Consider the following 72,089-nt stretch of genomic DNA (forward strand, 5'->3'; position numbering starts at 1 on the left):
AATATGTGTGACAGAGTGATCACTTACTTCGTTTTCGACAGGGATAACAGAGGCTTCTAAAATATTAACGGTATCACTTACAAGTATAGGGTCAATAAGTGTACTAGAACGAGCGGTGACACGAGTAGGTTCTTGTATTACGTTTGTTAGATTAAAATGAAGTATTAGTTCATTGAGTCTATGATTTCGAATTCTAATCAAATCAATATTAATGTCACCAAGTATAATAATGTTAGAACTAATACCGAGCGCAGTCTCAATACATGATTGGAAATTATCCCAAAATGGTATATTTGATCCTTCAGGACGATAAACCGCACAAATAAGATATGAACAGTTAGTAAACTTAAATTCTACCCATATGATTTCGCCACCATCAAATTCTAAATCCATCCTGCGTTTGTAATGAACATCGTTTGATATATACACCATGACACCACCCCCAAAACAGTTCCTATCAAGTCTGAGTGGTTCAGAATATCCATATCGATCATAAGTTCAGAGTTTAAAATATTTTCATATAAATGTGTTTTTAAGTTAATAATATAATTGAATATTCGTGGACCAATAATTCAATATAAGATATTTTGTTGCGTACACTCATTTGCATTAAGGTGGAAAAACGACAGTTCATTGTGTTCATGTTCAGGTCCGGGATTGGTTTCTATGTCATTACACAGGAGTAAGATAAAAACAATAATGAAACTAGGATTGTTTAAAATACATTCTGAGCACAGAAGATAATCAACATCGTTTTCTTCACTTCAGGTGTCTACGTGTGCTTAAATAAACAGAGTTCAACCCAGGTTCCAATTCATTTGTTTATTATACCAGGATATGAGACATTCCGCCACCAAATTGTTAATACAGGTACAGCTTCAGCATTACACAATGCTAAATATAATAGTACGAAAAATGTTCAAACGGAGACATCAGTAGAGACGTCCGTTCATGAAGTTATTGGAGCACTCTCTCCGCAAGTCCAATGGCGCTCTCTAGCATATCTAATCGTGCTCTCTCCGAGCTCTCTCCGGGCTCTTCCCGGGCTCTCTTCCCAAGTCGAGATGGGCGCTGTTTATATAGGAATCGTGACGTAGATGCCACGACAGCGCCACGTCTCCCCATTACCTGACCAAAAGTTGACCACGTAGCTGGTCGTCTGACCCGCGGTCGAGCTTCGGTCGCCTCAACATGATCATTACTTAAAAGGGGATATACGATCAACTGTCCCCGGTGCTGGACCTCCTGGTACGCCTATTTACTATACTCCTCCGGGACAACAGATGCCGCACTATCTTGTAAACAGCTACTCAACTATGGCCGGACAGATACGTCAGCCATCTCCGCCCACTCCTACATCAAACCCCTCCAAAATGGAATCAATTATTACGGATATCTATAATAAACTTTCCAAACTAGATACCCTGGACAACATCATGAGTAGGCTATCGGCAATAGAGACTAGATTTGGAAAACTTGAAAACGCTATTACGGCAATAAAACAAGAAATGACTACTCAAGGTGAGAGATTAGAAGGTGTTGAAATGAACAATTCATTATTAGAGGAGAGACTTAATCAAGTTGAACAAGAGAGAGATATCGCTAGAGAATGCTGCAATGATTTACATGAGAGCATGCTTGAAATGCAGACCAGGTCGATGAAAGACAATCTAATATTCGGAGGGATAGAGGAAACTGGAACTGGTGAAGATTCTGAACAAGTTGTCAAAGACTTCATCAAGACAGAACTTGGTATTAGTGATGAAGTGGAATTTCATGTTGTCCATCGACTACGTCAGCGCGACGACGGTAAACCCAGATCAATCGTTGCCAAATTCGTAAACCGGAAAGATCGGGAGCGTGTCCTTCGTGCTGCCCCTGCCAAACTTTCCACCAAACGTCAATTTAGCATAAATGAACAGTTTCCCCCAGAAATTAATGAGCGACGACGGGCACTCTACCCCGTATTTAAGGAGGCTAAACGCAACAACCGGCAAGCGCGTCTAAAGGCGGACAAACTGTTCATCGACGGACGTCCATACCAACCACCGCCCCAGCAGCAGTACCACGGTCCCACGGATGCACCACCGCGCCGCGCACCTATGAGAGGACACCACGGTCCTCCTCCGCGAGGTCATCAGTCACCACAAAGCCACCCTCAGCTCCATCAACAGGGCAACTTCGACCTGTCGGGACCACGTGACCACCGTCGCTAGGGACGCGCTACAAGAGGTCCTTCCTCGAGGCACCATGGTGAACATGGTGCTATTTGTTCTGAACTGAAAGTAACTTTTTTGAAAGTATGTGGTATTAAATACAAAATACTCTTGCCAGAATTTGAAGAATTAATTTTAACCCATGATATTATTATTCTAGCAGAAACTAAGTTAGATAAATTCGACCATATAGTATTACCAGCTGACTATGATTACTATGTTAAATGTAGGGAAAATGTAGATAAAAAGTCTGGAGGTATTGCTGTTATTTTCAGGAAAAAACTTAAATCAAACTTGACAGTTGTTACTACTAAATCGGATTATGTGTTGTAGTTAAAATTTTCAAGACATATTATGAAAACTGAAGAAGATTTTTTCTTAGGTTGTGTTTCTATACCTCCCGAAAACACTAGGTATACGTCACCTGAGGCATTTAGTGAAATCGAAAGTGAAATGATATCTTTGTCTAGAAAGAGCAACAAAATCGCATTAGTGGGTGATTTCAACTCCAAAACCAAAACTAAAAACGATTATATAGAGCCAGATGATAATTTTATTCACTCATTGAACTTAGACGAGAGTGAAGAATTATATTCATATTTGTATGATTTTGAGAAACTGAAATTATTTATTGTTAATTTACAAAGAACTAGTCAATGTAAAGCTAAAGTGAATAATTATGGTAATAATCTGATTGAATTTTGTAAGCAAAATAATATGTATATTGCCAATGGTAGAATATTGGTAGAGATGCAAATATTGGTAAAACTACTTGTAGTGATGTCAGTGTCATAGATTATTTGCTGTTATCATCGATTATGTTTCAATACACAACTGACTTGGAAATAATGGACTTTGATCCGTTATTATCTGATGTTCATTGCAGATTAGCTTTTATTTTTACTTTGTTTGATATAGAAAACAAAAATAGTACAAACGGTAATACAGATGAAAATGTATATATGAGGTGGAAATCAACAAAACAACAGCAATTCGTAGATAATATTGTAAATGATGAATCGGGAGATCTAATTAAAATTAATCATAAATTAGACGAACTATCAAGTTCGCAAGACAATGTAACACATGTTGAAATTAATGATTGTGTACACACAATCGGTGAATTATTTAAAGGCTCTGCAGAGCGGGTGTTTGGAAAAAAAACCTTTACATTTCAAAACAAATATGAATTGTATTAACAAGCCTTGGTTCAATAGAGAATGTCAAATAAATAGAGCTGAATTGAATAAAGCCAAAGCCAGGTATCATAAAGTCAAGAGTGCTGTAAATAAAAATAATCTCAACAGAGCTAGTAAATTATACCGGAAAACTCTGAACAGGAATTACCGTAAATACCAAGAAAACATGTCAAATGAGTTGAGAAATACAGCCGAGAATGATTCCAAAAAGTTTTGGAATATTCTGAATAAATGTGATGGGTCAGTTAAAAAAGGAAAAGCTGATATATGTATTAAAGAATTATATGAATATTTTAAAAGTATTAATCAGTCAGATCATAGTGATGACTTTGAATTTACTACTTCCGATGATTGTATTTTTGATGAGTATCTTAATGGAGAAATAACAGCTGATGAAATTAAATCGGCTTTGACTAATTTGAAAAATAATAAAGCTTCTGGTGTTGACCAAATTTTGAATGAATATCTTAAAAGTACTATGGATGTTTTTATACCAATTTATCAAAAAATTGTTTAATTTGATCCTGAATACCGCATTTATACCAAATTCTTGGAAAACTGGTATTATAAAACCAGTGTATAGAAATAAAGGTGACCCCAAAGATTTGGATAATTATAGAGCAATCACCTTAGTATCATGTCTTGGGAAGGTCTTTACTACAATTATAAATAGTCGACTCAATAAAATATTTGAAGAATTTAATCTTATGAGCTATGCTCAAGCAGGATTCCGTAAAGGTCATTCTACAACAGACAATATATTTGTATTGTATTCATTAATTTCATTGTATTTTTCATTAGGTAAAACATTCTATTGTACTTTCATTGATTTTAGAAAGGCATTTGACAGAGTATGGAGAGTTGGACTATGGAAGAAGTTGCTACAAAACAATGTCAGTGGACAAATTTTCAATGTTATTTTTAAATTATATGAAGATACCAAATCATGTGTTAAAAATGGTTGCGAACAATCAGATTTTTTCAACTGTCAGATCGTTTTAAAACAAGGGGAAAATTTGTCACCATTTTTATTTTCAATTTATCTTAATGATCTCGAATCTTATCTTATTGAAAAAAAAAGTTGATTGTCTCCAAACTTTAGACAGACTATATGCAGACAATATTGGAATGTATTTAAAACTTTTTATTATTTTATATGCGGATGATACAGTAATTTTATCAGAAACAATAGACGGTTTACAACAATCATTAAATGCATTTGAACAATATTGTGCAATATGGAAATTAGAACTTAATATAAGAAAAAACAAAAGTTGTCATCTTTTCAAAACGGAAATGTGTACAAAATCACCATTTTAAATTGTGCAACTCTGAATTAGAAATACTTGAAGGGTACACCTATCTAGGGATATTTTTTAACTTTAATGGAAGTTTTTTTCAAGCTAGGAAAAAAGTTGCAGAGCAAGCCCACAAGTCAGTTTTCGCCATTTACAAGAAACTTAGAAACATTACGCTTCCAGTTGATCTCCAATTGAAAATTTTTGATTCACTTGTTATGCCAGTTTTATTGTATTCATCTGAAATATGGGGATTTGAAAATACCAAAATTATAGAAAGAATTCATTTACAATTTTGCAAAAATATACTTAAATTAAGAAAAAGTACAAATAATTTTATGGTTTATGGAGAGTTAGGTAGATACCCTCTCGATATTGAGATCAAATGTAGAATTATAACGTTTTGGCATAACCTGATAACCTCAAATAAACTTTCTAGCAATATTTATAGAATATTATACACTTTACATGAAACTGGGTTAATGTCATTTAGATGGATATCATATGTTAAAGATATTTTTTCCCAAACAGGGTTAAATTTTGTGTGGATGTACCAAACGACATGTTCGTTTTCAAAAGTTGAATTGAAGAGATTAGTTAAAGATAGATTAAAGGATCAATTTATACAGAAATGGTTTGATGATATTACTAATTCATCAAAAGGACAAACATATTCTATATTTAAAACTCAATTTGGACAAGAAAAGTATTTATTAAATTTTAATGAAAAAGATAGAATAATTATGTGCAAATTTAGAACTTCAAATATTAATTTACCTATAGAATCAGGAAGATGGCTTGGTATACCCCGTAATGAAAGAATCTGTAATTTGTGTCAATCTGATATTGGAAATGAATTTCATTATTTATTTAAATGTGAATATGAATATGTGAAATTGTTGAGAGAAAAATATATACCAAAATACTACTACACCTATCCGAATTATGACAAAATGAAAGGAATGTTTCAAATATTTAATGTTAAAACTTATTTGAAAATTTGTAGATTTGTTGAGAAGTTAAGTAAATTAATTGCAAAGTAATATTTACTCCTTTACCAAACCATGCTCCTCAATTGTACTTGTACCATTACTTATATTGTTATGTACTTATATTATACATGTATACATTTTCATGAATCTCATATATGTAAATCTCAGTACGCCATGTTGTAATATTATATAACATGTATGACCACTTGTTACATAGTATGCCTAACATTTATATGTCGTGATCTTTCCCAATGCAGTCATTTAACTTTAAATGTACCTATCTCCTCCTCCTTCCTGCTCTCTCTCTCTCTCTCTCTCTCTCTCTCTCTCTCTCTCTCTCTCTCTCTCTCTCTCTCTCTCTCTCTCTCTCTCTCATTATATTTTCGTTTCTTTATTGAATTTCTGAATATTTGTATATGCCATCATGTGACTATGTTATTGTTAATTATTTTGTTATTATTATGGGCGAAGTCGTCTATAAGTTGGAAAAACTTGCTGACTAATCCCTTTGTCATTATTATATGTCAATAAAATATGTTTAAACTAAAAACTAAACTTGTTACACACGTCAGTGTGTCAGAGTGAACCAATAAAACCTTGAAACTAATGACATTCTTCAATAGTTAAAAAAGGTCGTGCCATCCCCGGGACATTGTCCACTTAGAACACAATACTAGCACTTGGAGTTAGATTGCTAATTGACATGCAATGCAACGTTAACTATCAGTACTCAATTAGTACCAATTATAAACCCCCATCATTTCTGCCCCAACTATAATGATCATGACTATGACCAGCAATATTTAACAAAATAATACTTTACAATTAAAGATAAATAATTACACAACATAAAACTCAATATAAATAAATACAATTACGCAATAATTACGTAATCAAGCCTATTGTGTTGCATTACATCACATATACAACATTATATAGGACAGAGATGGGTTCAATTCAATTGAAGATATGTACAATTCTATTAAAGATAGGTTTAAATAAGACTAATTGAACCTATCTTCAATTGATTTGAAACTATCTTTAATTAAATTGTACCTATCTCTAATTAAATTTTACCTATCTCTAATTAAATTGTACCTATCTCTAATTGAATTTAACCTGTCTTCAATTACGAACAAATAGGGAAAAGGACGAATTAAAGATAGGTCCAATTGAATTGAAGATAAGTTTAATTTGATTAAGAATATGTTGTATTTGAAGATAGACTTAATTCAATTAGAGATAGGTTCAATTAAATTAGAGATAGGCTCAATTCAATTAGAGATAGGTTCAATATTCAATTAGAGATAGGTTCAATTCAATTAGAGATAGGTTCAATATTCAATTAGAGATAGGTTCAATTTAATTAATTAAATGCCGCTTCTCTATGTGGTTTTAAGCTGAGCTCATTAACGATCCACGTTAAATTCATTGTTAAGTGTACGGGACCAATGCCTGACTTTATGGCGCGGGAAGGATGTCATACATAAATCGAATATTGCTTAGGCAAAAATATTTCTGCCAAGGCAATATTCGATTTTTGCCTAGGCAAAAATAATTTTGTTTCGAGTTATTGCCTAGGCAGAAATCGAATATTGCCCTGGCATAAATATTTTTGCCTAAGCAATATTCGATTTTTGCCTAGGCAGACATAATTTTGCCTAGGCAATATTTTATTTTTGCCTAGGCAAAATTCGATTTCTGCCTACGGCAAAAATAATTTTGCTTAAGCAAAAATATTTGATTATGACATCCTTCCTGCGCCATATGACTCAACTTGGTTTTATTCAAACATTATATGCGGAATAATGAAAAAAGTGTTAAACCAGTCGTTTGTTGTACTAAGTATATCAAGCCATAAAAAATACACAAATGTACAGATTATTGTTTAATGAGTGTAGGATAAATAGCGTACCATATCTTGAGAATATCAATATAGTTAGCAGAAGACGCTTACTCTTCTGGGCATCATTGTCAAAGGCCTATTACATCAATCTTGTGTATTTTCAATTATTTCCGGGTAAGCATATGGTTTATTTAAAACATTTGCCCTCACGATTCTGAGGTAAGCATAGATCATGTTCTGTTTGCTTTTGTTTTTATTTATTTTTTTTTTTTGGGGGGGGGGGGGGGGGGGGGGTTACTGCATGCAGGGTTCTATGCATCGATATCTATGTGTATGTATATCTAAGCCCTGTTACATGTTAATAAGCGCATTGTTTTACTCTCTGAGAAAAACAGAAATTAAAGGTCCTATAGTTGTTTATGGGAATAATAGTCATTAGGTTTGTCTAGAACTCAATCAGCCCACCAGAACTTGAAATAGTACCGATTCACTATGCTGGACGTCGACCCTAAAGATGTTTGCTTACAATTGAAAAACTTCATAACAAAAGCTTTAGGGTCATTATTGTCTGGTTTACAACCTTCTTTCAGCAGAGACCTGTGTTGAAAGTAATTGTATGTATACAGTATTAGCAGACGAGTGCAACGACCTCCCAACATATAAGAGTTGTTTCCCTTCGTTTTTAATTAGGGGGCGTTTGCGGTCTCACTTCCTCCATGACATCATCATGGCGTCCGGACTTAACGAGATGAGAGGAGTTCGATGTGTTTGAGTCATGTTATTAATGGTTGCCAAGATATCAGTCAACCAAATGTGGAATATCTGAATCAAACCCATTAGTTGAGATGACTGAAGAGAAAACAGACGCTTTGAGTCTGACGGATGATGAAGACAATGAAGATTCCGATTATGAACCGGCACTGCCCGAAATTCAGGGTATACTTAGTAAATGGACAAATTATTTACACGGGTGGCAGGACAGATATATTGTATTAAAAGAAGGAACCCTGAGTTATTACAAATCAGCAAATGATACAGCGTTTGGATGCCGTGGGGCAGTTAGTCTTGCCAAAGCAAGCGTGTCAGTAAGTAGTCAACACTGTCAATATTTCGGGTGTGTAATTTTCACGGGTCACTGGGTTTTCGTTTCATTTCGTGCAGACACGTCCAGAACGGAACAATTTTTTCTTCACATTACATTAAGCGAAAGGGTTTTTTGAGGAACATGGACATGTCCATGTAAATTTCAGTTAAAAAACGATCTCGCGCCAGACTCGAGGTATTTTTGAACCACCCCTCCGGCTCCACCCGATCAAATCTCATGGATCATTATTTTTTTTAATTAACTATTTGGTAAAATATGATTGTTTTACTTGTCTACTATTTCTTTATAAACATGAACAATAGATTAATAGTACTACAACACATATCCAAGTGAGTAACTGCACTCATGATGGTGAATGTAAAGAGGAAGTGTATACTTTTTTTGTAAGTTGAATTTTGTTAGCAAAAAATGATTTATTATGAACATTAATTCAATAAGTATACGGTCATAATAGGATTATTATGAAGCAATGATGATTTATATTTAGCTTAATTTTTTTTATTGATTCGTGATATGAAAGGAAAATGTTTCCAATGATACTGCTTGGTTGCCAAATTATTAGTTTAACTAATAACAATCCTGTAACTGTTAACATACAACATGTGATTATATTAGTAGATGCTGGTTACATACAAAAGTATAAGAATTACCAGTGTTTCTGCAAAACCTACCATCCATTTATATGTGTATGTGCTTCATTCCCTGAAGTTTGTTTGGTTATTTACAAAGGACTTAAAGTCGAGATGTAGTAGCTTGCTATCAAGCAAATACTTGATAAAGGGAGGTAATCAATTTGTGAATATACATGTATATATATCCATCCAACCGTCTGTCAACATTTGGTTAAAGTTTTGGAACAAGTTTCTTAGTGGACTACAGTTAAGTCAGATAATGTCTTAATTAGTTGGCATTATATTACATATTATATATGTTCTTGTGGGGTCGACATCTCAATTAACAATGATAGTATGAATTCATTTTGTAAAAATGATTTCTGTTTGAATGGTTTTACAGTGATGGTATATTTGAATTCATTTTGTGAGAATGGTTTTTGTTTGGGCAATTTTTTTGGCTTGAAATTATTATAGGGTTAGATAGGCATATTATGCATGTTTGCAATGCTCTTGTTATATATATAAGGATAAAATATATCAATGTTATCAATGTTTGTGAACTCTCAATAATGTATGTTTGACATGAATTGAAGATTTGATTTCATCATAGTATTATTTTAATTAAAAGTAAAATTCTGAAGGAAAAGTAATATCTTCATTTCACCATTGTCAAATAATCTGTAGTTAAGTTGCTTACATGTACATGATGTATATACATGAATGGTGGTTTTTCTACAAACATTTCATTCATTATGGCTAGCTGCCAATGCAGACTGCAAGTAACGATATGTGATTAGAATTTATTTGAAGTACAGTACAAGTGAAAAAAATGTAAGGAATTTTTGCCAATGGTCTGAAGTCTGGATATCACTGTTAGATACAGTATTTAGTGGGTTATAAACAAACTCTTTAGTAATCTTTGCTGTACCAAGTAAGTTATCAGCTGCTACGTACTGACCTAGGGCTGGACTGTATCATGTGAAGGCCATAGTATAGCCATATGGGAAAATGATACAGCCAGATGCTGTTGACCCTCGACACTAAACTTTGTACAGCATATGATAAATAGCCATGTGCAAAATTTAATGGTGAAATTTTATAATTAACAATAAGGATTTATCTAGGGTCCTAGTTTATAAACAATTTAACTATTATCTGTTCATTTTACAATCTTCAATTGCCGAAGCTACTGCACACATGCCCCTAACATCAGAATAAAACTGATATTTTTTTCATAATTTTTTTCTATATAGCAACTCTCTGTTAATACCACACCCTGACTGAATATATGAAAAATGTTAAAGACTTTAAATAATAAAAAAAAATTAATTCTATTTTCCAACGTGGAGATGAATTTGGCTAGTATACATATTGATTATCAATGAGATGCCTGCACAGAGATATGTATTCAAGGTGTACATGTAGACGTTCTACCTACCAATTCAACGTGTAGACGTTCTGAAGCAAAACAAGGCAGACAAAATTAGCAAGAAAAAGGGACATTTTGGAATTTGAAGTAATAATTAAAAGCGAATGACACTATCATTATCTTCAAGATACATTTGATTGAAAAGATCCAGCAAAAGATTGGCATAAAGGCATGTAAAGGGGATATATATCTACCATAGTAAAACATGTGCAAGCTGACAGAGCTTTGCATGTGTTATATCTGTACGAGATCCATCACCTGTTTATATGTCTATACAGGTTTTCATGTTCTACTTTCTATATTGTCCAACCAGAATGATGCTTGTATATATATATAAGCATCTGATTGCAGTTGCCAATATTGAATACAGGTCAATGTACAAAATATAGAGAGGATTAACATTGAAGATGTTTGCAATATAATTTACATACTATATATATAGTGCATGTATTTGATTTCAGATGTGATTACTATATGGTTGTTAGAATGAATTGGATGAAATATTACATCATTCACAGCAAAGTTCATTAATACACAATCATTATTACTTTATCATAATTACATAGATTATTTTATGTACACCTTACTCTGTATATTAAATCTATATGTATATGTATATATGTCACCATGAAATTATATGATATATATAATGTGTCTGTATATAACTAGATATATGACTAAATCATTAAATATTTGTTATAGCCGCACCAGTTTGATGAGTGCCGGTTTGACGTGACGGTCAATGACTGTGTTTGGTACCTACGAAGCGGGTCGGAAGAGGAGAGACTTCAGTGGATTAATGCCATCGATTTACACAGGGTATTTCATAACATAGAGGTTGAGGTACTTGTATTGAAGGAGTCACAACTACCCAATAATTCACATCTTTATTCCAAGGAAATTAATCCTTTTTCTTGATGTGATTCTCTTTAGAAAAAAAGTATTCTCCTTTGAACCTATGTAATATTGTGAAAATTTGATATCGTGTTGATATTGTTTTCATTGATTAACGTTCACTGTTTATTTCCCGTTTTGTCTGTTCATAGTCTATAACCTCTGAAAACAGGAAACTTAAGACAGTGATGCGTGTAAAAATGATTGAAAGTTCCATTTACAGTATACCTCTATGCCAGACAGAGTGAAATTATAGCCCTGTTTTCAAAAATATTTCACAAGCTGGCTAAATGCATAATTACATCTTAATCAAAACATAATTATTTTTACCAAATTTAATTAGATTTACTGCCTAATGCGTGTAAGATATATTCAATGTTCCATATCTGAATTTATAAAACTATATGCTGATACATGTATTTCTAAATTTATTTAACTCTTTTGAGGAATTTTGAAATAGGATTTAGAAGCAACATTGTCTTTACAGTTTGAATAAATAAGCACTAACATCAGTGTTTGGATTTGATTGGCTAATTAACAATGACTAATTAATAAAAAAAACATAGGTTTTAATCAACCCCATATCGCTAAGTACATTTCTGTAATATTAAATCTGGTGTATAATTAAAGTCATTATGAGTTCAAGTGATGTTTCAACTTCAATTAAACTTAATTTAATAAATAATGTCTGTTCCCTTTATATAAGCCTACTGGTATTTAATTTTAGACTGATTGATGAAAAAACACTAAAAGGATGACTGGTGTTGTGGCCATCTTGGATTTTGTCTGTTGAATTTTGTTAATTGCTACTTCTCATTGACTTGGTACATAATAAATGGGTCACTTGTTGAGTATGATGATTCAGTTAATCTTACGCTTTAACAATTGCCTAAAAGTCCCTTTAATTTGGTGATGAAGCCCGTTATTTGCTGATCTGTTTTGTTACTTAATCTTTCCAGTATTTATTATACCTGTTCATTGTTCTATGATGTAGAACTCAATACTGACAGATTCTACCAAGCATTTCCCACAGGACCTTTTTTTTCCTTTCCTTGTTATCAATACTCAGGATATTTAATCTTTCTACACCTGGCATGAACACTGCACTTCATATCTAATTCAAAGTTCAAAAAATATCTACATGCATATGTAATTCAAAGTTTTAAAAAAAACTTGTTTACAATTATCTGTATTATAGGTATATCTAACTTAGATACATGTACAGCTGTATAGCTTGAAATTTTTGTTGTGTATAAACTCCATTGTTTTTGTGGTTGCTATGGAATCATGAATATAAATACAACATATATCTTAGTGTGTATTATTGTTATATTATTGCAATTGGTACATGGCCATGGGCTAACCATGAAGTTTGTAAAATATAATGTACCCATGAAACAATTCAAAAGCTCCATACTTCACACTATCATTTCAAGTTATACAGTAATTTCATGCTTGTTTCCTGTCTTGGACCCACATGCACTAGACCTACCCCCTAAGGATTTTGATTTATAATTAATAAGTTTTACATTGTTTGATTGTTTTCAATTTTTAGTTTCATGTTTTAATACATATGAGGAACTTACATGAGTGGCTATGTCATATGGAATTTATTAAACAAATTCAATAATTTCAAATGTCCTGAGCTTTTATGCAAGTGGCATGTGTATCAAATCATTGAACAGTTATTATTAAATTCCATATGAAGTATAGCCACAAGTGCAAGATTCTGTTTATCACATATAGCTCATACTCTCAAATTATTTTTTATACGATAAGACAATCTCAGTTTCAACTAAGAGTATACAGTATGTTTTTCTCTACAGAGACAATCATACAACATCATATAGTTAATAATTGTGATAAAAAAAATTGAAATCAGTTATGATGTCACAAAAAATTGCCTTATTGCATGTATGTGTCATAATTAAAAGATATTGATGATATATAGCCATATGATATGGCAGAACAAGCCAGTTATGTGATAATGTATACAAGCTTAAGCATGTACATATTCTGGGTCATTTTGATTTTATATAATTATATTGATATCCATATTAAGTAGAAATAGTATTGATTGTGGTGTTATATTGTGTTGTTCTCAGACAGTCCTTATTATCATACTCTACATCATTACATAATATTTCAAATGCCGTCAAATAGAAACCATATATGGTTGTGACTTCTTCATGCTACCTGATAAAGGCCAATGAAATGTATGTTTTGTATCCTGTCTGTCCCGTTAACCTACTTACCAGTACCTGAATGGTTTGTGGCCTTGTGCCTACATATTAAACTTAATTTTAATGACAATTTTCTTGGAATCTCAAAATCATGACCAAATATCCTATGATTTATAACCCTGATATAGAAATATTTCAAAACCGTGACAGAAGAGACATTAACTGTTTTTTTACTAAAAGGGTTCCTTAATATGACAACTAACATGCATGATAAGGTATTGGAGGATCACTCCCTCTCATATAGGACTAGCTATAGGGCTCTATGGTTATCTTGTTAACAAAACTATGAGTTCTGTATTTTGTTGTGTGGCCTTTTTCAATTAACATTTTGTTTTAACAAAGTCTTATATAATTGAGTTCATTTTGTTGTTATGCATGTCATTAAATTTACATGATCAAGAATTTAAGCACATTTAATTTTCAGTAAATCATTAATTGAAAGTAGAACTAAATATTCTGTGTTCTGAGCAGAACAAAATTTCTTAATTGTAAATGCATTGTGGTGCATCTAGCTCTGTGCCTTGTTTGACACTGATACAAATCAGTTTGGGAATTAACATTTAGTACATGGGATATGCTGGAGTAAGGCAACTCAGTCAGAAACTGTAATGATTTTACCTTACCAGTTAATATAAACATGTTCTTCCGGTCAATTAGCTGGTTATAGAGGAGGAGTTTATAATGTTGTATTCAAAGTTTGATATACTATTTAGAGAAATCAAACAGTTCAATATCATCTCCTTTGCAGCAGGCCGAATCTGGATATGGAAGTGAGAATAACCTCCGTCGTCATGGATCTATGATATCCCTCACCTCGGCAGCCAGTCTCTCCACTGCCTCTACTTCCTCATTCAAGGTGAGTTGATCAAGGTGGTTAATAACTTCAAGAGAGATGATGAAATTAAAAGCTCCACTTTAATAATGAAAACTTCAGAACTGGATGGTAAACATCAATTTTTAGCCAACAGCTGCTTTCAAATCGTCCTTGGTTTAAACAGTATTTTGTAGCCAAAAATATTTACAATATATTGGTCAATATATATACAACAACTGAATAGAGAGATTTGGCAACAAGAGTGCTCTCTTACTTTAAGCCATCTCCCTACAGTAAATGACTTGCAAATGTGTCGTACTAATTAGTCTAATACATAACGAAATACAATAAACATTAAGATCATATAACAGGACCAACTAGCATTAGTGTCTTCCTTATCTTCCTTATAAGCTATAATACTAGTAAGGTAAAACTTGTTAGAAGTGAGACTGGCAGTGAGAACTTACGCTTCATCCTTTATTGTTAGAAGTTGATGAGTCTGCAGGCTTTAATTCAAAGTGAGTCAAAAAAAAAGTTAGTAGGCGCACATCAGGCTATATCTTTGTAAGTTTTATTGAATGATTTTAAAATGATCAGTTGGCCCACCTTGTTTTCAAATCTGTCAGTAGATTCCACACTCTTTTCAGGAGGAATTTAAGATCGTGCTGTTGTCAACACTAAGAATAGAGTTGAAAAATTAGAAAGGAAAAATGTACTCGACAAATATCACTGTTATTATCCATAATTGATGAATTGCTATATAACTATTGTAGCGTGGTCGTGGTCTCAAAGAAAAGCTTGCGGAGATGGAGACGTTCCGTGATATCCTGTGTCGACAAATTGATACACTCCAAAGCTACTTCGACAGCTGTGCCTCGGCTGTCTCCCAAGGAGCCATACAGGAGTGTAAGTTGTTTATATACCATAGTACTGTACAAATGTGACACACGTACCGTGGTACTGTACAAATGTGACACACGTACCGTGGTACTGTACAAATGTGACACACATACCGTGGTACTGTACAAATGTCACACACATACCGTGGTACTGTACAAATGTGACACACGTACCGTGGTACTGTACAAATGTGACACACGTACCATGGTATTGTACAAATGTGACACACATACCATGGTACTGTACAAATGTGACACACATACCGTGGTACTGTACAAATGTGACACATACCATGGTACTGTACAAATGTGACACATACCATGGTACTGTACAAATGTGACACATACCATGGTACTGTACAAATGTCACACACATACCGTGGTACTGTACAAATGTCACACACATACCGTGGTACTGTACAAATGTCACACACACCATGGTACTGTACAAATGTCACACATACCATGGTACTGTACAAATGTGACACATACCATGGTACTGTACAAATGTCACTCACACCATGGTACTGTACAAATGTCACACATACCGTGGTACTGTACAAATGTCACACACACCATGGTACTGTACAAATGTCACACATACCGTGGTACTGTACAAATGTGACACATACCATGGTACTGTACAAATGTGACACACATACCGTGGTACTGTACAAATGTCACACACATACCATGGTACTGTACAAATGTGACACACATACCGTGGTACTGTACAAATGTCACACACATACCGTGGTACTGTACAAATGTCACACACATACCGTGGTACTGTACAAATGTGACACATACCATGGTACTGTACAAATGTGACACACATACCATGGTACTGTACAAATGTGACACATACCATGGTATTGTACAAATGTGACACACATACCATGGTACTGTACAAATGTCACACACATACCGTGGTACTGTACAAATGTGACACATGTACCATGGTACTATACAAATGTGACACACGTACCATGGTACTATACATATGTCACACACGTACCATGGTACTGTACAAATGTGACACACATACCGTGGTACTGTACAAATGTGTCACACATACCGTGGTACTGTACAAATGTCACGCACATACCGTGGTACTGTACAAATGTGACACACATACCATGGTACTGTACAAATGTGACACACATACCGTGGTACTGTACAAATGTCACGCACATACCGTGGTACTGTACAAATGTCACACACATACCATGGTACTGTACAAATGTCACACACATACCATGGTACTGTACAAATGTGACACATACCATGGTACTGTACAAATGTCACACACATACCATGGTACTGTACAAATGTGACACATACCATGGTACTGTACAAACGTCACACACATACCATGGTACTGTACAAATGTGACACACGTACCATGGTACTGTACAAATGTCACACACATACCATGGTACTGTACAAATGTCACACACATACCATGGTACTGTACAAATGTGACACATACCATGGTACTGTACAAATGTCACACACATACCATGGTACTGTACAAATGTGACACATACCATGGTACTGTACAAACGTCACACACATACCATGGTACTGTACAAATGTGACACACGTACCATGGTACTGTACAAATGTCACACACATACCATGGTACTATACAAATGTGACACATGTACCATGGTACTGTACAAATGTCACACACATACCATGGTACTATACAAATGTGACACATACCGTGGTACTGTACAAATGTCACACACATACCATGGTACTGTACAAATGTCACTCACACCATAATGTCCATAATGTGTCTTACAATGTGGCTAGAAACATAGGTGTTTATCATGCATGAATAAAAGAACATTTGTCTTTCTCTATATTCACATATTTTGGTTTAGAATTTAAAATCAAATGCAAACCAGGCAGTTGTGTAGTCTTCAGGAAAATACTGTCCAGTGATGAGTTGATTACTATTGTTGGCTGCATATAAAGTCTTGAAAATTCCTGGAATTTTGCTTAGGACTAGATTTCTTATAAACTGGTGGTTTTATGATTGAATATGACTCCTTGAGTATAATTTGAATGGACCCATTCATGATCAGTGTTCGATATATGTGATCAGCGATCTAGGATAAGTCTTATATAGTAGAGTACCTCATTAAGTATGTAGTACATCATTAAGTATGTATGAATAAAGAAAGATAGCACAGAACATAAACTGATACACTTTAAAACTAAAATCACACACAGGGCTTTTCTCAATGGTTTGGTATGGGGCCCTCTGTCTCATTTTGGGAAGAAAATTGGTGAATTGGGAAAGATTTTTTCAGGTCGAATAAACTGTAAATTATGGGAATTTGTCTTAAATATGAAATACTTTCAATTGGGAATGGAGCCCGTTACCAGCCCCGAAAAGCCCTCAGAAAAAGCCAAGACACATGAAGTGTTTAGGTTAGAAATAGGACTACACATATTCATAACCATGATGTTTTGTTGCAAAAAGAAAAATGAAAAGGTTGTTGCAAAAATTAATGAATGGATTCAATTAGGTTTGACCAGATTACATGCACCCTGTATTGTTTTACTAAGACTGCTTTGAAAGGATATTAATTTTATTACTTTTTATCTGCTCCATATCTATACCAGAAAGACAAAGAGAGGATGATGGAAATTACCACAATTTCATTAAGTAACATGATGACTGATCATGAATATGAATTAAAGTATAGCAGTATACATCTGGGTATTTTCACAGGTAAGGGGAAGTAAATCTATTTTGGTTACAATTGATCATGAAGAAAGAAGTTTTCTTGGTACTTCATCATGTATAATTGTATATTATGTCGATTTTGTAGTGACCGATCCTGATGATATTGGTGACCCAGATGACCTTCATGAAAATGATGCAGACCACTCAAATGTCCACTTCCAAGGTCCAAGTGGAAAAGATTTAGGTACGTAATTTGACAGAATATCTTGAATTTATTAACTGAAAGAAATAGGATTTGCACTCGAGTCTTGTTCTACATGCTAAATTTTAATTACACTTACAAATTGTTAAGCAATAGAAAATTACTGTATAGCGGTTATATTTTGCTATATTCACTTTTTCCAATAAATCCGCAAATTCTGAACGCCAGCGAAAATAATCAACATACCAATGACGTCATTGAGATGTGTCATATCTTTATTTCGTGAATATATAACTCAATAATCTTACATAATTTTAAAACTCAATTTAATCAAATGAGAAATAAAAGTTGGGATGTGAAATATACTTTGATAATGGATAAATGATATCACTGGCCTGCTCAGAGATGCCCTTTCACAACCATCACTGTTTTTGTCATGCGTCAGGAGACATGTCGTAAATACAGTGTTGGTTACTGTCTAGTAAAAAGAAAAGAAAACTGACTAAATCATACATGTTCTAATAATAAGCTAGACAAAATGCAAATTCGACCAATTAATTGATTAATTGAAAGTTTAGATATGAGTTGATGATCTGGTTTAGGATCAGTGATAGCTGTACCAGTCAAATGCATGTTTATTGTTAATGATTTTTTCAATTTCTTTTTTTATATAATAACCTTAAAAGACACTTAATGAGTATATTTTCAAATTTAATATTCTATGACCACAGTCAATGATTTCATCAGGAATAAACTTTTTAACATTACAGGTGGTCCATCTGGTAGGTACTTGTGCCACTAACAAGCACACTAGTACGCTAGTCAGCATTTGACTTTGAACGAACTCTGTCATTAACATTCTACACTTTGACTCGAAAACATTTCCAATAAATTGACATTGCTGTTTAACGAAAAACTTCACCTGTCACAAAATGTCTTTTATATTTAATAGATGTGACTGGCGTTCTCTATACTTATTTAATGTGTCTGGCGTTCTCTATACTTATTTAATGTGACTGGCGTTCTCTATACTTATTTCATGTGTCTGGCGTTCTCTATACTTATTTCATGTGTCTGGCGTTCTCTATACTTATTTCATAATTGGCGTGCAGAGTGTGTGTGTTTTTTGACATAATTTTGTTTTTACGTGACAATAGATCCTCTTTGAAGTCACAGAGGTCTATTGGGTTAATGTTTGAGGTATTAATGTTATCTCTTTGTTTTAATAGGATGTCATCTTAGCTATGTTTGGTAGGATGTAACTATTTTGTGTTGACTTTCATGTTTTGTTTCGTAGAATTTTAAAATTATGCTTCTGGTAGGACATAATTATTCCGAAGAAACATTGATTAATTCAGAAAACATGTTTACAATGTCCTGTCTTATAGAATATACTTTGAAACACTATATATGTAGTTGTTTGTTTTCTCAACAGCGTCCATACTGCAGCAACATGGAGGACATGCTGTGGACTTCAAAGGGGAGTCCTTTACCTTCAAAGCCACCACAGCTGGTATCATAGCAACTCTGTCCCACTGTATGGAGCTGATGGCCCAACGAGAGGAAGCATGGAGGAAACGACTGGAAAAAGTATGGCAGATCATTGTTCATACTTTATAGAATTTATAATGTTCCTCGGCATATGAACATAAAGATTTTGGCCATGTAGATCTTCTGATAAAGCTGGTACATTAAATGTAATAAGCTTTTAATGTCTTTGTAACAGGAGGTTGAGAGGAGGAAAAAACTGGAAGATGTCTACAAAACCACTGTGTCTGATCAAAGTAAACCAAGACTTGTGATTGGTGGACCAGACTTTGAGGTAAGTCCATTATTGAAAGTTAGTGTTTATATTCAGATGGGTACAGGTCGTCTGGCTGTTTGGTTGGAAAATATCCATAATGCTATCGAGAATGTTTGGCATATATAGTGAGCTGAAAATGTAATGTTGGGCATCAGGCTTTCCATCTAAACAACATGAACTGTTGAGAGTATATGAATGTACTAAATACAATACTATGTTTTTAGGAAGGGCCACATTGTGCTATCAAGGAGGATGAGTTCTTTGATGCAGTCGATGCAAGTCTTGACAAACTGGAGGAAAAAGTTGAGGAGGAGAAGGTAGGAATGTATACATTATGGAGTACAGTTTACAAGGGATGTAAAGTCAATACAGGGAAGGATGATGATAAACCTTGCAATTTTTGCAAGCACTATATATTATATCAAAGGAAACGGAAACAGAATTTCCTGTTTTAATACTTATCCACTAAAAGAATAAGAAAAAAGGCAAATTAGCCAACTGAAGAAAGATGTGAATCTACCAATGTTTTTAAGAAACAACTGATAGGTTTTGGACTTAATTTGTTATGGGGCTACCTATAGAGCTTGTTTGCCTTCTCCGGCAAATAATTGAAACAAATTCCAACAATCCTCTCATGCTCTGACCTTAGCTGTTGATAGGACATTAAACAAATTAAACCAAACCAAGACCAAACTGTTCTACTAGTTGAATTTCTTTTCTGAAAAATAATAATAGTTGAGCGATAGTGTCTCCAAAGTTATCCTATAGTTATACTCGATACAGTACATATACATGTATATATTCTTTTAAAGAAATGACACATAATTTAACTAATTAAAACTGAAGCTATTTCTATAGAAACTTGTATTTACTTTACAGCAACGGAAATTAACAGAAGAAGTCACGAAGGAGATTCCAAACATTGCTTTATCACCATCAAACCCTCTTTACCAGGAGGTAGGTAGTATCCTTGTAATATATATATATAGGTCTAGTTTTTAAACATTGTTCTTTTTCATTTTAAGTAAAAAAACAAAAATGCTAGTGGTTGCAAAATGGTATAAGGAAATCAAAAACTCAGTAGAATTCTGAACATCAGAACTGCTTAGAGAGACATATATTGTTTGGGTGTACAGATGTACATAATAGGATAAGTTACTTTGTGAGGGACACAGCAAGAGGATATTTGTGAGTTAATATGCATCATTCTACTGCAGTATTCACAACACATTACCCTCTTACTAGTTATTTTTAACTTCCCGTCGGATTAATAAAGGGGGGGGGGGGGGGGGGTTACAGGTAGATTATTACAGAGGGGATTATTACAGGGAATATGTAACAGGGGCTTGTAACATGGAGATTGTTACAGACAGAGGGGAGGGTGGTGTTAATTTGGGGGGGGGGGGGTATTACAGGGAGACTGTTAACCTGGGGGGGGGGGGGGGGGGTAACAGGAGGATTATAACATGGCAATTGTCACAGGGATGCTGTTACAGGGAGATTATTACAGGGATGCTGTTACAGGGAGATTGTTACAGGGATGCTGTTACAGGGGAATTGTTACAGGAAGATTGTTACAGGGGAATTGTTACAGGAAGATTGTTACAGGGGAATTATTACAGGAAGATAGTTACATGGAGATTACTTCAGAGGGATGGGTAACTTTGATATGATTCTGTTTCAGATTAATAATGAGGTAAGCAAGCACCTGCTGCGCATGGATGAGAAGTGTGAGGATGGGGAGGACACATGGCAGGTTATTGCTGAGGAGGGAGACCTCAAGGTCTACAAACGTGAGATTGAGATTGATGGGGTAGTCGTCGATCCTCTCAAAGCCACACACATAGTTACGGTACGTCTAAAATAATCAACAAAGTTAGTCAAGACTGGGATATGGTATACATCTTAGCTCTCAGTAAGGAAGTGCAGGCTTTGTAACTTCCATTTTATAAGATGAACGTCGCAGAAAAAGCTTTAAAAGTTATGCAATGTTACACGTAATAAGATTCCAAATGAGGTTCAATTTCTTTTCCAAAATAAATTATATGTTTGTATTATAGAGTTGAGATTTATATAGATTAGTCTGTTTTATGATCATATTTTGTGTTTACGATTACCAGGGTATTTTATGATGGTATATTGTTTTTACGATTACTAGGGTATTTTATGATCGTATATTGTGTTTACGATTACCAGGGTATTTTATGATCGTATATTGTGTTTACGATTACCAGGGTATTTTATGATCGTATATTGTGTTTATGACTAACAGGGTGTTTTGATCGTATATTGTGTTTATGACTAACAGGGTACTTTATGATGGTATATTGTGTTTATGACTAATAGGGTATTTTATAATCGTATATTGTGTTTATGACTAACAGGGTATTTTGATAATATATTGTGTTTATGACTAACAGGGTATTTTGATCGTATATTGTGTTTATGATTACCAGGGTATCACAGGACATGAAGTGTGTCACTATTTCTGGGATATTGACGTCCGACTGGAGTGGGATGGTAAGATTGCAGCTCAAGCCTTCCTTTATTTTCACACAGTATTTTAATTATAAATTGCATGAATACATTATAGACAGTAACTTTAGAGCATTGTTTGTCTATGTATTGAGGAAAGTTTTGATTACTAGAAGCTTCTGATAAATCAGCTCAAATGTATTATTATTTCAATTTGACACGGAAAAATCTTCTGGTATTAGTTTCACTATAACCAAAGTATTACATTTCTAGCTATGAATTTACTGTGTCAACCTATAATGAGTCCTTATTGGTGACAAAGATTCTTATGACAAATTGATTTATAAGATTTCGATTTGCTTGTTTCCAGTTACACTGGAGTCGAGTGTGGCGACAGAGGTACACTCTGAAGATACCATTGTTAGTCATAACATCATCAAGCGAGTGTGGCCGACCTCTCAGCGTGATGCTCTCTTCTGGTCACACATCCGTCACGTGCCAAGCTCTCAGGACGAAACTCCTGACCGCTGGCTGGTAGTCAATGTGTCCACTAATCACCCTAAAGTCCCAGTAAGTATTGAAACATCCTAAAGTCTCAATATGTACAGAATTGCATAAAAGTCCTTGTAAGTATTGAATCACCCTAAAGTCCCAGTAAGTATTGAATCGCCCTAAAGTCCCAGTAAGTATTGAATCACCCTAAAGTCCCAGTAAGTATTGAATCACCCTAAAGTCCATTGAATCACCCTAAAGTCCCAGTAAGTATTGAATCGCCTAAAGTCCCAGTAAGTATTGAGACATCCTAAAGTCCCAGTAAGTATTTAATCGCCCTAAAGTCCATTGAATCACCCTAAAGTCCCAGTAAGTATTGAATCACCCTAAAGTCCATTGAATCACCCTAAAGTCCCAGAAAGTCTTGAATGGCCTAAAGTCCCAGTAAGTATTGAATCACCCTAAAGTCCCAGTAAGTATTGAATCGCGCTAAAGTCCTTGTAAGTATTGAATCACCCTAAAGTCCCAGTAAGTATTGAATCGCCCGAAAGTCCCAGTAAGTATTGAATCGCCCTAAAGTCCATTGAATCACCCTAAAGTCCCAGTAAGTATTGAATCGCCTAAAGTCCCAGTAAGTATTGAATCACCCTAAAGTCCCAGTAACTAATGAATTACTCTAAAGTCCCAGTAAGTATTAAATCACCCCAAAGTCCCGATAAATATTGGTCAATTTAATTATATTAACTAATAACAGTTTATGATATACTTTAATAGCAGTTCAATTAGTGACTTTTTATCATGTTAAGGATAATTTTTGATCAATGTTAATTTTCTGTAATGTTCAGGATCATTAAGAATCACAATAGATTTTCCTGTTAAGTGAGGGATAATAGTTTTATAAAAGGTTTGAAATTCTTAACCTTGCTTGAACTAATTTGTTCCCAACTTGGTCAGCATGGGCTTTGGATGCCTGATGTCCAAATTATTATCATCAAGAAATTAAAACAAATGAGTTAGTGATATTAGTATAAGCTAAAAATTTTAGAAATATTTGATGATCAAGATACATGATATATATTAGAATACAATCATTAATTATTTTAATACCTACTCATTAAAGCATTTGACAACTACTTCAATACAAACAAAACAAAAATCAAATGCATAACTGTTGAATTATTACCCAGCATACATAACAATTTTCAGACAATCGTGAATTCATCGAAGTTCTTGTTTATTTTCAGTCCAACAAATTTGTCCGAGTAACCATGAATGTGGCGATGATATGTGAAACAATAATAGAGCCACCAAAGGATGGCAGCGATATTACACGAGACAACATAAAGTGTAAAATTAGCTACACTGCTGATGGTAAGTATATCTATTGATAGTCCGCTTGTTACCCAGTGATTTCACCTGTTGTGTATGTCACTAAATATACCCTGAACAGTTTTCATTGGCTATACCAGTCAGAAATTGATTGTGACGTCATAATATGAACAATGATGTGACGTCATGAATTGTGAATGGCACAACATAATGGCTGTCTACTTTTAATTAAATCCTCCACATTTTGATTTTAAAACCTGTCAAAATATAAGTTTTTTGAGTTATGTGATAAAAGTATCTTATATTTGTTTTCATTTCACATTTTGTGAAACTTGTCTCAAAGATATATCTTTTGCTCGCCAAGGCTTGCAAAAATAGAAACTTCTAAGACGCATTTCATAAAATTTCATATGAAATGAAAACTTATTGATCCTATATGTAATGGCTGTGTATGCAAATGTAAATTGGAGGTGAAATAGTTTCAGGGATATGTAAATATTCTATGATTAATACAAGCTAAGTCTAGAGTGAAATTTTGCATGTGATATCTATTGACAAATTGGAATATTGTTCCTTTATTTATTGTTTGTTCAACAGACCCAAGGGTCTAATTACGAAATTGATACATATATATAAACAAACATAAAATGTGTAACATTCGTAAAATAAGAGAGAAATACATAAGTCTCATTTAAAACATGTTGCCTTAAAAGGCGTGATTTAAAAGAAGGTAACGTACAACATATTGCCTATGTCACCAGCGTCTCTGTTAATGGATATTAACTTTGTCCTGGGCTTATGTTGTGTATTTCGTCACTTCCAGTTGGTAAATTTTGTATGTTAGTACATCATGGGATGGCAGTGTGAAGCATACCTAAAGTAGGCCATACTATATACATAGGTGTTACTCTTGTCCTGTTCAATGTGGATGTTTGACCAAATGTTGAAATTAGGAATTATTTGTAGTACTTTGTCTTTAAGTGTTGGTTCCTTAAAACTCAGTCCCAACTGGGATCAGTGTCGAAAAGATTTAGAGATATTGTTTAGTATAACAGTGTCAAGACCTGTTTACACTGGCAGTTTGTATTGCTACATTGTAGCTCAGTTGGTTAAAGGGCCGGTCACATGGCCTCGGGTGAAGATCTGAGATTCAGAGTTTGACTCTCACTAACCATGTCAGTTTGTGTTTCTTGGTAACCCGAAAAACATGTCGGTCTGAGCTGTTGTAGTTGTGTCCTTGTGCAAGACACTCTACCAAAATTGCTTTGGATGGCATGTGACGGGCCTTCCAAATGTTATTCAGTGAGGTAGTCACCAACTACAACAAAGATACTCTACCTCAAAATGACCCTAGCAGATCACAGGGGATAAAGCAAGCAAACAAACAAAAATTGTTTGAAGTTGTGAGATTTCATTGAAACTGTTGTAAAACCATTTTTCTCTTTCTATTTTGTAGTAAATCCCGGTGGATGGGCCCCGGCCTCCGTGTTACGAGCAGTATACAAACGAGAGTACCCCCGCTTCTTGAAAAGATTCACACAGTTTGTTCTGGATAAAACCAAAGACAAACCTATTCTCTTTTAAACCAGCATCAACAACAACATCATGTTAGAGTCCTAGTAAGGTGATAACTCCCGCCACTGGTAATGTAAACAGACATACCCTCCAAAGTCTTACGGCTGTGTGTTGTTGTGACAGATATGTTGATTGTTAGTCAGGGTACCACACAGAAGATGTTCCTACAGCAAGTCAGGGTACCACACAGAAGATGTTCCTACAGCAAAAATATCAAGGAGAAGCCTTCAAAGGGAGTTTTTATCCTGTGAATGTAAATGAAGTTACTTAAGTGGAAGAGAGGAAAGATTTCCTGATGAAAACTTGTGAGAGATTCCCCCAGGAGAATTACTGCTTCAGAACATGTTGGTCTTAAGCTTGGGAGAGTTGTCTTATCTTTAAAAACAGATGTTTTGTTATTTTTATTATGAATTGTTCAGAAACTGATTTATGATTATACAATATGATGTATATGTTGCTTATCTAGCAACTTGCCTGGATAGAGTTCTAATTGCTGTTTCTAAAACACTTCTAATCTATGATAGATGTCTAGTCATGTTATTTTGCTGGAAAAATATTGTTGCAGATTTTGTTATATTTTTATGGTCAGCAAATAATGTTAACATTCAAAATCACTGTACTTTTTTTGTAGTGATTTTTAATCAAGATCTCTTAACAGCACTAATATTTTTTTTCTCAAGTCAAAATTTTTATGAAAAAAATTAGATAAAAGCAGTATATTTAATGTGTCAATTATAACAATATCAGTTAATTGTTGGACTGTGTCTTGTAGACAAGGGGCACAAATTAAACAAGGCACGCCTTCATGTCATCTGGCACAGCTTAATTTAAGCACATAATATTAATATATCCTCGAATGACTCGTTCAAAAATAAATCCAGAATTCTATTGAATCTGATGTGATTTTTTTTACCAATAAAAACTGTTCAGGGACATAACATTTCTGAGACTTAGTAGATATGGGTATGTATCATTCAATAACAACATGTGTTATATATTGAATATGTGAGGGACATAACAGGAGGTCGGGTGTTCAGAGTGATTTGAAACTATTGTATAGTATGAAAGTTTATAGAATGGAATAATAGTAAATTATAAAACCACAAATTCAAGTGTGTGAATTTGGAGTTTTCTGCAAAAATAAATGCAAAAATTAAATAATTTAGATGAAAATTTATTTAATTTTCTATAATATGATGTTATGTATACATGTATATAGAGTATCCTAGTAAAGGAAGGTCTGAGCTTAATTATTAAATTTCACAAATTCAGATGGCAGATTGAAAACCAGTATACACCATGTCATCTGTGTTGTACACTATCATACAGGACGATTGATGATATTCTGTCATAATAACAACGTTGTAAATAAGTGTCATAAAGGAAAATACACATATATACAAATGTATAATCATTGAATTAAAATGCTTTCTTGCATATTCACATTGTAATCAAAGTCTGTGTCAGGAATGAAACATGTTGGATTAATACATAAATGTGTGTTTATTCAAAAAGACATTCTGGTAGATATATATATCTGAAATATATATTTATTCACTCTCAATTTTCTCAATAAAACGAAATCTTGCTTATAATAGATACACCGTATTTTTTTACCAGAAAATGAAGTGTAATTTTCATACGTGTATAAGGAAATCCCTGTTCCCTTGCCCAGTCAGCAACAAGCTGCACTAGACAAATCACCACTTTTACATTTAGAGTGTAAATGCTTGTATGTATAAGAGGACGTTGAGTGTGAATGTGTATGTATATCTTATATTGTAAAATTCAAAATAAAATAAATTGAACTTTATTTATTTTACTTCATTTGCAAAACCAACTTATATCAATCGCTCTTGTTGGGTCTAATCGAAGCGCGTAAGGGGTCTTACTGTGGGAGGAACCGGAGTACCGAAGAAATTAATCACTATCTTATCATAAGAGAATAAGTTTTGATGATATATATAGTTACTGTTAATATTGTAAAAGAAATGTTGCAATCACAAATTTATCATCAAGTCTGGAAGTAAAGATTTTGAATTAAGTATATTCTGAAATATAATTACTCTATTAAACCTGTGCTGCATAAGATTTAGAGAGGAATTGATTTTAGCAATACCATGTAAGTTTTAAAAGATGTGAGATAGAAATCAAACTTTGATTTATATATGGAGTCGGATATTTCATTTCATTTTTGAACTACTCTATGTGTTACTCATGCAGATTATTTTCATTTATAATGATGACTGTTACAGACATCAGGTGTATATTTTTTTGTTGATCATCCCAAAAATACATACTGTCTCCATATATTCTTCTGTTTGAATCCTAAGGTATTTCTGTTTTGTTTTTAGCTTGTCGGTATGAAGTCCTGGGTAGCTGTTGCTATAGCACCGGTGTTGGTGTTGGCGTTGTCGTCGTCGTCTCTAAGACAGCTAGGTTAAAGTTTTTATAAGATAGCGTTACGTCAAAGTTAATGATACAGCTAAGGTATTTGACATGTGTGTTCCTTGTTAAAAGACCTTTCCATAGGTACTGCAATTGCAGTCCTGCTGACCTTTACCGTGACCTTTGACCTACTTTTAAAAAAACTAATGTTGTCTTCTGACAATTCTTGTTGAGAGTTCCCAATCACATATGTTTCCAACAAAGTATTCATTTATCTATATATATATACTGTATTATGCTCAATGTCATTTTATCAATTGTTTACATTTAAACATGTACTTTTTCAGGGATAATTCTGGGTCATGAACTTATGGGAGAATTATAAGGTTTTGAAGAAAGTGGATAGGATTTTCTTATGTCATTTAGTACATTCTGAAAATTTTAATGAGATTTTCAGCAAAATAATTAATAAAAAATCCCAAATATAGGCCCAATATTATCCTGGAGTTTTTTTGTTCTTCATGCCATTGTATCAGAAAGTCACACGAGAAGTCATGCATTTTCAATATTGAAAAAAAGGGGAGAGGGGGCCGGGGAACACCAAGAAAAAATAATGTAAAAGCATGAATTTCTTTCAAAGGAAAATATAAAAAAAAAAAAAAAAAAAAACTTGAAGACTTTTCTGCAGGGCCTTTCTGCCTTCATAGGTTTGTACCATATAAAGATATACCAGCTATTTATAACTTCTGAATACCTATCCATTTATCTTCCATTTTGCTCTTTGGATATTGTTAAAGCTGCGATATTATTGAGACAGAATTCAATTTTTTCACTTAAAAATAGGTTGTGTTAAAATAAGGTTGTCAGTATGATCGTTTATGGTTTTTGAGCCATGATTTTGTTTATTGATCATTGAATGTACACTGAATCTTACGGAAGAGAACACGATGTGAGACACTACATTTGTCTTTGATCCTCCTAACAAGAATCATTATCTGGATAAGACAGGATATATCGGAATAACAATGGGTCACTCTGTACATATGTGTTATGGTAGAGAATGTACAGATCTACTGTAACATCAGAGGATCACTTAAACCTGCAGCTTTCTGATTCTATGATGTCCATATATTCCAAATTGATACTGTGATATTCTGGGCATTTCACAAACATTTGAAATAATTCAAATGAAAAACACCTTTTCCAGTATTATGAAATCATTTCAAAGTGCAGAGCCATTATTTCTATTAATCATATATGTATTATGATTATTGTGATATTTATTTTGTGTCCTATAAATTAAGAGGAGGTATATTAATACAATGCTTGCTTATGTAATATTTGCAGCTATGCTGTAGGGATTCAGGTGAAGACTGGGCGCCACTTGTCATGAGCCAATTGCTTTATCAAGTGTTTTCATTGGAAAACTAATTTGTAATGAGCATGTATTTACACAATGTGTAGCAAATATGGTCGTGCCTATGTTATTTTTCAATAATGATATATCGTAGAAACCAAATTAACATCTTTTCCTTATTTAATATAATATGTTTGTATTGAAATACTTTATTTGGGCATTTTTAAAGGGATATTTCACACAATTTAAGATTTCATATGACAATTTTTATGAAAATTGCACTAAATATCTACTTGGTAAATTATGTTTTTATGGAAATCGTACACCTCAATTTGCCATATAAACAAACATAGAATATTAAATTTGTAGAATTTCTTTATACCCAGATCTAGTTAGATTGATTTATAAATAATCTTGTGGCCAACTTGTATCATAAAAGGCTTGCAATATAATTGACATGTACATAAAAATCAACAAGGATTACGCCAAGAAATTCCTTACGAAACACTGAAATTGCGATCCCTGCTTGGATAAACTGATTGTAGGAAATAAATTTTGATGCTGACGATAGTACTAAAAAGTCATTTTTACAAGGGCTCTTGTGGAATATCCCTTTAAGGTGTACAGCGACTTAGGCCAATTTTGATCTTTGTAAATACTGGATTACTTCCCTTTAGATAATAATTATATCATATTGTCTGAATTATGCTCTCACATACTAGTATTTTATTTTAACTTTCCAACGGTTTTTGTGGGGAAAATCTCCAAAGTATTTGCAGGAAAGAAACTGATCAAGATTATCTCTTTTAACAATTTAGAAACTGACTAACATCAGTTGAAAAAAATCTGTCACAATATTTTGATGTTAAATAACATCAGCAGTATTTGTCATGTTCTTTGGGGGGGGGGGGGGGGGGGTATATAACAAAATCTAATTTTAGAGGGAAAACAAAAGTTCAATAGGTGTGTCAATACTCCATCACCCCGCCTGACTATGTGCTTTAATTGTTTGTGTCTTGCAGCTTTTGTGTATTTTCAGAAATACTATTTTATACCAAAAGGTAAAAATGCATTTGTGTGGGAGTAATAGTCTATATTTATTTTCTAAATAATGTTTTATATAATGAATTATTTACTATGTAAATATTCTCTTTTGCAGCAGTTCTGTTTTGAAATACTGTATATCACAGTGCTGCAATAAATACATAATGATAATTTGTCTTAATTCTTATTTTATGTACTAAAGAAAACAACAGTGGTATAAGCAAACAACATTTATTATTTTCATCAGGAGCTGACTTCAATAGTCAGCGTCTTGAAACACGTCATGGTGTAAAAGACATATTTTTCACTGATATATTTTACTTTTTCGCTGGCTTGTCCTCAGAGTTCTAGTTTAGCCTATACTACACGGCTCACAACTAGTCTCAGTAGATACAAGCGGCCAGCGACTGGTAGCCATCCTGTCCTTGGTAGCAGCCAAGCTGGCATGACGTCTTCTTCTTTCCAAAGGCTCCATTACAGATAGGAAGACATGTGTTAAGGCGATGCTGGGCTTGTTGTTTACAGTTCAACAGAACTGATTTATCAATACAGTCTTGACCAGTTGACAACTGCACTCCAGCCAAGAGGATGAATATGGTCAAGATTATGATCTGAAAAATATGTAGCAAATACTTAATGCTTGCCTGTAAAGTATTTAAACCTGCCTATAAGTTACTACATATATACTAGTGTCAATATGCTGGCCTCTATGTAATGGTTTCTAGACATATCAGTATTTGACCCTCGACCTCTGACATCAAATTTGCAAAGTACTATATACATAATGTACTGATATTTGTCTTTGGCCTTTGACCTATCTTAAATTATTACACCGAGATAATTGTCTGACCTTTCTGTATTTACATTATAAAACTGGTGTCAGTGGTTGACCCTTGACCTATTATATGTATACAAACAGTAATTATGCTGCTGGTACGGGGGAAACATAATTCACTGATTCACATGACATAAATGAATTTGAGATGCGTGATCCTGACAACACAAATGATTTGGCGAATTGCTCATCGATCAAAGCCTGGTCAAGAAGATAACATCCAAAGTCAGATATTGCTTGAAGAACATGACTGAGTGTGATCTGCAAGTAAAGTACTGTTAGATTTTTACACCAGCAGTGACTTATTCTAATCGCCTTTTGTCCGCAGTGCGTCGTGAGTTGTGCTTTCGTAAACAGTTTGCATTTCCAACTTCTTCTCAGAAACCCATAAACCAATTTTAATGAAGTTTTGCAGAAACCTTCTATGGCCAAATGGCCAACAAAAAATTATATTGTCCTAACCCTCCCTCTAGAGGAATGAGAGGCGGGGCCAAATTGACTGAAATTTCAAAAATCTTCTTTTTCAAGACCCAAATAAGGTAGATTCAAATACTCTTCATGGATGGAAGGGTCTTAAGTTGCTTTACCAAATCATCATACTGATTGGCATGGTCAAAATAATAGAAATATTTCAAAACATATGTGTCTGTTAAGGTCCATGGGACTCTTGTTCAACAAGGAACCCTGCGAAGGCTGAAGTGACTTCCTGATTTACGAAGTCAGTCACAGCAGTAGAAGAGCTAGAGAGGTCAATGAGTGAAGGAGATGGCTTAGAGTTCCATGGGTTTCATACCAATTAGATTCTGTCAAATTATCCTAACTTCAACCACGAATTTCATCAATGGTTGATCTATGAATTCGGGGTGACGTAATGAAGTGTTCGGCATATTCTGAAGTCATTAGATCAGGCAAACAGGAAGAATGTGGTCAGTAGATCAAGCTAAAACATTTACGTAAGTCAGGAAACTTTGTGAAACGGTTCCCTGTATCGGAAGACGATGGTTAGCCTTGATGCACTTAAAGTAATTAATGCCAGCCAAAACACTAGAAAGACGGAGAAGGGTCAAAACTGAAGTCAGACGTGGAGAAGAAGATAATCGCTGAGTGAAAGCAGTCGAACAGGGCGAACATTTTTTTTCTGTGGAACTCGTGATAGGACATATTGCCTATGTGCATCCTGTTTGTCAAGTCTTAAACATTGAGAGAGCGAATACAGGTGGCAGACTTTAGAAGAATGAAGAGGCATCAAAGGGTAAAAAGCTTGGAAAGTAAAGCTGCTTGCGAGGATATTCCAAGCACTGTAAAGCGGGGTATTTTAGTGACCGTATTTGTTGTTTTAACGCCATCAAGTGCTACATTTTAGCGATCGTCCGACCTTAACTTTTTTTAGCGACGAAGATTTTAAGTACTTTTTTTTCATTTAAGGAACAGTAAAAGATATAGTATGCAAAACTATTGTTCAATTTTAAAACATCAATTGTTGATTAAAACTTTATATTTATTATCAAATAAGACGATACAACAGTCACTACCGGCTACTGTGACATCGGTAGTTGTTTTTTACAACGCTGTTATACAGGTAGGTGTTGTGTACTAACATCCGCTAACTCGATCCCAAAATCATGTTCCAGAAAAGGAAATTCTACACTGAATATATATAGAGAAAAATTTTCGGGGGTTTATTTTTAATGACATTGATAGCAGTGCATATTTTAGCGTTAGACTAATCGCCAAATAAGCTTAAACTTGTATTATTGCTAAAATAACCCGCTAGCCATGACTCTTAACTCCTTCCAGACATGTTCTTCAAGTCACCCTACATTATTGTAGCGGGAGATGTCCATCTTAGAGCGACTGAAAGGGTGCACAACGGAAGTGTCTCAAACATGACAGTCTCACAGCTGGCTAAGGACAAGGGGTGAAGCGTATGGCTGTTTGCAGTTCTGGTTTTCTGCAGAGATTTCTCAACTTATTCATCGGGCACGCTTTTGCAGAATTCAGAATTGTTTGGGAAGGCAAGAACATCAGCCGTGAGAAACCTATGAATCATCAGAAAGAATACCAGTCGGGGCATGGCGCCGTCGGAATGAACTTTGCTTGAAGACGGGGACCAACGAGTAGTAGTTTGACCACCACTGTAGTCCCACCAACCGGAGAATGTCGTGGGCCAGGGTGGCCAAAGGAATTTGGAAACACCTGCAATCTAATTAAAATTAGACTTGCAATTTCCGCTCCTCTACGATACACTGCAATACCGTAGAGTATCGTAGAGGAACGGAAATCACAACTCTAGTTTTGATTAGATTGGAAACACCTGATGGCAGAATGAAGTCGAACACCGAGGTGTGAAATATCGGGGAAGTTGGGTATGTACAAAGGAAACCAGAAGAATAAGGTAATAGGTGAAAATCTTCATTGTTTGAACCCTGACCCCTATAGCAAAGATGCTATTTTCGCTTTCTTCGCGTGGACTGATAAATCGTTATAGTAATCTATATAGGTATTATTTTTACGGACTGTGGTCAAATGCATTAAAATGTCAAATAATGATATAGCAAATTATCATATCTATATAGACGTAATGCAAAATAATACTCTACCCATTTATCGAAATGATGTCACTTACCTTCATTCTGCTACAAGAAGTCACGTAATTCAAATCTCTGAATGAGCCGATGTATGCACCTGTCCGGTTAAATAGTCAATGCAAGTAAACAAACGCCATATGTTTGCCGATAAAATCTTTAATTAATTAAATAAGGGATGGGATTTAATTTGCCATGAGCCTCTCTAGATTGGCTCTATATGAACTATTATTTTGTAGGACGTCCCGATAGCTCAGTCGGTAGAACCACAGGTACCTGACTCGTTTTATAAAATAATAACATTTAAGAGTACATATAAATGTGAGTCTCATCTATATGTACTCTTAATGTTATTATTTCATAAAACGAGTCAGGCACCTGTGGTAGAACATCGTCCTAATACATAACCAGGTGAATATCAGAGGTGTTTGGTTCGATATATACCCCCAAGGCGGTTTGTATTCTCAGGAAGCTGAGATCGGAGACAATCTTGTATGCTGTTGATGCTGTGGGCCTTATGAAAGATAGTCCAGATGCCGTGGATAGCATACAACGCATATTGTATCTGGCTGTTCCAGGGGTGTACAACACAGCAAATAAATTAACAACCTTTTACCAAGCAAGCAAAACTTCATATAAGGTATACTCGAGTTTCACATGGATTTCAAATCAAAAAGATGTTTGCATTACCGGTTGGTGAAGATGAGGGTTTCACATTCAATCATATCATTAAACCAAGTCAGATAATAGTCATGGGTTTATCATGTGAAGGAGGAAGAGGAGGGGGAGGGGCCTGGTGATCAGGAATTGTTTTGGAGATCGCGGCCTCTTAAAGAGTCTGGTTGTTGGTGTCTCCTCAACACACGACCTCATATGACCCTCGTTGTTGGTGTCTCCTCAACACACGACCTCATATGACCCTCGTTGTTGGTGTCTCCTTGACACACGACCTCATATGACCCTCGTTGTTGGTGTCTCCTTGACACACGATCATATATGACCCTGGTTGTTTGTGTCTCATTGACACTCATCATACATGAGTCTGACCGTTGCGATAAAGTTGAATAAAGTAATTAGAAGGGAAGTCGTAGTATCAAGTAATTAGAACGGTAGTCGTAGTATACAGTAATTAGAAGGGAAGTCGTAGTATAGAGTAATTTGAACGGTAGTCGTAGTATAAAGTAATAAGAAGGGTAGTCGTAGTATCAAGTAATTTGAACGGTAGTCGTAGTATAAAGTGATAAGAAGGGAAGTCGTAGTATAGAGTAATTAGAAGGGAAGTCGTAGTATAGAGTAATTAGAAGGGTAGTCGTAGTATAGAGTAATTAGAAGGGTAGTTGTAGTATAGAGTAATTAGAAGCGAAGTCGTAGTATAGAGTAATTAGAAGGGTAGTCGTAGTATACAGTAATTAGAAGGGAAGTCGTAGTTTAGAGTAATTAGAAGGGAAGTATCGTATAAGTAATTAGAAGGGAAGTCGTAGTAGTATAGAGTAATTAGAAGGAGAGTCGTAGTATAGAGTAATTAGAAGGGGAGTCGTAGTATAAAGTAATTAGAAGGGAAGTCGTAGTATAAAGTAATTAGAAGGGAAGTCGTAGTATAGAGTAAATAGAAGGGAAGTCGTAGTATGAAGTAATTAGAAGGGAAGTCGTAGTATCAAGTAATTAGAAGGGAAGTCGTAGTATCAAGTAATTAGAAGGGAAGTCGTAGTATAAAGTAATTAGAAGGGTAGTCGTAGTTTAGAGTAATTAGAAGGGAAGTCGTAGTATCAAGTAATTAGAAGGGAAGTCGTAGTATCAAGTAATTAGAAGGGAAGTCGTAGTATCAAGTAATTAGAAGGGAAGTCGTAGTATCAAGTAATTAGAAGGGAAGTCGTAGTATCAAGTAATTAGAAGGGAAGTCGTAGTATAGAGTAATTAGAAGGGAAGTCGTAGTATAAAGTAATTAGAAGGGTAGTCGTAGTTTAGAGTAATTAGAAGGGAAGTCGTAGTATACAGTAATTAGAAGGTTAGTCGTAGTATCAAGTGATTAGAAGGGTAGTCGTAGTATCAAGTAATTAGAAGGGAAGTTGTAGTATAAAGTTATTAGAAGGGAAGTCGTAGTATAAAGTAATTAGAAGGGAAGTCGTAGTATAGAGTAATTAGAAGGGTAGTCGTAGTATAGAGTAATTAGAAGGGTAGTCGTAGTATAGAGTAATTAGAAGGGTAGTCGTAGTATAGAGTAATTAGAAGGGTAGTCGTAGTATAGAGTAATTAGAAGGGAAGTCGTAGTATAGAGTAATTAGAAAGGTAGTCGTAGTATAGAGTAATTAGAAGGGAAGTCGTAGTATAGAGTAATTAGAAGGGAAGTCGTAGTATAAAGTAATTAGAAGGGTAGTCGTAGTATAGAGTAATTAGAAGGGTAGTCGTAGTATAGAGTAATTAGAAGGGAAGTCGTAGTATAAAGTAATTAGAAGGGTAGTCGTAGTATAGAGTAATTAGAAGGGAAGTCGTAGTATAAAGTAATTAGAAGGGTAGTCGTAGTATAGAGTAATTAGAAGGGAAGTCGTAGTATAAAGTAATTAGAAGGTTAGTCGTAGTATAAAGTAATTAGAAGGGTAGTCGTAGTATAAAGTAATTAGAAGGGTAGTCGTAGTATAAAGTAATTAGAAGGGAAGTCGTAGTATAAAGTAATTAGAAGGGAAGTCGTAGTATAAAGTAATTAGAAGGGAAGTCGTAGTATAAAGTAATTAGAAGGGAAGTCGTAGTATAGAGTAATTAGAAGGGAAGTCGTAGTATAGAGTAATTAGAAGGGAAGTCGTAGTATAAAGTAATTAGAAGGGAAGTCGTAGTATAGAGTAATTAGAAGGGAAGTCGTAGTATAAAGTAATTAGAAGGGAAGTCGTAGTATAAAGTAATTAGAAGGGAAGTCGTAGTATAAAGTAATTAGAAGGGTAGTCGTAGTATCAAGTAATTAGAAGGGAAGTCGTAGTATAAAGTAATTAGAAGGGAAGTCGTAGTATAGAGTAATTAGAAGGGAAGTCGTAGTATCAAGTAATTAGAAGGGAAGTCGTAGTATAGAGTAATTAGAAGGGAAGTCGTAGTATAAAGTAATTAGAAGGGAAGTCGTAGTATAAAGTAATTAGAAGGGAAGTCGTAGTATAAGTAATTAGAAGGGAAGTCGTAGTATAAAGTAATTAGAAGGGAAGTCGTAGTATCAAGTAATTAGAAGGGAAGTCGTAGTATAAAGTAATTAGAAGGGTAGTCGTAGTATAAAGTAATTAGAAGGGAAGTCGTAGTATAAAGTAATTAGAAGGGAAGTCGTAGTATAGAGTAATTAGAAGGGAAGTCGTAGTATAAAGTAATTAGAAGGGAAGTCGTAGTATAAAGTAATTAGAAGGGTAGTCGTAGTATAAAGTAATTAGAAGGGAAGTCGTAGTATAGAAGTAATTAGAAGGGAAGTCGTAGTATAAAGTAATTAGAAGGGAAGTCGTAGTATAAAGTAATTAGAAGGGAAGTCGTAGTATAAAGTAATTAGAAGGGAAGTCGTAGTATAAAGTAATTAGAAGGGAAGTCGTAGTATCAAGTAATTAGAAGGGAAGTCGTAGTATAGAGTAATTAGAAGGGAAGTCGTAGTATAAAGTAATTAGAAGGGAAGTCGTAGTATAGAGTAATTAGAAGGGAAGTCGTAGTATAGAGTAATTAGAAGGGAAGTCGTAGTATCAAGTAATTAGAAGGGAAGTCGTAGTATAAAGTAATTAGAAGGGAAGTCGTAGTATAGAAGTATTAGAAGGGAAGTCGTAGTATAAAGTAATTAGAAGGGAAGTCGTAGTATAAAGTAATTAGAAGGGAAGTCGTAGTATAGAGTAATTAGAAGGGAAGTCGTAGTATAAAGTAATTAGAAGGGAAGTCGTAGTATAAAGTAATTAGAAGGGAAGTCGTAGTATAAAGTAATTAGAAGGGAAGTCGTAGTATAAAGTAATTAGAAGGGAAGTCGTAGTATAAGTAATTAGAAGGGAAGTCGTAGTATAGAGTAATTAGAAGGGAAGTCGTAGTATAGAGTAATTAGAAGGGGAAGTCGTAGTATAAAGTAATTAGAAGGGAAGTCGTAGTATAAAGTAATTAGAAGGGAAGTCGTAGTATAAAGTAATTAGAAGGGAAGTCGTAGTATAAAGTAATTAGAAGGGAAGTCGTAGTATAAAGTAATTAGAAGGGAAGTCGTAGTATAAAGTAATTAGAAGGGAAGTCGTAGTATAAAGTAATTAGAAGGGAAGTCGTAGTATAAAGTAATTAGAAGGGAAGTCGTAGTATAGAGTAATTAGAAGGGTAGTCGTAGTATAAAGTAATTAGAAGGGTAGTCGTAGTATAAAGTAATTAGAAGGGAAGTCGTAGTATAAAGTAATTAGAAGGGAAGTCGTAGTATAAAGTAATTAGAAGGGAAGTCGTAGTATAGAGTAATTAGAAGGGAAGTCGTAGTATAAAGTAATTAGAAGGGAAGTCGTAGTATAAAGTAATTAGAAGGGAAGTCGTAGTATAAAGTAATTAGAAGGGAAGTCGTAGTATAAAGTAATTAGAAGGGAAGTCGTAGTATAAAGTAATTAGAAGGGAAGTCGTAGTATAAAGTAATTAGAAGGGAAGTCGTAGTATAAAGTAATTAGAAGGGTAGTCGTAGTATAAAGTAATTAGAAGGGTAGTCGTAGTATAAAGTAATTAGAAGGGAAGTCGTAGTATAAAGTAATTAGAAGGGAAGTCGTAGTATAGAGTAATTAGAAGGGAAGTCGTAGTATAAAGTAATTAGAAGGGTAGTCGTAGTATAAAGTAATTAGAAGGGAAGTCGTAGTATGAAGTAATTAGAAGGGTAGTCGTAGTATCAAGTTATTAGAAGGGAAGTCGTAGTATCAAGTAATTAGAAGGAAGTCGTAGTATAGAGTAATTAGAAGGGAAGTCGTAGTATAAAGTAATTAGAAGGGAAGTCGTAGTATCAAGTAATTAGAAGGGAAGTCGTAGTTAGAAGGGAAGTCGTAGTATAGAGTAATTAGAAGGGAAGTCGTAGTATAGAGTAATTAGAAGGGAAGTCGTAGTATAAAGTAATTAGAAGGGAAGTCGTAGTATAAAGTAATTAGAAGGGAAGTCGTAGTATAAAGTAATTAGAAGGGAAGTCGTAGTATAGAGTAATAGAAGGGTAGTCGTAGTATAAAGTAATTAGAAGGGAAGTCGTAGTATCAAGTAATTAGAAGGGAAGTCGTAGTATAGAGTAATTAGAAGGGAGTCGTAGTATAAAGTAATTAGAAGGGAAGTCGTAGTATAGAGTAATTAGAAGGGAAGTCGTAGTATAAGTAATTAGAAGGGAAGTCGTAGTATAGAGTAATTAGAAGGGAAGTCGTAGTATAGAGTAATTAGAAGGGAAGTCGTAGTATACAGTAATTAGAAGGGTAGTCGTAGTATAAAGTAATTAGAAGGGTAAGTCGTAGTATAAGTAATTAGAAGGGAGTCGTAGTATAAAGTAATTAGAAGGGTACGTCGTAGTATAAAGTAATTAGAAGGGAAGTCGTAGTATAGAGTAATTAGAAGGGTAAGTCGTAGTATAGAGTAATTAGAAGGGAAGTCCGTAGTATAAAGTAATTAGAAGGGAAGTCGTAGTATAAAGTAATGAGAAGGGAAGTCGTAGTATAAAGTAATTAGAAGGGAAGTCGTAGTATAAAGTAATTAGAAGGGAAGTCGTAGTATAAAGTAATTAGAAAGGTAAGTCGTAGTATAGAGTAATTAGAAGGGAAGTCGTAGTATAAGAGTAATTAGAAGGGTAGTCGTAGTATAGAGTAATTAGAAGGGGAGTCGTAGTATAAAGTAATTAGAAGGGTAAGTCGTAGTATAAAGTAATTAGAAGGGTAGTCGTAGTATAAAGTAATTAGAAGGGTAGTCGTAGTATAAAGTAATTAGCAGGGAAGTCGGATGTCTCAGTATTGAAGGGAAGTCGTAGTAAGTATAGAAGGGAAGTCGGAGTATAAGAGTAATTAGAAGGGTAGTCCGTATAATAAGTCGTATTGAAGGGAAGTCCGTAGTAATCAAGTATTAGAAGGTAGTTGGTAGTATAGAAGATAGAAGGGATGCGTAATATAAAGTAATATAGCAAGTGGTAGATCGTTATAGTATAAAGACATTAGAAGGGACTATCATAGTAATTGCTCAGTATAGAGTAATTAGAAGGGTAAGTTCGTAGTATAAAGTAATTAGAAGGGAAGTCTAGTATAAGTAATTAGAGGGTAGTCGTAGTATACAAGTAATTAGAAGGGAGTCGTAGTTATATAGTAATTAGAAGGGTAGTCGTAGTATAAAGTAATTAGAAGGGTAAAGTCGTAGTATAAAGTAATTGAAGGGTAGTCGTAGTATAAAGTAATTAGAGGGAAGTCGTAGTTATGTATAATAATTAGAAGGGAAGTCGTAGTATAGAAGTAATTAGAGGGTAGTCGTAGTATAAAGTAATTAGAAGGGAGTCGTAGTTATAAGTAATTAGGGAAGTCGTAGTATAAAGTAATTAGAAGGGTAAGTCGTAGTATAAAGTAATTAGAAGGGTAAGTCGTAGTATAAAGTAATTAGAAGGGAAGTCGTAGTATAAAGTAATTAGAAGGGTAGTCGTAGTATAAAGTAATTAGAAGGGAAGTCGTAGTATAAAGTAATTAGAAGGGAAGTCGTAGTATAAAGTAATTAGAAGGGAAGTCGTAGTATAAAGTAATTAGAAGGGAAGTCGTAGTATCAAGTAATTAGAAGGGAAGTCGTAGTATCAAGTAATTAGAAGGGAAGTCGTAGTATAAAGTAATTAGAAGGGAAGTCGTAGTATAAAGTAATTAGAAGGGAAGTCGTAGTATAAAGTAATTAGAAGGGGAAGTCGTAGTATAGAGTAATTAGAAGGGGAAGTCGTAGTATAAAGTAATTAGAAGGGAAGTCGTAGTATAAAGTAATTAGAAGGGAAGTCGTAGTATAGAGTAATTAGAAGGGAAGTCGTAGTATAAAGTAATTAGAAGGGAAGTCGTAGTATAGAGTAATTAGAAAGGTAGTCGTAGTATAAAGTAATTAGAAGGGTAGTCGTAGTATAGAGTAATAAGAAGGGTATTCGTAGTATAAAGTAATTAGAAGGGAAGTCGTAGTATCAAGTAATTAGAAGGGAAGTCGTAGTATAAAGTAATTAGAAGGGTAGTCGTAGTATAGAGTAATTAGAAGGGTAGTCGTAGTATAGAGTAATTAGAAGGGTAGTCGTAGTATAAAGTAATTAGAAGGGAAGTCGTAGTATAGAGTAATTAGAAGGAAAGTCGTAGTATAAAGTAATTAGAAGGGTAGTCGTAGTATAAAGTAATTAGAAGGGAAGTCGTAGTATAAAGTAATTAGAAGGGTAGTCGTAGTATAAAGTAATTAGAAGGGTAGTCGTAGTATAAAGTAATTAGAAGGGAAGTCGTAGTATAAAGTAATTAGAAGGGTAGTCGTAGTATAGAGTAATTAGAAGGGTAGTCGTAGTATAAAGTAATTAGAAGAAGGGAAGTCGTAGTATAGAGTAATTAGAAGGGAAGTCGTAGTATAAAGTAATTAGAAGGGAAGTCGTAGTATAGAGTAATTAGAAGGGTAGTCGTAGTATAAAGTAATTAGAAGAAGGGAAGTCGTAGTATAGAGTAATTAGAAGGGAAGTCGTAGTATAAAGTAATTAGAAGGGAAGTCGTAGTATAGAGTAATTAGAAGGGTAGTCGTAGTATAAAGTAATTAGAAGGGTAGTCGTAGTATAGAGTAATTAGAAGGGTAGTCGTAGTATAAAGTAATTAGAAGGGTAGTCGTAGTATAAAGTAATTAGATCGAGGTTTTCTTACATAGCCGATGTGTCAATATGAATATGATCGTGTTAGAGTAACGGCCCGACGATGTGGCGCAGCGATATATGCTGTGGGTATTTATGGCTTCGCGATAAGGTGCCGAAGATCGTGAGTTCGAGCCCCGGTCAGGGCGCGAATCATAAAATTGTCTTCCTTCTTCAGTCGTGTTTCTTTGTAATATGACAGATACAATCACAGTGCCCGGCGAAATATATCATATGTATGTATATTCGCACTGTGTATACACCGGACCTAATCTTTCCCGCGGAGCATATCGTGGTCCCCATGCAAGGAACCATGGAGTGATTGCAGCGGACCCTTATCATAGAATTGTCTCCAGTATAGAGTAATTAGAAGGGTAGTCGTAGTATAAAGTAATTAGATGGGAAGTCGTAGTATAAAGTAATTAGAAGGGAAGTCGTAGTATAAAGTAATTAGAAGGGTAGTCGTAGTATAGAGTAATTAGAAGGGTAGTCGTAGTATAGAGTAATTAGAAGGGTAGTCGTAGTATAAAGTAATTAGAAGGGTAGTCGTAGTATAAAGTAATTAGAAGGGAAGTCGTAGTATAGAGTAATTAGAAGGGAAGTCGTAGTATAGAGTAATTAGAAGGGTAGTCGTAGTATAGAGTAATTAGAAGGGTAGTCGTAGTATAGAGTAATTAGAAGGGTAGTCGTAGTATAAAGTAATTAGAAGGGTAGTCGTAGTATAAAGTAATTAGAAGGGTAGTCGTAGTATAGAGTAATTAGAAGGGTAGTCGTAGTATAAAGTAATTAGAAGGGTAGTCGTAGTATAGAGTAATTAGAAGGGAAGTCGTAGTATAAAGTAATTAGAAGGGAAGTCGTAGTATAGAGTAATTAGAAGGGTAGTCGTAGTATAAAGTAATTAGAAGGGTAGTCGTAGTATAAAGTAATTAGAAGGGTAGTCGTAGTATAAAGTAATTAGAAGGGTAGTCGTAGTATAAAGTAATTAGAAGGGAAGTCGTAGTATAAAGTAATTAGAAGGGAAGTCGTAGGATTAGGTATCTGGGAAGGAAGTTTTTGTCCGATTACTTATGATTTGGGTGCTTCGTCCAGCTAAGCCGTGTATGATTATTATAAATATGAAACCTTAGTTCGAGGGTTTGGTACTGTGTTACAAGACATTGATATGGATATTTCATGTCTTGTTAGATTTACTTACTACACAGCAAGCGCTGTAATCAGATCGTTTTAACGTGCCCTGTTACCTATTAAACCTTCTAACAGACTTAAATTGTACCCATCTAAACACCACCGAAAGATGATTTCTAATTAATAACAGGAGGCCTTCGGCTAGCTAATTATCGACCAAGGGGATAATTAATATAAACAAAAACAATATTATTCGTAGTTTATCTACTAAATGTTACTGTGTCGTGTTCTTTGCATGTGATGGTTTGTAATTTTCGTGTGCCTTGTTAAACGGGCGGTTACCTCGACAATTCGACAATTTACTTGTCCGTACTGTTAAACTTCGAAACAAATCTGTTCATATGAAGAGCAACATGTGGACCGCTACGAAAGCGCTCGGGCTATCAACAGAGTTGTTTTGCCCATGATCTTGGTTTTTTAATTGTTTAACCTTCTTCACATGGACTTTCAACTTTATATACATATATCATCTTATATTTGAATTTCATGTCGTTATCATAACATGTTAAATGTAAAATTGCTATAATCCGATGGGCCGCGCTGGCAGATTGGTTAAGGTGTCCCAACACTTCATCACTAGACCTCCACCTCAAGGTTGCGAGTTCTAAACCCACGTGGGGCAGTTGCCAGGTACTGACTGTAGGCGGCGGTTTTCTCCGGATACTCCGGCTTTCCTCCATCTCCAAAACCTGGCACGTCCTTAAATGACCCTGCTGACTGTTAAACAAAAACAAACCAAACCAAAGCTATGATCGAGGTTTTCTTACATAGCCGATGTGTCAATATGAATATGATCGTGTTAGAGTAACGGCCCGACGATGTGGCGCAGCGATATATGCTGTGGGTATTTATGGCTTCGCGATAAGGTGCCGAAGATCGTGAGTTCGAGCCCCGGTCAGGGCGCGAATCATAAAATTGTCTTCCTTCTTCAGTCGTGTTTCTTTGTAATATGACAGATACAATCACAGTGCCCGGCGAAATATATCATATGTATGTATATTCGCACTGTGTATACACCGGACCTAATCTTTCCCGCGGAGCATATCGTGGTCCCCATGCAAGGAACCATGGAGTGATTGCAGCGGACCCTTATCATAGAATTGTCTCCAGCCATTGTGGCGAGCTGGACCGCTATCGGAAAGCCATCAAGTTATATGTGTGTGCTGGCAGTAATGGCTCACCGTGTCCCACAATCGATACAATAACGTACATAGCCATCCCCTCTCATCCTCTCTACAATATGGGCTACAAATAGGAGGTTTATCGCATTCTCTCATCGATTATACCTTCTTCTCATTGACAAAAAGAAAGAAAACAATATGTAACGCTAATTTGAACATGAACATCCGAAGATATATTGCAAAAGACAATTACCATTCAATATGAGGTACTTCGGTCTGACAAGAGGCGCAATAGGTTTAACTATTCCATATTTAGAAAATCATCTATAACAATAGATAAATATAATTATGATTGCTAATAAAATTTGCATGATCTTTTGTGATATGGTAATCTGATATGGTAAAAGCGTACATTTTAAGCATCTGTACGCTTACTCTTCGCGGGAAGAACTTCACCACATGGACGACAAAGAGTTACTTTGGACCTGGCCAATTGTATAGAGATTTGAGATGTGTTATTAACATTCGTAAAACGACGCCCTATAGCGATGTTCATGTGTCTTTTTGTGCTGAATGTTGATCTTAACATTTGAACATCTATAGATAGTATACACAAACTAGGATAGGTCCAATTATTGCCTTTAACGAATCTGCATCCTAAAGGATAACATCGTTGATTGATCACCAATCATTTCATCTGTGGAAAACAATTCCCATCTTGTTAGATGAGGAAGCATAATTAACAAAGGAGGTTGTCATTACACCGAATACACTAATATTTATGATATTTTGTGTAGAACCCTGCGTTATATGGGTAGTTCTGTGTTACCCTGGGTAGGTATATATGTTACCCTGTATAGGATTCCTGTGTTACCCTGGGTAGGTATATATGTTACCCTGTATAGGATTTCTGTGTTACCCTGGGTAGGTATATATGTTACCCTGGGTAGGTATATATGTTACCCTGGGTAGGTATATATGTTACCCTGGGTAGGTATATATGTTACCCTGTATAGGATTCCTGTGTTACACTGGGTAGGTATATATGTTACCCTGTATAGGATTTCTGTGTTACCCTGGGTAGGTATATATGTTACCCTGGGTAGGTATATATGTTACCATGTATAGGATTTCTGTGTTACCCTGGGTAGGTATATATGTTACCCTGGGTAGGTATATATGTTAACCTGTATAGGATTCCTGTGTTACCCTGGGTAGGTATATATGTTACCCTGTATAGGATTTCTGTGTTACCCTGGGTAGGTATATATGTTACCCTGGGTAGGTATATTTGTTACCCTGTATAGGATTTCTGTGTTACCCTGGGTAGGTATATATGTTACCCTGGGTAGGTATATATGTTACCCTGGGTAGGTATATATGTTACCCTGGGTAGGATTTCTGTGTTACCCTGGGTATGTATATATGTTACCCTGTATAGGATTTCTGTGTTACCCTGGGTAAGTATATATGTTACCCTGGGTAGGTATATATGACCTATAATTATATGTTACCCTGTATAACATTCCTGTGTTACCCTGGGTAGGTATATATATAACCTGGGTACAGTTTCTGTGTTACCCTGGGTAGGTATATATGTTACCCTGGGTACAGTTTCTGTGTTACCCTGGGTAGGTATATATGTTACCCTGGGTAGGTATATATGTTAACCTGTATAGGATTCCTGTGTTACCCTGGGTAGGTATATATGTTACCCTGTATAGGATTTCTGTGTTACCCTGAGTAGGTATATATGTTACCCTGTATAGGATGTCTGTGTTACACTGGGTAGGTATATATGTTACCCTGGGTAGGTATATATGTTACCCTGGGTAGGTATATATGTTACCCTGGGTAGGTATATATGTTACCCTGTATAGCATTCATGTGTTACCCTGGGTAGGTATATATGTTAACCTGTATAGGATTTCTGTGTTACCCTGAGTAGGTATATATGTTACCCTGTATAGGATTTCTGTGTTACCCTGGGTAGGTATATATGTTACCCTGGGTAGGTATATATGTTACCCTGTATAGGATTCCTGTGTTACCCTGGGTAGGTATATATGTTACCCTGTATAGGATTTCTGTGTTACCCTGGGTAGGTATATATGTTACCCTGTATAGGATTTCTGTGTTACCCTGGGTAGGTATATATGTTACCCTGGGTAGGTATATATGTTAACCTGTATATGATTTCTGTGTTACCCTGGGTAGGTATATATGTTACCCTGTATAGGATTTCTGTGTTACCCTGGGTAGGTATATATGTTAACCTGTATAGGATTTCTGTGTTACCCTGGGTAGGTATATATGTTACCCTGTATAGGATTTCTGTGTTACCCTGGGTAGGTATATATGTTACCCTGGGTAGGTATATATGTTACCCTGGGTAGGTATATATGTTACCCTGTATAGGATTTCTGTGTTACCCTGGGAAGGTATATATGTTACCCTGGGTAGGTATATATGGTAACCTGTATAGGATTTCTGTGTTACCCTGGGTAGGTATATATGTTAACCTGTATAGGATTTCTGTGTTACCCTGGGTAGGTATATATGTTACCCTGTATAGGATTTCTGTGTTACCCTGGGTAGGTATATATGTTAACCTGTATAGGATTCCTGTGTTACCCTGGGTAGGTATATATGTTACCCTGGGTAGGTATATATGTTACCCTGGGTAGGTATATATGTTACCCTTGGTAGGTATATATGTTACCCTGGGTAGGTATATATGTTAACCTGTATAGGATTTCTGTGTTACCCTGGGTAGGTATATATGTTACCCTGGGTAGGTATATATGTTAACCTGTATAGGATTTCTGTGTTACCCTGGGTAGGTATATATGTTACCCTGTATAGGATTCCTGTGTTACCCTGGGTAGGTATATATAATACCCTGTATAGGATTCCTGTGTTACCCTGGGTAGGTATATATGTTACCCTGGGTAGGTATATATTGTTACCTTGAATACGATTTCTGTGTTATCCTGGGTAGGTATATATGTTACCCTGGGTAGGTATATATGTTAACCTGTATAGGATTCCTGTGTTACCCTGGGTAGGTATATATGTTAACCTGAATAGGATTTCTGTGTTACCCTGGGTACAGTTTCTGTGTTACCCTGTGTACAGTTTCTGTATTAACCTTGGTACAGTTTCTGTGTTACCCTGAGTACAGTTTCTGTGTTACCCTTGGTACAGTTTCTGTGTTACCCTGGGTACAGTTTCTGTGTTACCCTGGGTAAAGTTTCTGTGTTACCCTGTGTACAGTTTCTGTGTTACCCTGGGTAAAGTTTCCGTGTTACCCTGTGTACAGTTTCCGTGTTATCTGAGTACAGTTTCTGTGTTACCCTGGGTAAAGTTTCTGTGTTACCCTGTGTACAGTTTCTGTGTTACCCTGGGTAAAGTTTCTGTGTTACCCTGTGTACAGTTTCCGTGTTACCCTGGGTACAGTTTCTGTGTTACCCTGGGTACAGTTTCTGTGTTACCCTGTGTACAGTTTCTGTGTTACCCTGGGTACAGTTTCTGTGTTACCCTGGGTACAGTTTCCGTGTTACCCTGGGTACAGGGTACAGTTTCTGTGTTACCCTGGGTACAGTTTCTGTGTTACCCTGGGTACAGTTTCTGTATTACCCTGGGTACAGTTTCTGTATTACCCTGGGTACAGTTTCTGTGTTACCCTGGGTACAGTTTCTGTGTTACCCTGGGTACAGTTTCTGTATTACCCTGGGTACAGTTTCTGTGTTACCCTGGGTACAGTTTCTGTATTACCCTGGGTACAGTTTCTGTGTTACCCTGGGTACAGTTTCTGTGTTACCCTGGGTACAGTTTCTGTGTTACCCTGGGTATAGTTTCTGTGTTACCCTGGGTACAGTTTCTTTATTACCCGGGTAGAGTTTCTTTATTACCCGGGTAGAGTTGCTGTGTTTCTGCGTTTTCCTGGATAGAGTATCTTTTGCCCGTTTGCATGTAAATGGGTAACCACGGATTATGCTCAAACAGACACACTCTAACACAAAACAGTCACCTGCAGTCGACCTCGAGTTTCGATCCGAATGTCTGTTTTTGACAACTCGCGGAAGCTTCGTTTTGCAAATGCCATGTATTGTATTTAGTTTCGCTGTCAGTGTTGGTTGTCAAGCAATCGACACCGTCTCCAAGAGGGAAATAGGATTCATGTGCTGCTTTATTCTCGCTATTTCTTCTTGGTGAGAACGATTCCATGGCGCACGTGTATACGTACCAATTACTTATATAGCTCAACGAAGATATTGAATGCTTGAAATTTAAATATACCTTATACAGATTCCATTTTCCTGAAGTCTAGATTTGGTGCGACTTGATTGTAATAGAAAAATCCGAAAAAAATATTAATAAGAATTTCAATTCAGTAGCACACACGAGGTGTAGAACAGCAGATCTCCTTCCGCTCCTGATAAGACGGCAGTAGTGTGATTCTGAGCCCGTACCAATTCTCAGCTTCACTAGTCTGGAGTAGAACACCGGCGGTCTACGTTGTATACAGAGCTATTCGTACAGACAGCTGACTGACTAGATTACGATACAGCTTGTGTTTGGAACCAGTCAACAGTCTTTAGCTGAGAAAGATGTCTGACAGGATCGTCTAGTCGTGAAATTTCAGCTTTTAAAAAGGAGCACATGAGAATTTTGACTTTGGTACAACATTGGTGTGCTACTGGTTCGCGGAAAGGAATGGAGGTGGCTCTGGCTTTTTGTGTTGGCCTGATTTTTACCGGTTATACCTATGGTGAGTATACCTGGGATTTATATAGAAATAGCGGTCGATGGCTTGGTATTAATGTACCGATTTAAACTGCGGAGTAGCTAGATGATGTCAGTGGGAGAGTGGGAGGGGGTCTGATATGTTCGTAAGATGTGTCGAAAAGTTTATTAGGTCATTGCTTCAGAAAAAAACCTAAATATGTGATTTTGTATCCCTTATATTTTATGTATTTATATACGTGTATACAGATATTTGAATGAAATAAAAAATATATTCCTAGATAAAACACGCTAAAACCTGACAAACTCTTATATCGATACATTTCGTGTGTTGTCTTCATACAGTGAATAGTAAAATCTTTGGAAACCATATTGAATAATTCCTCTTCAACAATAAATATAAAATGTCTAGAGGCTGGGTGGTGGGACAAAAGGATTAATAGTTGATGGATAGAGGGACACCCGGATTGTGTCAGGATAGGGGGACACAAGGATAGTGTCAGGATCGAGGGACACAGGGTTATGTTAGGATAGGGGGACACCTGGATTGTGTCAGGATAGAGGGACACCGGGATTGTGTTATGTTAGTCGGGACACCTGGATTGTGTCGGGACAGGGAGACACAAGGATAGTGTCAGGATCGAGGGACACAGGGTTATGTTAGGATAGGGGACACCTGGATTGTGTCAGGATAGAGGGACACCGGGATTGTGTTATGTTAGTCGGGACACCTGGATTGTGTCGGGATAGGGGGACACCGGGATTGTGTCAGGATAGGGGGACACCTGGATTGTGTCAGGATAGGGGGGCACAGGGTTATGTTAGGACAGAGGGACACCGGGATTGTGTTAGAACAGAGGGACACCTGGATTGTGTCAGGATCGAGGGACACCGGGATTGTGTTAGGACAGAGGGACACCTGGATTGTGTCAGGATCGAGGGACACCGGGATTGTGTTAGGAAAGAGGGACACCGGGATCGTGTTAGGATAGGGGAACACAGGGTTATGTTAGGACAGAGGGACACCCGGATTGTGTTAGGAAAGAGGGACACCGGGATTGTGTCAGGATAGGGGGACACAGGGTTATGTTAGGACAGAGGGACACCCGGATTGTGTTAGGACAGAGGGACACCCGGATTGTGTTAGGAAAGAGGGACACCGGGATTGTGTTAGGATAGGGGGACATCCGGATTGTGTTAGGATACAGGGACACCTGGATTGTGTCAGGATCGAGGGACACGGGATTGTGTTAGGAAAGAGGGACACCGGGATTGTGTTAGGAAAGAGGGACACCGGGATTGTGTTAGGAAAGAGGGACACCCGGATTGTGTTAGGATAGGGGGACACCCGGATTTTGTTAGGATAGGGGGACACCGGGATTGTGTCAGGATCGAGGGACACGGGGATTGTGTTAGGATAGAGGGACACCGGGATTGTGTTAGGATAGGGGGACACCGGGATTGTGTTAGAAAGAGGGACACCGGGATTGTGTCAGGATAGGGGGACACCTGGATTGTGTCAGGATAGGGGGACACAGGGTTATGTTAGGAAAGAGGGACACCGGGATTGTGTTAGGATAGGGGGACATCCGGATTGTGTTAGGATAGAGGGACACCTGGATTGTGTCAGGATCGAGGGACACGGGATTGTGTTAGGAAAGAGGGACACCGGGATTGTGTTAGGAAAGAGGGACACCCGGATTGTGTTAGGATAGGGGGACACCCGGATTTTGTTAGGATAGGGGGACACCGGGATTGTGTCAGGATCGAGGGACACGGGGATTGTGTTAGGATAGAGGGACACCGGGATTGTGTTAGGATAGGGGGACACCCGGATTGTGTTAGGATAGAGGGACACCTGGATTGTGTCAGGATCGAGGGACACCGGGATTGTGTTAGGATAGGGGGACACTCGGTATAATGATGGTTAGATAGGGGGACATCCGGTATAATGATGGTTGGATAGACAGATACCCGGTATAATGATGGTTGGATAGACAGATACCCGGTATAATGATGGTTGGTTAGGGGGACACCCGGTATAATGATGGTTGGTTAGGGGGAGACCCGGTATAATGATTGTTGGATAGGGGTACACCCGGTATAATGATGATTGGATAGGGGGACACCCGGTGTAATGATGGTTGGATAGGGGGACACCCAGTATAATGATGGTCGGATAGGGGGACACCCGGTATAATGATGGTTAGATAGGGGGACATCCGGTATAATGATGGTTGGATAGACAGATACCCGGTATAATGATGGTTGGATAGACAGATACCCGGTATAATGATGGTTGGATAGGTTGACACCCGGTATAATGATGGTTGGATAGAGGGACACCCGGTATAATGATGGTTGGATAGGGGGACACCCGGTATAATGATCGTCGGATAGGGGGACACCCGGTATAATGATGATTGGATAGGGGTACACCCGGTATAATGATGATTGGATAGGGGGACACCCGGTATAATGATGGTTAGATAGGGGGACACCCGGTATAATGATGGTTGGATAGGGGGACACCCGGTATAGTGATGGTCGGATAGGGGGACACCCTGTATAATGATGGTTGGATAGGGGGACACCCTGTATAATGATGGTTGGATAGGGGGACACCCGGTGTAATGATGGTTGGATAGGGGGACACCCGGTATAATGATGGTGGGATAGGGGGCAGCCGGTATAATGATGGTTGGATAGGGGGACACCCTGTATAATGATGGTTGGATAGGGGGACACCCGGTATAATGATGGTGGGATAGGGGGGCAGCCGGTATAATGATGTTCGGATAGGGGGACACCCGGTATAATGATGGTTGGATAGGGGGGACACCCGGTGTAATGATGGTTGGATAGGGGGACACCCGGTATAATGATGGTTGGATAGGGGGACACCCGGTATAATGATGGTTGGATAGGGGGACACCCGGTATAATGATGGTGGGATAGGGGGGCAGCCGGTATAATGATGGTCGGATAGGTGGACACCCGGTGTAATGATGGTTAGATAGGGGGACACCCTGTATAATGATTTGGTTAGGGGGACATCCGGTATAATGATGGTTGTATAGGGGGACGACCGGTATAATGATGGTTGGTTAGGGGGACACCCGGTATAATGATGGTTGGATAGGGGGATACCCGGTATAATGATAGTTGGATAGGGGGACACCCGGTATAATGATGGTCGTATAGGGGGACACTCGGTATAATGATGGTGGGATAGGGGGACACCCGGCATAATGATGGTGGGATAGGGGTTCACCCAGTATAATGATGGTTGGTTAGGGGGACATCCGGTATTATGATGGTCGGATAGGGGGACACCCGGTATAATGATGGTTGGATAGGGGGACACCCGGTATAATGACGGTTGGTTAGGGGGACATCCGGTATAATGATGGTTGGATAGGGGGACACCCGGTATAATGATGATTGGATAGGGGGACACCCGGTATAATGATGGTTGTATAGGGGTACACCCGGTATAAGGATGATTGGATAGAGGGACACCCGGTGTAATGATGGTTGGATAGGGGGACACCCGGTATAATGATGATTGGATAGGGGGACACCCGGTGTAATGATGGTTGGATAGGGGGACACCCAGTATAATGATGGTCGGATAGGGGGACACCCGGTATAATGATGGTTAGATAGGGGGACATCCGGTATAATGATGGTTGGATAGACAGATACCCGGTATAATGATGGTTGGATAGACAGATACCCGGTATAATGATGGTTGGATAGGTTGACACCCGGTATAATGATGGTTGGATAGAGGGACACCCGGTATAATGATGGTTGGATAGGGGGACACCCGGTATAATGATCGTCGGATAGGGGGACACCCGGTATAATGATGGTTGGATAGGGGTACACCCGGTATAATGATGATTGGATAGGGGGACACCCGGTATAATGATGGTTAGATAGGGGGACACCCAGTATAATGATGGTTGGATAGGGGGACACCCGGTATAGTGATGGTCGGATAGGGGGACACCCGGTATAATGATGGTTGGATAGGGGGACACCCGGTATAATGATGGTTGGATAGGGGGACACCCGGTGTAATGATGGTTGGATAGGGGGACACCCGGTATAATGATGGTGGGATAGGGGGCAGCCGGTATAATGATGGTTGGATAGGGGGACACCCTGTATAATGATGGTTGGATAGGGGGACACCCGGTATAATGATGGTGGGATAGGGGGGCAGCCGGTATAATGATGTTCGGATAGGGGGACACCCGGTATAATGATGGTTGGATAGGGGGACACCCGGTGTAATGATGATAGGATAGGGGGACACCCGGTATAATGATGGTTGGATAGGGGGACACCCGGTATAATGATGGTTTGATAGGGGGACACCCGGTATAATGATGGTGGGATAGGGGGGCAGCCGGTATAATGATGGTCGGATAGGTGGACACCCGGTGTAATGATGGTTAGATAGGGGGACACCCTGTATAATGATTTGGTTAGGGGGACATCCGGTATAATGATGGTTGTATAGGGGGACGACCGGTATAATGATGGTTGGTTAGGGGGACACCCGGTATAATGATGGTTGGATAGGGGGATACCCGGTATAATGATAGTTGGATAGGGGGACACCCGGTATAATGATGGTCGTATAGGGGGACACTCGGTATAATGATGGTGGGATAGGGGGACACCCGGCATAATGATGGTGGGATAGGGGTTCACCCAGTATAATGATGGTTGGTTAGGGGGACATCCGGTATTATGATGGTCGGATAGGGGGACACCCGGTATAATGATGGTTGGATAGGGGGACACCCGGTATAATGACGGTTGGTTAGGGGGACATCCGGTATAATGATGGTTGGATAGGGGGACACCCGGTATAATGATGATTGGATAGGGGGACACCCGGTATAATGATGGTTGTATAGGGGTACACCCGGTATAAGGATGATTGGATAGAGGGACACCCGGTGTAATGATGGTTGGATAGGGGGACACCCGGTATAATGATGATTGGATAGGGGGACACCCGGTGTAATGATGGTTGGATAGGGGGACACCCAGTATAATGATGGTCGGATAGGGGGACACCCGGTATAATGATGGTTAGATAGGGGGACATCCGGTATAATGATGGTTGGATAGACAGATACCCGGTATAATGATGGTTGGATAGACAGATACCCGGTATAATGATGGTTGGTTAGGGGGACACCCGGTATAATGATGGTTGGTTAGGGGGAGACCCGGTATAATGATTGTTGGATAGGGGTACACCCGGTATAATGATGATTGGATAGGGGGACACCCGGTGTAATGATGGTTGGATAGGGGGACACCCAGTAAAATGATGGTCGGATAGGGGGACACCCGGTATAATGATGGTTAGATAGGGGGACATCCGGTATAATGATGGTTGGATAGACAGATACCCGGTATAATGATGGTTGGATAGACAGATACCCGGTATAATGATGGTTGGATAGGTTGACACCCGGTATAATGATGGTTGGATAGGGGGACACCCGGTATAATGATGGTTGGATAGGGGGACACCCGGTATAATGATCGTCGGATAGGGGGACACCCGGTATAATGATGATTGGATAGGGGTACACCCGGTATAATGATGATTGGATAGGGGGACACCCGGTATAATGATGGTTAGATAGGGGGACACCCAGTATAATGATGGTTGGATAGGGGGACACCCGGTATAGTGATGGTCGGATAGGGGGACACCCTGTATAATGATGGTTGGATAGGGGGACACCCTGTATAATGATGGTTGGATAGGGGGACACCCGGTATAATGATGGTGGGATAGGGGGGCAGCCGGTATAATGATGGTTGGAAAGGGGGACACCCTGTATAATGATGGTTGGATAGGGGGACACCCAGTATAATGATGGTTGGTTAGGGGGACACCCGGTATAATGATGGTTGGATAGGGGGACACCCGGTATAATGATGGTGGGATAGGGGGGCAGCCGGTATAATGATGGTCGGATAGGGGGACACCCGGTATAATGATGGTTGGATAGGGGGACACCCGGTGTAATGATGATAGGATAGGGGGACACCCGGTATAATGATGGTTGGATAGGGGGACACCCGGTATAATGATGGTTGGATAGGGGGACACCCGGTATAATGATGGTGGGATAGGGGGGCAGCCGGTATAATGATGGTCGGATAGGGGGACACCCGGTGTAATGATGGTTAGATAGGGGGACACCCTGTATAATGATGGTTGGTTAGGGGGACATCCGGTATAATGATGGTTGTATAGGGGGACGACCGGTATAATGATGGTTGGTTAGGGGGACACCCGGTATAATGATGGTTGGATAGGGGGATACCCGGTATAATGATAGTTGGATAGGGGGACACCCGGTATAATGATGGTCGTATAGGGGGACACTCGGTATAATGATGGTGGGATAGGGGGACACCCTGTATAATGATGGTGGGATAGGGGTTCACCCAGTATAATGATGGTTGGTTAGGGGGACATCCGGTATTATGATGGTCGGATAGGGGGACACCCGGTATAATGATGGTTTGATAGGGGGACACCCGGTATAATGACGGTTGGTTAGGGGGACATCCGGTATAATGATGGTTGGATAGGGGGACACCCGGTATAATGATGATTGGATAGGGGGACACCCGGTATAATGATGGTTGTATAGGGGTACACCCGGTATAAGGATGATTGGATAGAGGGACACCCGGTGTAATGATGGTTGGATAGGGGGACACCCGGTATAATGATGATTGGATAGGGGGACACCCGGTATAATGATGGTTAGATAGGGGGACACCCAGTATAATGATGGTTGGATAGGGGGACACCCGGTATAGTGATGGTCGGATAGGGGGACACCCGGTATAATGATGGTTGGATAGAGGGACACCCGGTATAATGATGGTTGGATAGGGGTACACCCGGTATAATGATGGTTGGATAGGGGGACACCCGGTATAATGATGGTTGGATAGGGGGACACCCAGTATAATGATGGTTGGATAGGGGGACACCCAGTATAATGATGGTTGGTTAGGGGGAGACCCGGTATAATGATGGTTGGATAGGGGGACACCCGGTATAATGATTGTTGGATAGGGGTACACCCGGAATAATGATGGTTGGATAGGTGGACACCCGGTATAATGATGGTTGGATAGGGGGACACGCGGTATAATGATGGTTGGTTTGGGGGACACCCGGTATAATGATGGTTGGATAGGGGGACACCCGGTATAATGTTGGTTGGATAGGGGGAAACCCGGTATAATGATGGTCGTATAGGGGGACACTTGGTATAATGATAGTGGGATAGGGGGACACCCGGTATAATGATGGTTGGATAGGGGGACACCCGGTATAATGATGGTTGGTTAGGGGGACATCCGGTATTATGATGGTCGGATAGGGGGACACCCGGTATAATGATGGTTGGATAGGGGGACACCCGGTATAATGACGGTTGGTTAGGGGGACATCCGGTATTATGATGGTCAGATAGGGGGACACCCGGTATAATGATGGTGGGATAGGGGGACACCCGGTATAATGATGGTCGGATAGGGGGACACCCGGTATAATGATGGTCGGATAGGGGTACACCCCGGTATAATGATGGTTGGGATAGGGGGACACCCGGTATAATGATGGTTAGATAGGGGGACACCCGGTATAATGATGGTTGGATAGGGGGACACCCAGTATAATAATGGTTGGATAGGGGGACACCCGGTATAATGATGGTTGGATAGGGGGACACCCGGTATAATGATGATTGGATAGGGGGACACCCGGTATAATGATGGTTGTATAGGGGTACACCCGGTATAAGGATGATTGGATAGAGGGACACCCGGTGTAATGATGGTTGGATAGGGGGACACCCGGTATAATGATGATTGGATAGGGGGACACCCGGTGTAATGATGGTTGGATAGGGGGACACCCAGTATAATGATGGTCGGATAGGGGGACACCCGGTATAATGATGGTTAGATAGGGGGACATCCGGTATAATGATGGTTGGATAGACAGATACCCGGTATAATGATGGTTGGATAGACAGATACCCGGTATAATGATGGTTGGTTAGGGGGACACCCGGTATAATGATGGTTGGTTAGGGGGAGACCCGGTATAATGATGGTTGGATAGGGGTACACCCGGTATAATGATGATTGGATAGGGGGACACCCGGTTGTAATGATGGTTGGATAGGGGGACACCCGGTATAATGATGGTGGGATAGGGGGACACCCGGTATAATGATGGTTAGATAGGGGGACATCCGGTATAATGATGGTTGGATAGACAGATACCCGGTATAATGATGGTTGGATAGACAGATACCCGGTATAATGATGGTTGGATAGGTTGACACCCGGTATAATGATGGTTGGATAGAGGGACACCCGGTATAATGATGGTTGGATAGGGGGACACCCGGTATAATGATGGTCGGATAGGGGGACACCCGGTATAATGATGGTGGGATATAGGGGTACACCCGGTATAATGATGGTTGTATAGGGGGACACCCGGTATAATGATGGTTAGATAGGGGGACACCCGGTATAATGATGGTTGGATAGGGGGACACCCGGTATAGTGATGGTCGGATAGGGGGACACCCTGTATAATGATGGTTGGATAGGGGGACACCCGGTATAATGATGGTTGGATAGGGGGACACCCGGTGTAATGATGGTTGGATAGGGGGACACCCGGTATAATGATGGTGGGATAGGGGGCAGCCGGTATAATGATGGTTGGATAGGGGGACACCCTGTATAATGATGGTTGGATAGGGGGACACCCGGTATAATGATGGTGGGATAGGGGGGCAGCCGGTATAATGATGGTCGGATAGGGGGACACCCGGTATAATGATGGTTGGATAGGGGGACACCCGGTATAATGATGGTTGGATAGGGGGACACCCGGTATAATGATGGTTGGATAGGGGGACACCCGGTATAATGATGGTTAGATAGGGGGACACCCGGTATAATGATGGTGGGATAGGGGGGCAGCCGGTATAATGATGGTCGGATAGGTGGACACCCGGTGTAATGATGGTTAGATAGGGGGACACCCTGTATAATGATGGTTGGTTAGGGGACATCCGGTATAATGATGGTTGTATAGGGGGACGACCGTATAATGATGGTTGGTTAGGGGGACACCCGGTATAATGATGGTTGGATAGGGGGATACCCGGTATAATGATGGTTGGATAGGGGGACACCCGGTATAATGATGGTCGTATAGGGGGACACCTCGGTATAATGATGGTGGGATAGGGGGACACCCGGCAAATGATGGTGGGATAGGGGTTCACCCAGGATAATGATGGTTGGTTAGGGGGACATCCGGTATTATGATGGTCGGATAGGGGGACACCCGGTATAATGATGGTTGATAGGGGACACCCGGTATAATGACGGTTGGTTAGGGGGACAATCCGGTATAATGATGGTTGGATAGGGGGACACCCGGTATAATGATGATTAGATAGGGAACACCCGGTATAATGATGGTTTGATAGGGGTACACCCGGTATAGGATGATTGGATAGAGGGACACCCGGTGTAATGATGGTTGGATAGGGGGACACCCGGTATAATGATGGTTGGATAGGGGGACACCCGGTGTAATGATGGTTGGATAGGGGGACACCCGGTATAATGATGGTCGGATAGGGGGACACCCGGTATAATGATGGTTAGATAGGGGGACATCCGGTATAATGGATGGTTGGATAGACAGATACCCGGTATAATGATGGTTGGATAGGACAGATACCCGGTATAATGATGGTTGGTTAGGGGGAGAGACCCGGTATAATTGATTGTTGGATCGGGGTCACACCCGGTTCATAATGGATGACTGATAGTGGGAGCACCCGGTTGTTACTGATGGTTGGATAGGGGGACACCCAGTATAATGCTGGTCGGATAGAGGCGGACACCCGGTTTTATAATGATGGTTGAGATAGGGGGACATCCGGTATAATGACTGGTTGGCTTGAGAGACAAATACCCGGTTATAATGATGGTTGGATAGACAGATACCCGGTTATAATGATGGTTGGATTAGGTTGAACACCGGTTATATATGCTGGTGGATAGAGGGACACCCGGTTATAATGCTGGTTGGATAGGGGGAACATCCGGTATAATGATCGTCGGATAGGGGGTACACCGGTATAATGATGATTGGATAGGGGTACACCCGGTATAATGATGATTGAGATAGGGGGACACCGGTATAATGATGGTTAGATAGGGGGACACCCAGGTATAATGATGGTTGGATAGGGGGACACCCGGTTATAAGTGATGGTTCGTGATAGGGGGACACCCGGTATAATGATGGTTGGATAGGGGGACACCCTGTATAATGATGGTTGGATAGGGGGACACCCGGTATAATGATGGTGGGATAGGGGGGCAGCCGGTATAATGATGGTTGGATAGGGGGACACCCTGTATAATGATGGTTGGATAGGGAGACACCCAGTATAATGATGGTTGGTTAGGGGACACCCGGTATAATGATGGTTGGATAGGGGGACATCCGGTATAATGATGGTGGGATAGGGGGCAGCCGGTATAATGATGGTCGGATAGGGGACACCCGGTATAATGATGGTTGGATAGGGGGACACCCGGTGTAATGATGATAGGATAGGGGGACACCCGGTATAATGATGGTGGGATAGGGGGGCAGCCGGTATAATGATGGTCGGATAGGGGGACACCCGGTGTAATGATGTTAGATAGGGGGACACCCTGTATAATGATGGTTGGTAGGGGGACATCCGATATAATGATGGTTGTATAGGGGGACGACCGATATAATGATGGTTGGTTAGGGGACACCCGGTATAGTGATGGTTGGATAGGGGGACACCCGGTATAATGATGGTTGGATAGAGGGACACCCGGTATAATGATGGTTGGATAGAGGGACACCCGGTATAATGATTGTTGGATAGAGGGACACCCGGTATAATGATGGTTGGATAGGGGGACACCCGGTATAATGATGGTTGGATAGGGGTACACCCGGTATAATGATGGTTGGATAGAGGGACACCCAGTATAATGATGGTTGGATAGGGGGAGACCCGGTATAATGATGGTTGGTTAGGGGGACATCCGGTATAATGATGGTTGGTTAGGGGTACACCCGGTATAATGATGGTTAGATAGGGGTACACTCGCTATAGTGATGGTTGGATAGGGGGACACCCGGTATAATGATGGTCGGATAGGGGGACACCCGGTATAATGATGGTTGTATAGGGGGACACCCTGTATAATGATGGTTGGCTAGGGGGACACCCGGTATAATGATGGTTGGATAGGGGTACACCCGGTATAATGATGGTTGGATAGACAGATACCCGGTATAATGATGGTTGTATAGGGGGGAAACCCGGTATAATGATGGTCGGATAGGGGGACACCCGGTATAATGATGGTTGGATAGGGGGACACCCGGTATAGTGATGGTTGTATAGGTGGACACCCGGATATGTGGGCACCCGAGTTAATGTTGTCTGGATAGAGGGATATCCGGATAAATGGTGTTGAGACAGTGGTACTCCCGGATAAATGGTGTTGAGACTACGTGTAGGTATTGGGACCAACGACAATCAATAATGATTTTATTCTCGTAATCTTTAACAGTGACGAGAATTATACCATATACATGTATACTGGGGGTCTAAAGAATATCCTCGTTCACAACTAAGTATATTTATATCCATATTCCCTGGGATCTAAATTTGCTACGACCTGTATTGAAGGGCGTATCTCACTGACCTGGAGACTAACTGGCGACCTACTGGCGACTCGAGTCTCCGCTAGTCGCGGCGTCGTCACTGCGACGTCTCCTGGAGACTAGCCGAGTCTCCGTGGAGTCGCGGGAGAATCGAACATGTTCGATTTTTAGGAGACTTTTTTTAGTCTCCAGTAGGTCTCCGGCAAGTCTCGGCGACGTCTACGAGACGTCCCTGCAACGTCGCCGCAACTGATGGAGATTAATTTTGTCCGCGACTAGAGAGACGTTTTCGCGACGTCGCGACGTCTCCGAGACCTAATAAAGACTAATAAGACTGAGGAGACGTTGCGGCGACATTGCCGCGACGTCTTCGCGACGTCTCCGCAACGTGTCCGCGACGCTGCTTGACGTATTTCAGAGACCACGTGACACACCCCAGGCTCGCATCGCCGATACTGCCGCGACTAAGGAGACTTCTCAGCGACGTTTCCGCGACATCCCGGCGACTTTTTGTGCAAATTGATCGTCAACTTATCGGCAGTCGCCTTGGTGTTGTCTTGGTGAGAGTGCACGACTTTTTTTTTTCTCCCGAGTCGCCGCACAGTCGCGGCGACTATGAGTCGCGGCAATCGCGGCGACGTCTCCGCCAGTGAGATACGCCCTTACTTAAGGATCTGTCTTAGCGAGCGTGTAGACAGACAGTTACAACTTATCAGGTCCCTTTAGATAATATAGAAAAGTCAAACATATAAGTACGAAATAGTGATCATTAAGCGCCCGACGGAAATCAAAACGGGGTCCCTGACGTGATAATCCCCGGCTCATACCACTGAGTCAAAGACGCCAGTTCGTCAGCTGAGTGACAGAGACCGTATTTTAACACTAGTACGTAAAAGCCACACCGCCTTGTCCTTAAATGCACTACTACCCTTTTTTCTTTAGATTTCCATGATATCAATCGAGACTCTTGATCCACGACCGCGTGAACAGGAAAATCCATGGCTCTTCCAGCTAAGCCAAAAACATAATTATATAAGGAAGGTTAGGAATGAGTTTCACGAAAAAACTTCAGAACACTGACTGACGTGTTAAAGCGGCGATGCATTATTGATGGGGTTGTTACAGTGTACAGAACTTAACGGTTCTGGTAACGTTAATTAGCCGACAACGTGACGCTAATCAAGTCTTCTGGGTGATACATGTAGCTGACAATTAGTAAACAAACTCTTGCATTAACGCTGGGTGCCAATCTGCAACTAACATCAAACTGCTGGAAAAAATGTATTTAGAATATCAATGTCAAATCAAATCAAGTCGGACACGATAAATTGTGTGTTATTTCTTGGTGAATTTATCATCTGTAAAACTCGTAACAGCGCGTCGTCACGACGCCGACACGTGTCACCTCTAGCAAGTCGTCAGTGGATCATGACGTCACATATACGTGTCGCTTCCATCAAGTCGTCAGTGGATCATGACGTCACCAATACGTGTCGCTTCCATCAAGTCGTCAGTGGATCGTGACGTCACCAACACGTGTCGCTTCCATCAAGTCGTCAGTGGATCGTGACGTCACCAACACGTGTCGCTTCCATCAAGTCGTCAGTGGGTCGTGACGTCACCAATACGTGTCGCTTCCATCAAGTCGTCAGTGGGTCATTATGTCACCAACACGTGTTACGACCGTCAAATCGTCAGTAGGTCGTGATTTCACAGACACGTGTCACCTCCACCAAGCTGTCAACGGGTCGTGACGTCACCAACACGTGCTACCTCGAACAAGTCGCCGTAGCGGCGTGACATCACCGACACGTGCCTTAACCGCCCATGTTATCACAAGTTTAACACGTAAAAAGGTTTTCTTGGATGAAAAAAATCCTTCATTTTAATGCATTATAACTATGATTAAAATCGATATTGAAGACAGACGTCCCTGGCATGCAAGACATCTCTTCAAAAATCTCCTCATGGGATTGCCGTCTTCATTTCATCAAGAGAAAGTCGTCTATTGTTGGGGCTGTAGATCGATATTTATTCGTTGTGCATTGCTTGCTAAATGTGCGTAATTGTGTGTTATACTCGTGTTTGTTAGCGATGCTAATAAAATCGATCATGTTTGATTATTTACTTACCTGCAACGTATTTTCAGTAATCATGAATACGTACGTTGAATTCTTAATTATCGATTTGATCTAATATATGTAGGATACGTTTTAGTTTTTCGGTGATCTTTGGAGAGACAATAACTTTATTCCAAATCCTCGTTTACTTTGTAACCGATACTATTAGACACTTTTATTTCAGATGGTGAATTCCTCATTATGCTAGACTAGTGGGGATTTAGGTTACAGTACTATTAATGTTTTACATTAGAACCACAGGGATTTGGCACGATTTCCCAACCCACGGTCCATCAATATGATATTTATATGATATATATGGACCGTGGGTTGGGAATTCGTGACAAGTTCCTGTGACTAGAATGACAAGAAAGGCTGGCGCCTAAATCAAGACAAGACTGGCACATTGATAACAGAAATCTAGGACCTTTATACTAGACTGGTGCATATAAAATATCTGTTAACACTAAATTGACGCCTTAGTATGTATATATAGAGGATATCTAACAGTGTGTTCAGTAATACCAAATATATCTCGCGAGTGTGGTTAATATTTTGATATTTTTCTCGAGTGCGAAGCATACGACGCTGTCTCAGTACGTTAGCGTTATGAATTATATCTTGCATTATGACGTCATATTACAAGAGGAGACCTATATGCAAATCTTCATTTTCCCCATTGTCGTTTGTAAGCAGTGCCCTGATTGGTAAAATCAGAAATTGAAAGCAGTGCTCTGATTGGTAAAATCACAAAAAGTGATAAGAAAAAGTCAAGAATGACATCCATGGAAATCGATTCGATTTAATACACAGAATGTATGTTACCTAAGTCGTTAATATACCGAAAGCAATGTATTTCAGATAGTACTGAGACAGCCGTACGCTTTTCTGCCATAAAACATGTTATCCGGATGCCGGTTATCATAAAATACAGGTTCCGGATACCGATATGCAGACACCGATTTCCATATTAGACGTGGACGTGGCACAGATCATACCAATTTACGAGGAAAGAAACTCTAGCATCAAGCACGGCAGACAAAATCTGATATTCTTTGAGAAGGTGGAACTTAAATCCTATCTATTCACACCGCCACGCAGACCACAGGGAGACCGTCGATACTAATCGAATCGCTATTGCACTCAAACACTATTGATTCAATATAGAGGAGCCTTTATGTTGTCTCTGGGCGGCTACTGCACGCGTTAAATATTAATTTATTTATTTTATGTTCTGTGTTGTTTTTTTTTTTGTTTTTTTTTGTGTTTTTGTGTTTTGTTTTTTGTTTTTGTTTTTTCTTCATATTAACAGTGTGGGCATGTTAAGAAAGACAGTGATTTCATTAACTCATTACTAAGCATATATTAGAAAAAAAAAACTATAACCTGTATTGCAAAGTGAACACTATCCAGGGTCACATGACTAAACATAGAAACATATATGGTCTCTTTTGTTTTTCTGAGACTTTGTTTGTATAATATTTTGTTTGTATAATATTTTGTTTGTATAATATTTTCAATTTCGTTGATAATCATCTCTTTAACTAGAAATGCTGTAGAATTTAAATTCATGGCTTTGACAATTTAACGTATACTTGCAGTCTTCCTACAATCCTGCTTCAATCTGGTGTTTCGCAATGTTTGCTAATAAAAAGCGTTAAAGATGACCTTGAACTTTTTAAAATGCATTAAATGTGACCTTGAACTTTATAGAATACATTATTCACGATTTCATACAACTTCACCATCATAGCATGTGACCTTATTCATATGTACCACGGACTAAATGCCAGGAACAATCAATATGTTGATGTTATGGCGGTTCACATTTGTGACCTTGAATTTGACATTGACTTAACACCAAAATAGGCATTGAGAGTTCCATGATTGTCATGGAGTACTGAGTTATTGACAAATGTAATACGGCAGAGTTTCCGGATCTTATAAACAACGAAACGCAAAACAGGACAGCTGAATTAGCGAATTAAGTGAAGACGAAAATTTGTGTATCTTTTCCTTGTCTCTGAGCGCATGTTGAACTCGCCACTGTAATACGGAGTGTCACAGGACTCGATCAATACCAGTAGGCATACATCTCACCGACATAAAATATACTGGTACACAGACTATCGGTGTCCTTGTTTAAGGATGATTGTGCCTTACAAAGTCACGAAGTCAATCGCTATATTTATCTGCGTAGGACAAAATAAATGGTCCACTGGCACTGTCTTTGTTGAAGGTTACTTGAGACTTAAAAAATAAATTGTTGGACCCATTAGAATATTTCGGTGTTCGTGGTCAAGGAGACGGACAAGAAAACCAGCATTTTGAGTCATTATTTTTGGGATATTGCGGATACGAAATTATTGTTTTTGTGGTAATACGCTTTACAGAGAGCTATCAATGCTGTCGTTATTTGGAGTTTACCGTAAGATAATCCCAAACCCTAAAACAACGATACTGATTAATGGTCATGGTTCAGCTCAGTTCATTTATTAATTTCGGCCCTACAACCCATCTGTACAAGGACATTATAAAAGATGTGACAGTTCAAGGAAAAAATCAAAAACGTAAAAACGTATACAGTGGAGAGTGGCATAAGAGAAGTTACTTAATTAGTTTTAAAAATGACTTTACCAAATTGACACTGTTCCTTGATGTTGTTAATTGATGATAATTTAACAAGTTTAAACATGAATGGTTTTCCTTAATGATACTTTTTATGTATCTTATTCTTAAATTTTCAAAAGTTTCACAGGTAATAATGAAATGGTATTCATACATCCTCGACGTCAGACGTTGAGTTATACACAGCACCATATCTTTGAGATCGCTAATATTATAGTATCTGTTCGTTTATATAGCTAGATAGTGTGAAGATAAACCAAACTTTCCTATAGTTATAAACTTCTTTGGAATAAATGCGGTAATCATCGAGTCAGTATTCTTATTTAATGATACCTTGAATGTCCACTTATGATCTTGATTCTGGTCCATGTGTCCTTGTTTAAAGATACTTGTATGGTGACCGTCTCGTCAATGTTCTTATTTAAAGATCCTTGTACAGTGACAGTAGTCTATGTTTTTGTTTAAGGATACTTACACATTGACTGTCTACAAATGCTCTTGTTTAAGGATACTTGTACTGTGACTGCCTACTAATGCTCTTGTTTAAGGATACTTGTACTGTGACTGCCTACTAATGCTCTTGTTTAAGGATACTTGTACATTGACTGCCTAATAATGCTCTTGTTTGAGGATACTTGTACGTTAACCTTCTTGCCAATATGTTCTTGTTTAAGGATTCTTGCACGGAAAGCGTCTGGTCAATGTTATTGTTTAAAGATACCTGTACGGTGACAGTCTAGTCAATGGTTTTGTGTAAGGATACTTGTAACGTGGCTATCTAATGACATTCTTTTTAAGATACGTTGGGTGTCTAGTGAATGTTCTTGTTTAGGATACTTGAAAGTTGACCGCCTAGTCAAGTTTTTGTTTAAGATACGCTTGTTAGAGCATTAGATGACTTTGACTGGACGTGTTAATGTTCGGTAACACGTGTACGGTGACTCTTTCGGCCAGAACCTCCGTCCGTTGTGATACTTACATCATCTAGTCACGTGATTTGGATTGTATGGGCATATATGGTGAATAAGATTGATTATGATATTATGTCATCGACACACCTGTTTGGGTATTCGCTCCCTGTTTCGATGTCTCACATTTATGTAATTTTTTGAGATTTTGCAAGAATATAAAAGAGGAAAGCAATATTGATTAATTCTTTGAAAACACATAGTTTAAGTAAATAATATATATAATATTTCAATACAAACACGTAGAAACGACCGATTGGTGGACAGACTTTCGCCCGATGAGCACCGTGATGTCGTTACAGTGGAAAATCACGCCCTGGGGTATACATACCTATTAGCTGCAGATGGCCGAGTAGATCTTGTTACAAGCTGGAGGTAGATGACCGATATCCACTTCACAGAGCGCCGAAACATTTATACATGTTACAAAATGACTAATATGACAGCTGGATAGCCCAGCTCCACACACATGTAGGTACCTGTATAAACACTATATCCGGGCACCACGCGCCCCATCAGAATAGATAGATCAGTGAGAACCAGATATCAAATAAATATATCAGGGAGATTGTCTGTTACTATATATCTAGTCAGTATTGTAAATCATATCGACATGACTAAAAAATTGACACGACAGGTGCTGCGTCATCCCAATATTGTACTCGCCAATATTCCATGGAGTGATTATCTTGGGTGCAATGCCTTGCGTGCATTATCGACGTCATTTGAACGTTTGAAATTAATCAGGTCATGATTTCATTCTGAGGTACGGTCGATGATAGTTAGGGCTGTACCTAATGTTATTCTGCAGTGAACAACAACGTTATTAGTATTTCGCTATTTAGGTTTACAAGTGTTGTTATTTTTAACCCGTAGCACATCGTCAAACAGAATATAAATTTGAATCTTTGAGAGAAATATTGATTGTTTCCCCATTGTTGGAATATTTATGTTTTCGTTTCTGCTCTTTACTGAGAATAGTATTTTCCAAGACACATTTAGACGCAATGAGATGTTTGTGACAAAGTACCCTTTTTATAGGTATTTTTTTCTGAAATAAACGGAATAGTATTAGACGCTTTAAATCAGCATCCGGAAGATATACCATCGAGGGCTATTTTCTCAGAAGGCATATACATCGTGCGCACGTGACCACAACCCCTGGACTTCCGAGGGTGTCTAGTGTCCTGACACAGCGAGACATTTATGGAGACGCTTATTAGCGGACTGGATGTTTGATAAAATCTGAAGTGTTCAGGGGAACGGGAAAGTGATGTGTATTTCTGTGTATAGGCTAGGTAATCTTTGATAATATACCGGTAGTCTTAAAATGAGATGGTTTTCCCCAAATGCCGAGTATGGCTCTCTTTCTTATTCAAAGGGGAAAAGTTAACTATACCGAAGTAATATTTATAATTTGCAAAATTTCAAATTTTGTAAGAATCCATGCGTCTGAACGTTACACTTTATCAAGTCTATGTGCAAATGAACACTGAAGCTAAACCCTAAAACCCTTTAGATTATCGAGATCTGCCAGACAAACTTTCAATTCGATTGGAGCTCGTTGACAATTTGTGATCATCACAATGGTCAATCCGGATACGTAAATACCGTGTCAGCTCTCAACAAATACGTCTATTTTTCTTGGTTCTATTTTAAGCAGGATCCAATCAGATGTTTGCAAACAGATCAATGGTTTAGCCAATGTTCTGTGAATTGCAAATGCCTCTGCTTCTGTGAATTTTCATCAAATTGACAGTTTTGCCTTTTCAAGTCCACGTATTTCTATTTTACTTGCGTGTGCTCATATGACAAAATGAACTTGACAATCATCATTTCCATACACACTACAAGCTAAATAAACACATTTAGTCTTCAATTGATAGGTTTTAAGCATTTAAAATGTGAGGTTGTGATTTCAGCAATTTTTTTCTCCCGTCACTCATACTGACAAACATATCTATTGTTACAAATTTATTCATATGCTTATTTTGAAAACGTTTTGAAAATTGGAAAATAAATACACGATTGTTGTTGTCATATGCTATCAATAGTTTATATAGATATTAACAGGACTATTTAAAGCCACAGAGGACTTATCAAACGGATACCTTATACATTCGAGACATTATATAAGCTAAACTTTGTGAAGAGGAGTTCATGCGGTCTTTAACTGCAGTTGGATATACAATTGGTGTAACAGAAGTAGATTTTGAAATTCGATCTGTAATTCATTTACAATAGGACCGTGGTACGTATGTTTATTGTTCCATTTTGATTGTTATAGGTGCGGTACGTAATGGCACGGAAAAGTTACTGTTCAGGGACCTGTTCCGGACTTATGATACCACTCCACGGCCCATCAACAATATCAGCCTTCCTGTAGTCATCAAGTTTGGCGTGGCTCTCAATCAGATTCTCGATCTAGTGAGTAGATTCGAGATTCTCATATCACACCTTCATATCTACGAAACAGTGGCTGTATCGGCTGTCATGAAAGTATCTACGAAACAGTGGCTGTATCGGCTGTCATGAATGTATATTCGAAACAGCGGCTGAGCATGTGGTTCTCCCCGAATGGTTTTGTACTAAATTCGAAGGGAATAGACTAAGAACACGATCGCTAATATTTCTATCAAGAACACAATATGATTTTGTATACAACATATACAGTTATGTTATCGATATTCTCCTGGCAGCATTGGTCATTTCCATTGATTCAGTTCTGTCAGCCGTTCTTCTGTCAGTCGTCCAATCATGTCTAGACAAAATGTATTTTATTGTTGACTGTTCAATTTAATGTCAGTGTCCCGGACGCCAGGGTCAAAGAAAGCTTTCCAGGCAACGTGATATAATGGTGACACGTGACAGAATTGGCCTATAACAATATGAATTTGTGTCTTGGTCTGTTAGGTGAAGGGAGTTTGTGTCTAAACTGTAAACGTGAATTTATACCTTGGTTTATCAGATGAGTTTGATTTTTTAGAGTGATGGAACACCTCGAATGGTATTAAGTTGTTTTGTTTTTTTGATTGAAGAATCTTCTGTACCAATATTCCAATGTACCATGTATACAAAGACAGCCAACTACTGTACGATGCATTGATTATTATTATTTCAGGATGAAAAGAAGCAGGTGATGACGACTTCCATGTGGATACAAGAGGTCAGAAAATCATGTTTTGGGCTAGCACTTTGTTGTAACATCTGTGATTATTCTATCTATGAAATAGCTATTTCTCTCGTATCGATATTTTCTCGATGTGTCAGTATAGTCGTTTCATGGTTGATTATATCATCACTAAAAAGGACATGTGTAATTAGTATTTGAAGCATCCGTCTGTAGTAATGTTTCGTTCGTAATTAACAAAACTAAGGATTCAATGTCGAACAGTAGCTCCGCTCACCTTTGGCCTGATTGTCTCGGTCAAAGTGACGTCATAACATTGAGTTGGAGAGACATGTATTTTAAACATACTGTTTTAATTGGTTCGCTGTAACAGGATAGCACTTGCAATATAGATCTGACTAGCGCCTTTTTTAAACATCTTGACGAATCATGATATGTATATCCAATGCTTACATTTGCATCACAGAGCTGGGTGGACGAGAACTTACAGTGGGATCCGAACGACTATGCCGGACTTGACACATTGATGGTGGCCTCTACATACGTGTGGATCCCCGATATCTTCATCTTTAACACGTAACTATCCAGTTAATTACATCGCAAGGAACACTTACGTCATCCTCCATATAATCATTCTCTATAATGACACCGTCCAATAACTTTTGGACAAAGACCATAATTTTTTTTAATAAAACATCCTATTGTGTAAATCAATCAATTGGCTTTGGGATATTACACAAATTGTGAAAATGTGATTTGTTTATATAAGCGTTCTGCTTACGAGCGGTAGCAATGCTTTTTGTAGGACCTACCGAATTTTGTTTTCCACTGATTTAGATATTTACAAAAACACTTTAAATTTTTGTCATGAAGGGAATGTTTTAGTTATAATTTTCTCTCTCTTAATTTTGATATTACGCCTTGTAGCATTCTCCAACATTGGTATTTACAGTTATAGTCGCTCATACAACAAACTTACAAAACATAATGTCACTAGCTGTGACAGCTAATAAAGAACACACTTACTAGTAAAGTTACAGATGAATATCAGGGTAAAAACCAACTATCAGATTCACGACTTGACAAATTATGTAATTTTAATGAATTCTTGTTCCAGAGCGGGAGGAGAGCTAGATGGCTTTGTGAACGTAACAGGAAGTAAGCTGATGATCAAGAGCGATGGCGGGATAAAATGGACAGTTCCGCTGATGATCAAGAGCGCATGTTCAATGGATGTCAAGTTTTTCCCATACGACAGTCAGAGGTGCAGGATAAATTTTGGATCTTGGATATATGATGGAACAAAAATTGACTTGCAGGCGTATCCAACCAAACCTGACCTTGGGGGGTACATGCTTAATAGTGAATTTGACCTTCTGGGCGTTACATTGAACCGGACAGTAGCCAATGAGACATGTTGTCCCGGGCCAGGAAGTCACCCCATGATAAACTTTGGCCTGAGAATCAAACGCAAATCTATCTACTATGACTATATTGTGATTGCCCCAACCATAATGCTTTGTGTCCTTACACTTGCTACCTTCCTCTTGCCCTGTCACCACGGCGAGAAGATATCCATTGGTCTAACGGTGTTTCTGACATTATATGTGCTCCAGCTGCTGATTGCTGAAAATGTGCCTGATACCAATACAACACCTATCTTAGGTAAGTACGAACAACTTATATACGATAGGTAAAGTACGACAAAACATATATATACATATATAACTGATAACTGACAAAAGAAGACGTTACATTTTGCACTAGCGCTTTCATTGTATTAGATCCCCAGGTAGATCTACATAGTAACAGTACACCATGGTGCGACGTCTTGTTTTGTCAGTTATCAGTTTTATATATATTTATTACTAGCATCCCGTCAACTTAAACATTTTATATACATGTATATATATATATGGCAAGATCATTCATTTAATATTCTCATGTGTCATTTCCACTAAAAATCAATGTATAATCTATTATATAATTATAACCAAAATCTTCCTTGTAGATATTCAGGCACTTAGTATTGCTTTCCATATAGCAGTACCTTAATTCCCATTTGTCTATCATTACATTAACCCCATAAATTAAATATGATTATCCCTCTAACATTTGACGTAGTTTCCCCTCTAGCCTTGAAATTACTACCCCTCCCCATCTCCTTTCACCATGGATAAGATTTTCCCCGATAACGTTGATATAA

General features: G+C 38.0%; 3 protein-coding genes across 8 annotated transcripts in view; all 3 read left to right on the forward strand.

Annotated features, from left to right (window-relative positions):
* The first annotated feature begins 1,316 nt into the window (after positions 1 to 1,316).
* Positions 1,317 to 2,216, forward strand: LOC117333908. Its single transcript, XM_033893325.1, has one exon. The coding sequence runs from the start codon at positions 1,317 to 1,319 to the stop codon at positions 2,214 to 2,216; it is 900 nt and encodes a 299-aa protein (XP_033749216.1).
* A 6,035-nt stretch (positions 2,217 to 8,251) lies between these two features.
* Positions 8,252 to 30,788, forward strand: LOC117334422 (ceramide transfer protein-like). Of its 6 annotated transcripts, none has more exons than XM_033894036.1 (15): positions 8,252 to 8,636; positions 11,402 to 11,542; positions 14,585 to 14,692; positions 15,424 to 15,556; positions 18,399 to 18,497; positions 19,226 to 19,237; positions 19,891 to 20,045; positions 20,182 to 20,277; positions 20,484 to 20,576; positions 21,139 to 21,216; positions 21,944 to 22,111; positions 22,716 to 22,779; positions 23,105 to 23,304; positions 24,471 to 24,597; positions 26,012 to 30,788. In XM_033894036.1, exons 1-15 carry the CDS (start codon positions 8,397 to 8,399, stop codon positions 26,137 to 26,139), a joined length of 1,842 nt encoding a protein of 613 aa, XP_033749927.1. In that variant the 5' UTR covers positions 8,252 to 8,396; the 3' UTR covers positions 26,140 to 30,788. The 6 variants fall into 6 exon arrangements, with proteins under 6 accessions (XP_033749927.1, XP_033749928.1, XP_033749931.1 ...); XM_033894037.1 differs by having other exon boundaries at positions 14,588 to 14,692; XM_033894040.1 differs by having other exon boundaries at positions 11,402 to 11,518; positions 14,588 to 14,692.
* An 18,196-nt stretch (positions 30,789 to 48,984) lies between these two features.
* LOC117333816 (neuronal acetylcholine receptor subunit alpha-10-like) overlaps positions 48,985 to 72,089 on the forward strand; it is a 24,477-nt gene continuing 1,372 nt past the window's right edge. The window contains exons 1-5 of the mRNA XM_033893226.1: positions 48,985 to 49,232; positions 69,041 to 69,180; positions 69,875 to 69,919; positions 70,350 to 70,459; positions 71,001 to 71,548. Of these exons, the coding sequence (XP_033749117.1) occupies positions 49,124 to 49,232; positions 69,041 to 69,180; positions 69,875 to 69,919; positions 70,350 to 70,459; positions 71,001 to 71,548 (952 nt within the window). The 5' untranslated portion in view covers positions 48,985 to 49,123. The remainder of the gene's footprint in view (positions 49,233 to 69,040; positions 69,181 to 69,874; positions 69,920 to 70,349; positions 70,460 to 71,000; positions 71,549 to 72,089) is intronic.

This window comes from Pecten maximus, chromosome 9 (assembly GCF_902652985.1).
Source record: "Pecten maximus chromosome 9, xPecMax1.1, whole genome shotgun sequence".
Lineage (NCBI taxonomy): Eukaryota > Metazoa > Mollusca > Bivalvia > Pectinida > Pectinidae > Pecten > Pecten maximus.

Bases quoted from the DNA above. Each gene is read 5' to 3' on its own strand.
- LOC117333908 (XM_033893325.1), top strand. From the start codon at position 1,317: ATGGCCGGACAGATACGTCAGCCATCTCCGCCCACTCCTACATCAAAC.
- LOC117334422 (XM_033894036.1), top strand. From the start codon at position 8,397: ATGACTGAAGAGAAAACAGACGCTTTGAGTCTGACGGATGATGAAGAC. The intron at 8,637-11,401 runs GTAAGTAGTCAA...TATTTGTTATAG, and splicing joins TTGCCAAAGCAAGCGTGTCA to CCGCACCAGTTTGATGAGTG. The intron at 24,598-26,011 runs GTAAGTATATCT...TCTATTTTGTAG, and splicing joins AATTAGCTACACTGCTGATG to TAAATCCCGGTGGATGGGCC.